Source organism: Symphalangus syndactylus, chromosome 7 (assembly GCF_028878055.3).
Source record: "Symphalangus syndactylus isolate Jambi chromosome 7, NHGRI_mSymSyn1-v2.1_pri, whole genome shotgun sequence".
In the NCBI taxonomy this organism is placed as follows: Eukaryota; Metazoa; Chordata; class Mammalia; order Primates; family Hylobatidae; genus Symphalangus; species Symphalangus syndactylus.
The window spans coordinates 15,043,361-15,115,449 of NC_072429.2; the positions used below are offsets into that span (position 1 = coordinate 15,043,361).

Genomic DNA, 72,089 nt, shown 5'->3' on the forward strand with positions numbered 1-72,089 from the left:
ATCAGGAGTCATGAAAAACACACCATCCAAGTTCACACCTCCCTCCTCTGTGCCACCTCAGGACCTAGTGTCTCTTCTATCATTTCTGGTATTCCCACCTCATTGCAATTTGTTCACTCATCGAACTCTGCCACTGGATCCCAAGCTTCTTGAGAACAAGGACAGTGACTTCTTTATCTCTGTTGTCTCGGCCAGGCTAAGAAGCAGCAAGTTGGCATTAAAGTCATGGACATTGAAGTCAATCATACCTGGGTTCAAATCCTGGCACTGCCTCTTGCTGACTGTGAAGTCTCAGCCAAGTTCCTCACTCTACCTCCTTGAGTCTCAATTTCCTGAACGCTCATTATAAAGGGGCATTATTAAGAATGAATGAGGTCATTTCCACTGCCTTAGCTCAGTGCCTGGCCTCTATGAGGCATTTCATAAGGGGTAACTGTGGTTATTACTGCACATTGGTCCCGTGGAGTCAGTCCTATGGGAATCACAGATCATGGCATGGCAGACAGGGGTGGGGACGGTTCACACACAAGCATAGCCACAGTTACCCGAAGTGGTAGCAGCGTTGTTCATACTTGGAGACTCAGGGTTGGGAGGAGTTTAGGAGTGTGGGAGGAAGTGGGCAGCTCCTCTCAGCCCTGCCCCTGAGGCCATGGCAGTTCTCAGGGAGGGAGTGGGCATGGGTGTGTGGGCAGAGGAGGAAAATCCACCCTCCCAAGGTTTCTCCCCATCACCAGCCCCCATGCCCTCACTCGAGACTCAGAGCTGGAGTTCTTTGCTCTGGGTAGAAGTGCATTGTTAGGAGCTCAGGCATTGGAGTCAGGCAGTCCTGAGTTATGACCTTGGCTCCCCACCTTCCTAGCTGTGTGTCTCTAGGCAAGATACCTACCATCCCTGAGCCTCTCTTTCCTCATATTCAAAATGAGCTTTTTAGAAGAAAAATGAGATCATGTAATTTAAGCTTTTAGACCAGTGCCAACAAATGGGAACTATTATTTTTAAGGATTAAAATAAAATCCATGAGGGATTTCAACTCCCTGCTGCCCTGGCACTGAGCTGGTTATCTGGAGGCAGCAGGGCCTTGGACTCCAGGTTGGACACACTCAGCCCTCCCTCCAGGACACTGTGGTGGCTGAGGGTATGCAAGAAGTGGTCTCACTGCCTGCCTTGGAACTTTCACTTACCCTGCAAGTTACACAAATTCCTCATGCCTCAGTTGCCTCAGTTATAAAACGGAGATAAAAACAGCTTCTACCTCATTGGGAGTTTTGAGGATGAAATGACCTAATGCATGCAATATACTTAGAACTGTGCCTAACACACGGCAAGTGCTTAATAAACATTAGCTATTAGTCATTTCTGGAGTAATTTAGTGACTGCTCATTGCATTAAGAGACCTCCATCTCATAAGAAATGGAGGAAAATGTGCTTGTCCTCAGTAAACGTAGACTCTAAATTGGGGCCATAGTGATAAATAACAATAATGATAGTGATGATAGTTACTGAGTTTTAAAGTGGAAGTGATTGACTTACTTTGATTTGGGGAGGAAAAAAAGTCAAGGGAAGGTACCACGAGCTCCTGGAGCCACGGAACATGTGGACCCAGCGCTTGAGAGAGCGCCCCCAGTGGGCGTGCAGAGATGGGCCCTCAGGGTACCACGTTCGCAGCCGGCCACAGGGGCGGGGCTGGGCGGGGTGGGGCTGAGGCTCAGTAGTGATTGGTCCAGGGATGGGCACGTGACCCACTCAGGTCCCTTTGCTGAGATTTTTGTTACTGGAGTTGGCGGAAAGAGCTGTCTTTTCCTCTCTTGTGTCAGCTCTGTGAGACGACACGCAGGCTGGAGTTGCATGGGCCGCATCCAGCTTCGTGGGGTGAGCTGACCCGAGGGGATGAAGCCAAGATAACACAGAGCCTAGAGATGAGAAGGAAAGAGGGTGTAGAGAAGAGAGAAATGGGAAGTGGGCTAGGGAGGGTGAGAGGAGGAAGACAGAGAAGGAGACTGGGAGAAAAAACGGACTCCCAGTTCCTGGGTGCTGTGGCGCCTGCTGCCAGCATCACTCCTTTCTGTGGTTCCATGAGCTAATGAATTTGCTGAGCTGCTTGAGGTACCATGTTTCATAGCGTCTAACATGCCATATTTTGTAAGATGCACTATTATTGAATGTGCCAATTAACTCTCAGTGGATTGCAAAGCACAATGTTAAAACGTGGAACTTAAGGCAAAGGGGCTGCCCTTGAAGAGATGAATATGGTGGTTCAAACTGGGCTTCTGTTTCTCAAAGAAGAAAAATTCCAGTTCGTTCATGTGCTCTTCCGCCCCACTCTGGAAACACGCCCTGACACAGAAGTCCTGCAGTGTTTTCATCTCTTATAGAAGAGGTCTTTGGAAGGAGAAGGGGGCAGCAAAGCCCATTCACCTGTGGAAATAGAGGAATAAGGTACAGAAATGCTCCTTCTTTTAAGCAGCAAAGGTGCAAACTCTGGGCTGGGGCAGATAGTCGAGAGTCCTCCAGAAGCACCTCCTATGCACCAGGGACACTTATTCTTCACATCAACCTTTGAGAGAGCTTTGGCTGCCACTGTTTTACAGCAGAGGAAAGCAAGGGCTGCTTCAGTTAACCTACCTGACCAAGGCCAAGCAATAAAGGCATCACAGAGCCAAGATTCCAACCCTTCCCAACTGGCGAAATCCTTCCCCCTGTAGAACTTGGCTGTCTCCTCGCGTTTGGTCCTAATTAGCCCTAAAATTGTCAAACAAGACACACTCCGGTGAGAAGCGAGAGCGAAAGCATTATAGCTCAACGCTGTCTCTCAGTGACTAAAAATAATGTTCAGCTTCTGTTGTTGTTAGAAATTCAGGAGAAAAACAAAGGGCCACATTCCCAGCTGCTGATCTCTCCCTGTGGCCATTCTATTTTCATCTGAACATCTCCAGGTATGAATAGAGGCTTCAAGGTGCTGCGGGGCAGGCCTGGGATCCAGGCCTGGACTATCATTGGCTCAAGGTATAACTATGGGCAGGCCACTTCCCTCCTGTGGGCCTCAGTGCCGCCATCTGTAATATGCCAGGAGCCAGGCCTGGACTAGCTCACCTTTAAGGCTCTTCCAAGTCAAATATGAACTTTAGTTGGTAACTTCACTTAAGCATTTTATAGCTTGTAAAGATCTCACTTGGTCCTCTGATGAGGCAGTTCTCAACCTATTTTCTGTTGGTACACACATAATGAGGTTGTCATACCTGGTATTCTCCACAATTCCACTGGCTAGCTGTAGTTTCACAATTTCCATGCCACTCAGGAGAACATATTAGAATGCAAATGAGGAGGGATGACATTGTCATAAGGCTAACCTTGGATATGCTCTAAGTTATGTCATTTTAACCCAAATCATTTGAAATATCAGTGCTTTGTTTTAAGCCTATAATTACGTTGCCAGGCTTTTCCAAACTGCTTCTGACCCACAAGTTTGTCTAGACACTGGATCAAAGCCACGGCTGTAATGAGCTCAAAAGGAGACAGCACAGGCTTCACATCTGTGTAAGGAGCTATAGTAAATGGTATTTTAATAGCTGGTGTCCAGATTCCTTCTAGGAAAGGAATTGTGTTTTACTGTGAACTGAATTGAGGTGGGGGAGGGTGGGGGGCAGTGATCCTGAGGGCCCTGGGAGTCAGGGCTTCCAGGAGGAGAGCTGGGTTGCCCCCACACAATAGAGACAGAAGACGTGGAGTCCCCAGACATAACCCAGGAGGGAAGAGGTAAAGGGGAGAGGAGCCAGGCAGTGAATGGAAGGCTGTGCTGTGTTGGATGTCTCCCTGCTCTATGATTCTCAAACATTTAGATACTCCCAAGTCCCTGGTGAGGTGTGTGTGTGTGTGTGTGTGTGTGTGTATCCAGTGAATGAGGCCATCAGCCCACATACGTATACCCATAGTGCAGGAACCAAGAAGCATGGCTAATGATGGGACCTCAAACCTCTGCAAATTTGCAGAAGTCTTGGAAGTTCTTGTCTGCTCCAGTCATTCCCTGTTTTTCGTGACTTTGCATACTACATATGTTGGCTCTCCATTTATGCATTTATCCATGGGATTGGGGGTATCAGGCCATCCTAGTTAGACCTGAAGTGCTGTCAAAGCCCCATCCAACATCTGGGTTTTCACCCACTTTACAGATGAGGAGCCAAGAGAGTTTGCCAAATTGGACAAAACTGGCTCATCCCTTCCACTGGACCCTGATTAGGCACTTGTTCTCTGTGGTTCCTGCTCCCAGTTTCTCCTGTTTTAAATTCTGACTTATTCATCAGCTTAGTAAATCCCCTCGATGACCCTAGCTTCTGCCCTTCCCTAACTCTGATTTACTTAGATTTTTTATTGTGAAATGATTTCAGATTTCCAAAAGCATTATTAAGATAGTACTAAGAGTTCCCATATATCCTTTACCCAATTTCCCTAATTTTAACATCTTCCATAATATTTGTCTAAACTAAGAAAACTGATATGATACCATTGACTAAACTACTCATAGACTTTGCCTGAATTTCATCAGCTTTTCCCTAATATCCTCTGTTTCAGAATGCACTCCAGGGCACCATGTTGGATTTAGTTGTTAAACCTCCTTAGTCTCCTCCAATCTGTGCCAGTTCCTCAGTCATTCCTTGTTTTTCATGACTTGGCATACTATATATGTTGGCTCTCCATTTATGCATTTATCTACTAGTCAAATGGATCCATCAACTCATCCACGAGGTGGCTGGCCATGTGTGGGCACTGGGAGCTCAGAAATGGCACTGGGAGCTCAGAAATGAATCAGGTGAGATCCCTGACTTCAAGGATTTAACAGTCAAAGAGACTAGCCAGAAACTAGCATGAAATCAGATTAATAAAAGCTATGACAGAGGAAAGCACAAGGCAGAAGAGCTGACCCCATGAGTACAAATGGAAGGGCTGGAGCCCAGGGCCAAAGCACAGAGCACCCTTTGTCAAACTTTGCACTGAGGTAGAGGAATGATCCTCCCTCAAGGAGCCCCTGCAATGACATAGGGATCTTGATTCATAGGGCATCATTGCGGAGTGGGCAGACAACATCGTCCCACGGCACAGCAGCATGCTTCAACAGAGATGCACGTGCTCCATCTGTGACAGACAGGTATTGTAGTTGAATTGTGCCTGCTCCCCAAAATATGTTGAAGACTTAACCCCTGGTACCTGTGAATGTGATCTGATTTGGAAACAGGGTAATGAAATTAAGATGAAGTAATACTGAATTAGGATGGGCCCTGATTCAATGACAGGTGTCCTTATAAGATGAGAGAAATTTGGACCCAGACATGCAGGGAAAATGCCATGCGACCCCGGATTGAAGCAGAGATTGAAGTGATGCATCAACAAGCCAAGGAGCGTCAAGGATTGAGGGTAACCACCGGAAGCTGGAAGGAGTAAGAGGGGATCCTTCCCTAGAGTCTTCAGAGAGAGTGTGGCCCTGCCAATCCTTTGACTTAAGATTCCAGCTTCCAGAACTGTGAGATAATAGATTTTTGTTGTTCCAGGCCACTCTGTTTACAGTAATTAGCTATGGTAGCACTAAGAAACTAATACAGTAGCTTCTAGAATGGCTCCCAGTGGCCCCCACATCTTGGTATCCATGCCCATGTATAATCCCCTCCCACTGAGCACTGCTGAGGAAGAGAATATGGTGAAAGTGATGAATGTCACTTTCAAGATTAGGCTATAAAAGACAGTGACTTCTGGAGTTCTCATTCTCTCTTTGCCTCTCTCTCTTCTGTCTCTCTCTCTCTTTCAGAGGCCTCCTCTCTCTCTCTCTGGGTCTTCTTCCTGGCTTGCTCTGATGAAGCAAGTTGCCACGCTGTGAACTGCCCTATGGAGATACCCACGTGATAAAGAACTGCGGTGGCTGCAGTCACCAGCTAGTGATTTGCTGAGACCCTCTGTCCAGTGCCCATGAGGAACTGAATCCTGCCAACACCACATCAGTGAGCTTGGAAGCCGACTCTTCCCCAGCGAATCCTTTAGATGACTGAAGCCTTGGCCAACACCTTGATTACCACCTTGTAGAGACATTGAGCCAGAGAATCCTGCTAAGCAATACCCAGATTCTTGATCTGCAGTAACTGTGAGATAATAAGTGTTGTTCTAAGCCACTCAGTTTTGGGGTAATTTGCTATGCAGCAATAGATAACTAGTATAGCATATAACAGAAACAGATGGAATTAACAACAGCTGATTGTAGCCAGGTAGAAACATAGGTCCATAGTTTACAAGTCTGTAGATTTTTCAAGGAAGTCTGGCTGGAAATCTGATTTTTAATGCAAAATTTCCAATTAGAGCAATATTTCTCAATCAAGGGAGATTTTGCACCCCAAGGGACACGTGGCAATATCTAGATACTTTTTTATTGTCGTGTCTGGAGGGCACTCCTGGCTTCTAGAGGCCAGAGAAGCTGCTAAGCATCCCGTATGAGACAAACATGTGGCCCAAAATGTCAATATAATGTACAAGACAGCCCCCTCCTCCCAGTATATGGTTCAAAATGTCAATAATGAGACTTTGAGAAACCTTGAATAGAAAAACACTGTTTGAACTAAACAAACAAGTCTGTTGATTACATTTGGTGGCAGTTTCCAGGTTGTAATCCCTACTATAACGCTTTTTTATCTTATTTCATGGTGTGACTTGTTTCTGATACAGTCAGACCACACAGGGGAGGAAATGGCTTTATTCTTTGTCACTATTTCCATTTAAACCTGCTCTGTTCCATTTCCCTCCCCTGCCTCTAGGTGATATCTTGGGTTTCCCAATCTCTTTCAGGCATTAGAACATATCATTATCAGCTATTAAAAACTCAGCCACATCTAATATTAAAACTGATTTTCTCATCCAATTGAAAAGTTCTTTCCTCTCCTCAGTCTAGCCTCAGCTGAGAATTCTTCAGATCAGCCCTTAAGAAGAGAGATGTATCAGAATTCAATGAGGAAGACAGAAATCATGCCAGGTATTTCCAACAAAGGGGGCTGAATACAGGAAATTGATTAAATGGGTGTTAGAAGATGGGGAAGCAAAAAGGGGGAAGGCACAGCAACACAGAGATCAATAACTGCAGGAAGCAGCTGCCACCCCTAGGGCCATGGAGTGGGGAGAGAGAAGGTGTTGTTATTAAATTCTACAAGCTTGGAAGAATTGTTGTCATCTTCAGAGCTGGGGCCACTGGGGAGGAGCTGGTGCTCAGAAGCTGGGAGCTTGGAAGAGATGCAACCACCTGCAGAGACACTGCCAGAAGAAGGAAAGAGAGAGACAGAGAACAAACAATGCTTTGTTCACTCCTCTGGCCCCTCCTCCTACCATCAGATCTCGTACTAGGGCCTCTTATTGACAGAATGTAAAAGGAAGTCAATTCGGAAAGCATCTTTTAATGCTAAGAATTTTAGCCTATAGACTCCCAGACCCCATTTTGCAGGGCAAACGCTAGAAGGTAGGTATGGAGCCAAGAGACAATGGTAGATATCACGCGAGCATGGCTGTTCTTTCATGACCCCATGGCCCTTGCCCCTCCATACCTCCTCCACTCCCTATGTTTGTTGTGGCTCCTTCAGCACTGGGTTGCAAGGGGAGAAGCAGTAAAGAGCCCCACAGGCCAAATGCCCTGTAATGTCTGAAGTCCACTAAGTACAGGGTCCAGCCTACTTTGGTGTTGGACAATAGATGATTGGTTCTCCATACTCTGGTCAGCCATTGCACAAATGCTGCATCTCTCTTTTATAGCTTCTTCAGGGACCTCTGATGGGGACCTTGAAACTCTCATTTTTTCTCTTAAGAGACGGTACCTAGCTGGCAACATACAATGTCCCCAGCTCCTATGCTTTTGTGATGTGCACCCCACAGAGACCTCCTGCTGGGGTCCTCTTGCCCTGGCAGGCCTTTCTTTTAGGAGAGGTCCTTTCCAGAAGGCTCTAGCCTAGCTAGTCTCATGGCGTTCACTTAGCCCATGGGAAAAGTCAATGTTTCTTTGCCCCACGAAACTCTGGAAGGGCAAGTTACTCCCACAGTAGCACCCACTCTTTAATTAGTCCTCACAGGCAAACTAACCAGGCTTTTGCCTTTAGACATCTCCAGGTGAGAGTCAGGAGCCACGTCTAGGTAACTCCAGGAAAATCAGTCAAGTTTCATCAAAGATTCTTCTATCAACTTAACCCTGATGGCACCACTGGATAAACCTACAGCAAAACCCCTGAATAAAAGCAAATAGTACAGGCATAATTATTTCATATAACAAACTCCCAGGTTGGCTCAGAGGCTTAGTAAGTTTGGATTGGTGTCTCTATGAGTCTCTTTGGCCTTATCCTCATGGTGACAAGATGGTTGCAGCATCTCCAGGAATCACATCTTCATCCGCAAAGTCCAAAGTTAAAAGGAAAGGGGGTTGTGGGAGGAAAGGCCACTTTCCATCTCCCTCTGTCTTTTATCTTTCCCAGAAGGCCCTAGCACATCTTCCCTAACATCTTGGTGGCCAGAAGTAGATCACACGTTCAGTCCTAGACCAATCACTGACAAGGGGGAATAGAAAGACCAAGACTAGCTTAGACCAATCATGAGTCAACCTTTGAGGCCAGAATGAAATTGGGATACGTTTTCTGAGGAAGAAGGGGAAATGGCTGTTGGGTGGAGAACCAGCAGTATCTGCCACAGACATTTCATTTCTTCAGAAGTTTTGCACTAGGTAATTACTGCCCTAAATATTCCTTTGCATGGCCAGAGCAGTTATCTGCATCTCAGTGCCCCTGTGAGCTGCAGCCTCCCCGCTCCTAGGCCAGTCATCACAGCCCTCTGTTTTGGCAGATCACCTGGAGTGTGTAAGTTGCTGGCCAGGGTTCAAATTTTCTGGCTGTGTGCCCAGGGATAGACTATTATCAGCTGATACAGACAACCTGATTACTTCCATATTTCCCCTTTCCTACTTTTGTTTTGGTTTGTCCTTTGAAAATTTCTTGAGTGCTTGTCTAGTCTAGTCAAAGCATTCTAGTCAATCCCAATCTCAGAGTGTGCAAAACCCAACATTAACAATTTAGAATGAAACCTGAAATCAACTAACAGAATCTATTTTTCTGTTAGCCACTTCTCTGGAAATCTTGCAGTGTGCAGTTTTGATTAGTGACTGGATTAGGAAATCCCCCTGCCATCCACCAAGGGCTTCACCAGGAACTACATTTAATGAACCCCAATGATTAGATTCCCAATACGGGAATTTGTTGGTCAAATTGCAGAATAATTATTGGGCACTGTTACTTAGGATAGGTATTGTTAGCTGTTGTAATAGACAATCTCCAAATCAGTGGCTTCACCCAACAGAAGTTTGTATCTTATCACATAGTCTAATCAGGGTTTCTTGGCCAAGCAGACTTCCAAGTAGGGATTCAGTGACCCAGGCTCCTTCCATCTTGTTGTGCCTCCCTCTTCCATAGTCCTAAATCCTCTCTAATCAACCAATAGATGGAGAAGAGGATATGGAATTATGCATGGGAGGCCTTGCAGGGTGACCCCTGGAAGTGCACCCATCACTTGTCCCCACTCTCCAGTGGCCAGAGTACTCACTCACATGGCCATACCAACACAGGAGAGGCCAGGAAGGCTGACCCAGCTGTGCACCCAGCAGGAAAGCCCTCTCTGTCAAAGCAGGGGCCAGGCACTTTATAGACATTATCTTGTAAGGTAGGCGTTAAAATTCCCATTTTAAGATGAGAAAGCCGAGGCTCAGAGAGGTGAAACGTCCTGCCCAGGGTGACACAGCTCATATGTGTCAGAGGGAGAATATCTCCTATCATTTTCTGCAATTGACTTCTTACTTTTACCTTTCACCTTTAGATGTTTGGTCCCCTTGGAGTCCACCTTTGTATATACTTTAACATAGGGATCTAGTTTTAGTTTTCTCTAGTTTTCCCCAAACCATATACTAGACAACTTTTTTTCATAACACTTGATGTTATGACTTTTTTTTCCAAAAGGGTCAAACCAATTTACCTTTCTACTACCAGTGTATGCATATGCCTGTTTCACTTTGCCTTCTTTAACAGCTGACATTATTATTTAAAAAGTCAGTGCATTCGATGGTAGAAAAGTGGTAACTTCTTTCTTTGATTGCTAATGAGATTGCTTTCTCTCATTTTCTCCCCCAAATATATTCTTCCTTTGTGAATTATCTACTTGAATTCCTTATTCATTTATCTAGTAGGGTCTGAATAACTTCCTTATGGCTTCACATACATATATACATACAGATAGTAAAAGCTCTTTATATAATAAAGATATGATGCCTTTGCCTGTCATTTTTGCTGCATGCATTTTCCTGTCTTTTCTGTGTACAGATGTGCTGAATTTTCCTGCTGCCAATTCTGTCCATCTCTTTCTTTGTGATCTTTTCTGATGCCTCTAGATTTAACCAGACCTTCCCAGAGGTCTGATAAATATTCATGTTTTTTCCCCTCTGTGGTTTGATTTTTTAAAACATTCAATTCTTTAGTGCACCTGGAACGCATTTCAGTGCACAGTACGGCAAGGAAGGGTCTAACTGCAGGTTTATAAGTTGCAAGAAGTCATTTACACCCCCTTCTGCCCCATCCTGAGCTGCTTTTTCTTCTCCAGGCCCAAAAGAAGCAAAGATATTATAAGTGACAAGACGTATAAGGCTGAGATCATTTTCCCCCGATTGAAGAGATTATTATCGTTGATGTGCAGAATAGAACATTTACCATGTAGTAGAGTTCTCTTTGCTTTGCACGAATTGTGTCACTGAAATTAGCCATCAGACATCCTCATGGGATAGAAATCATTACCCCTATTTTACAGAGGAGGAAAACTAAGGCTTAAGTGACTTGCTCAAGGTCACACACTGGGGTGATTATTATTTTTTTTTCTTTGCGCACCTCACTTTCTTTGCTTATTCATGACCTTGCCTTCTAGCTATTAACTTAAACCGTGCTTGTTGAAGGTAGAATGACATTAGATGGATTCACTCAAATTAAGGTAGAATTTAAGGTAGAATGACATTAGATGAATTCACTTTTTTTAAAGCCACTTTGAAATATTCAAGAGCCCCCAAAGTAGAAAAAGATACTGAAGAGGGTCCAGAAACTCCCAAAAGAGGTTGACACCATCCCATTGTGATCTTTTCTGATGCTTCTAGATTTAACCAGATCTCATCAGCAGTCCTATAAATATTCTAGTCTTTTCCCCTTGTCACCTTGGTAATTACCATTGTCACCTTGATAAACAAGAAGTTTACATGAACTGACTTTTAGGGGAATTGGCTCCAGGTTCCAGAGTCAGGAGCTCATGTGAATCTAAATACATGGGTGATTGCTAGTGATTTGGGTCAGAAGGGGGATTCTCATTTATTTGCCTTCCTGTTTTAGGAAGATTTTCATTTCTGTGAACTTGGAAGACTACCCAGTGAAGGGAGAAAGAAAAGACTGAGCAGAAAGGAGATGGGAAAATGTGAGTAAACACTGAGTCCCCACCGAGAGACCTGCTGGCATGGTGCAGTGCCTCTTTCGCCTCAGTGTCCTGTAAAATGGGACTACTGACCGACCCCTGCTTTGCAGAACCAGCCATGGTGAGGATCATCTAAAACCGAACCCAGGCACGCCAGGCACCTGACTCTGTTAAGAGCCACCTCTGCATTCTGTCAGGCACTTCCCACATTGGTCCTATGAGGAAAGCCCACCACGAGGATTTGGTGACGTGCCGAGATTGGCCAAGGTGCATATTTGGAAGCAGACTAGAAAAAGCTCCTAAATTAGGAAGGAAAGAGGATGCTGGAGAGGGAAGAAGGAAGACAACCTATTTTGTACCCAAAGGCCCATGTTGGTGTTCTACTCCCCTTCTATAGGTGAGGGAAGAATAAAGGCTGAGGGAAGTGCAGCAGTGAGCTCAGGTTCATAGAGGATTCAGTTCCTGGTCTCTGGGCTACAAAGGCTGGGAGGGAGGGGTCTCAGGCAATAAAGGTGGGGGTACATGTAACATGATGACTTGGTCAGGAATGAAGCACCATCAGGTGGTAAACCCCACAAGGACCCAGGTATCTTGACTCTTAGAAGGGCACTTGGAGACGTTATGGTTTTCCAAGCCAGAAGAGTGACCAGCTCCATGAAAGGTTGGGTATAGGAAGTGACCACACAGCTCAGATCATAGCGCCATATCCTGGAAATAAACGTGTTTTCTAGCCCAGCAAGGTCCTGATTACAGGCTCAATTAAATAGGATAAGCAATAGGTACTTTTAGCTTGGCAAAGTGGTCAAAAACAGGTTGCAAGAACAATCTGGGCCAAGCCATTCCTCCATAAACTACAAAAGAATCCTAATTTCACAGTTCCTTAGCTTTAAACTAATTTAAGTATATTAAACCTTTCAGCATCTATCATCATGGTAGCTGGGCGGCGGGGGTGGGGGTGGGTACAAGTACAAAGACCGGAGTGAGGATAGAGCAATGTGTGAGAAAAACCTGGATTCTGCTATAGCTCTGCTGCCAAGAATATCTCCCTGCCTGGAACAGTTGGAAATGCAAGAGAGTATTTTATGATTTGTCTGTTTGTTTGCCAATTTCAAAGAAATCTTGATGTAGAAAGTTTGAAAAACACATAGAAATATAAAGAAGCAGGAAAAAATCACCCATAATCCTATCATCCAGTAATAACCACTTTACACTGTGGTATTTTTCTCTCTCGAGTTTCTCTCTGGGCTTTTGTTTTTTAAATAAATGTGATACTTGGCTTGAGACCCATCCACTTCCCAAACTGGATGAGATGAGGCCTGTAACATCCTGAAAATATATATATTTCAGATTGTAAAATGTAGTATGCTCATTAGAGAAAATCTAAAAAATTTCAACAAGGATGAAGAAAATTAAATTAAAATTCCACCACTCAGAGAATTAACATTGGGGTGAATTTCCTTCCCATCTTCTTTCTTTACATTTCTTTGATTATCATACACGTGTTTACCTAATTTTGCATTCCACTTTTTTTCCTTAACATTATATCATGAGCGTTTCCTCCCGTTATTGCACATTCTTTCAAGGCTACATAATATTCCTGGGTATGGACATTACCTACCTTATTTAACTCTTCCTTTATAATGAATGCTCGATTTTCTGAGCATTGGTTTTTTTTTTTTTTTTTTTTTTTTTTACAAATCTTTGCCCACAGCTCTTTTATTTCTCTAGGATTGATTCCTTCAAGATGAATTACTGGGTGAAAATGGATGAATCTTTTAGAGAATATGAATCTTTTAACACATACTGCTACGTCATCCTTTGGAAGGGCTGTAACTGGAGCAGTGCAGGGGAGTACCCACTCCATTATACCCTTGATTTAACCTTGAGAGTTCTGCCTGTTTTACTGTGCAAAACGCTAATTGAATAGGTGATTGTATCATTTCTGAGCTAGGACCCAAAATGGCTACTGCCTTCACTGGGCATGGCTTTGTGACATTAAGTCAGCCAGTTAACTCTTGACTCCGTTTCCTCATTCTTACCACGACGTGTTCTTTAAATTCAGATGATTTCAGCTTAAAGTTGGAAATATTGGTTCACATTCCAGCTTCAGCTTTTTAAGATTGTATTTCTTAATCTGCAAAATGGGAATAATACCTAGATTACAGAATAATGATGATTAAGAAACAAAACAAAACATCACAACAACAAAATACGTAAATTGCTTAACACCATGCGTGGCACATAGCAGATGTCCAATGAATATTGCAATTAACTTCTTTCCTCTTTTATCCTCAACATAGAAAGCATTTGAAAAGTCAGGAAAAGTAGCATTAATCTATCAGATTTCTAGTTGAAGAGACCAAAGCTCAGAGAAGCGAAGTAACTTGCCTAAAGTCCTGGTAGCTGGTAAAAGACAGCATGAGGTCCACTCCCAAGATCTAAAAGAGGGGACAGCTACAGGGCTAAATACGGCCTAGGCATCTGTTTTATTTGGCCCACATAACCAAAAATAAGTAAGAAAATCAGATAAAATTAAATAAAGACAACGTTTAAAAAGAGGAGCTTTTACATCCATGTATGATTTCTGGTTTCTCTTGAGAAATCATTCAATCCGGTGACGGGGCTGGTGGAGTCCACTGGTGCCTGTCCCCTTTGCAGAGGCCACGCATTTCCAGTTCTCCAGGTCTACACTGGGTGTCCGTGGGTTTGAGATACTGCCTGGCTCCTGGGTGCACTGGTGTTTGCGACCCCTGCGCTGACCCACTGTGATATTTCCATGTAGGGCTTCTGGCTACCTCCCAGGGTACGCGCTCCCGCTAACCTCAGACGGCGCAGGCCTGGACGCCCGCCCCGAGGCCGGAGAATTGCCCACCGAGCCAGGTCCTGCGGAGGCCCGTTGTAGTCAAAGAATGTGAACGTACATTGTTCTCCGCCCAGCCGCATTCATGCGGGGTGAGCTCACCCTGGCCCGCTGCCTCCTTCCCCCAATCTCTCCAATTAAAAACATATTACCTTCCTGCTCCGCCCGGAGCAGCCCTGGGCCGCAGCTTTATTTTATAAACACATTTAGACAAGTTCAAAAAGGAATGATTCATGCTGGACCTGAGCACTCCTAAAGGCGAGGGCTGCTGAGCATTTTCACAGGGCACGCATCCTGAGCCGGACCAGGCCCGGCCCTCGGGGGGTATCATCTCTCCCGCTCGAAGGCCGAGATTACCTGGCCGCAGCTGGAAGGACTTACCCACAAGGCCACCTTTCGGCACCCCCAGCGCAGCCTCAGTCAGGGGCTGCGCCCAGACCAGATCTAGCCACCGGGGGCTCCCGGAGGGGAAGGGCTCAGGCCCTGCCCCTCCCCCGCAGGGAGGCTTCCTCTGATCCCCAATCCTGTCCCCCAACCCCAGTGACCCCTCCTCCTCTCTCCTGAGCGGCTCAGCTCAGAGGCTTCCAGGCCCACCCTACCACCCTGGGTGAATTACCTCCTTCAACCCACTCCATGCAGCACTCCTGGAAGGTGCACCCTGGAGGATCTTTTATGCTCTTTCCACAGAGCCAGGCTTAGTGTCTGGCACAAGGAAGGGCACGCGGCAGGTGTCAGATAGAATCATAGTAGTAAGAATGAGGAGCTTGTTGAACAGACAGCATTGAGAGGGTGCCAGGCACATACTTAGTAATTTACATATATTCTTTCATTTAATCATCACAAGAACCCTATGAAGTAGGTGCTGTTTGTGACAAGGCCGTTTCACAGATGAGGAAATTAAAGAGTGGCGGGATTTGGTTTCAACTGAACTCTACCCACAGGGTCAACCTTAGCTGTCAAAAGTGAAAGAGCATTGGCCATTGGGTCTTGTCACTTGATTTGACAGGTCTACAGACGGAGACCTGGACAGGGAAAGACGCCCCTGAGACTGTAAAGGATGGAGCAGCCTCAGCAGGAGCCCCAGCTCCCTGCCTCTGTGGGGCACTGCATCGTGCCAGCCCCTGGCATCACGCCTGACACATAGTAGGAATTCAGTGGATATTTCTGAAGGAGTGAATTTTTTGTGGCACTCCCCCTCAGACCTCAGTTACCCCGACTGTATCTTACTCATATCTGAATCCCCAGTGTCCAGCAGCAGACGTAGCACAAAGTAGGTTCTCTAATGATATCTGTTGAAGCAATGGATCAGCATCTGATTGTGCCATTAGCCACCGCACTTTAATCCTTCATTATTAGTTTATGGTTACTGGGTTATTAATTTTCTCTCCTCAGCTGAAGGGTAAACATGGGATCTTCTCCCTCCTGTGTAGGCACAGCTATGCTTAGCACACAGAGGTGCTAATTCCATGGATGATTACTCACTGGTTCTTGCCCTCATTACTCTCTATTGAGCACCTACTATGTGCCAGTACTGTGCCAGGTTCTGGCCAAGAGGTGTGATACAAAGGCAAATCCAACCATGACCCACCCCCAGGAATGACCACGGTAGCATCCCTCAGCAGCTGTCTCTGCCCATGCTCACTGTGACCGTGAGGGATAGGACTGTGGGGGCCTCGTCTGACTTCAGAGGAGTCTGGGATGAGGAAGTTGTCCAAAGTCCTTGGTCTTCTCTGCCCATTCTTCACCAGTCTTCCTAACCCCAATCAGTCAAGTGGTGCCAATCACCAGGAGCAGGAAGTTGCCAACTGTATTCTGCTCATTGATCCAGTCACTCAACAAACCTTTATTATGTGTCCACTGTGTGCCAAGTCCTGTAGTTGTAAGAAATAGACTGCACTTGGCTGGGCGCGGTGGTTCATGCCTATAATCCCAGCCCTTTGGGAGGCTGAGGTGAACGGATTGCTTGAGCACAGGAGTTCAAGACCAGCCTAGGCAACATGGTGAAACTCCGTCTCTACTAAGAATGCAAAAATTAGCTGGGCATGGTGGCGCATGCATGTAGTCCCAGCTACTTCGCGGGGCTGAGGCAGGAGGATCACCTGAGCCTTGGGAGGTGATCGTGCCACTGTACTCCAGCCTGTGGGACAGAGACCCTGTCTCAAAAAAAAAAAAAAGGAAAGGAAAAAGAAAAAAGAAAGACAGAAATAGCCCGCACTCAGGAACAACCTTGCCAGAAGTGCCTGTATTCATTGGAAGGCTCTTGGGGCCCAGTGACAAAACGTAGGCTCAGGCAAAGGGGAAACTGATGAGCACCTATCATTAAACACAGGGATGGCCTCAAGCACTGCAAAGAGTCTTTCTCTATATATCAATCTTCGCCTCTTCTTCTTAGGGCTGGCCTTTTTTCCCTTGTCACAATAAGATCATGGCCACTGTCAATATTAGGGCTTGGGATTCTCAACCTCACCCCCTTATCAGTCTAAATAGAAAATCCTCAGGGAAGCTGAAAACAGAAGAGAAGGTGCTGCTCCGACAACATAACAGAGTGGGTGACAATACGCCTGTTTCTAGGTTGCCCTTTTAGTGTCCTTGCCCTATTTCATCTTGATTCCTATATCTAAGAGCCTGATTCATAGATGATTTGATGGTAAGGTGAATGAGTTACATGATTTTGGTTGTAAGTAGATTTTCTAAAAATAATTGTTGTTGGGAAGGGTATTCTAGAGCTCTCATAGAATTCAAAGATGCACAGAACAATGAGTCACAGAAAAGAAGGACCTCGGTGGCCACGGGTCTTCCATGCTTGGGGTTCACAGAACCTTTTCCTTATAGCATCACCATTTATGGGATTCACCTCCAACAACAACCAGCCTCAGTAGTTCCAGCAACTACCAGTTCAGTTCCAAATGTCAGATCCATGGGGAAAAATTGGAATCGGCCTGGTGTGGATCACTTGCTCACTCTGTGCCAAAGAGCAGGTTCAAGAGGTCAGGTCACATTGTACTAATATGACAACTCTTATCGGAGCCCTGGGTGGAGGATGAAGCCCAGGTGATGGTTTCCAGAAGATGGTGATGAGCAACCAAGCCACAGAGCAGAGAGCACTGGCTGGCAGGGGCACCCTGATTTTTGGTAAAAGCTCTTCCATTGGGAAAATCCAGGTTCCCTGCCTTCCAGGGAAACCACTTGGCTTAGAGGAATCAACAGGGGTTTGGGAGTCTAAATTGGATATAAATCCTTGTTCCACTGCTTCCTAGGTGTGTGACCTTGAAGACATCGCTTCCCCTCTCTAAGTCTCAGTTTCCTCGGGTATAGAATGGAAGTAGTAATGCCTCCTTTGTGAAGGGTGATGTGGGACTTGAATATATCCAACATATTAGGTGCCTGGAGCCTGGTAAATGCTGAATAAGCAAGTTGACTTATTTTCCCTCTCAAGGATTTTGTGTTTGTGACAATGAATATGCTTGACATCTGAAACAATAAGATATAAGACTCAAATTCAATTCTTCCAGAAGCCTGACAGTGACATAAATGAATTAAGAGGGCCCAGTTTAAGGAAAGGCCAAGCAAGGGAACTGACACTGAGCTCAATGTCTTGAAGTGGTAGGGAAAGAGGCACAGCAGAGAGCACGCACCTTATACAGGCCACAGCCATGACCCTTCCAGCCAAGCGCTGCCATGCAGGAAGGTGCGGCCTGTGTTGTCAGATCTTTGAGCTTTTAAGGAAAAGTCAGAAATCAGATGTTCACAGGAAAGTTTCTAACTTTTAAATATTGGCAACGAATTCAAAATTTTAAAAATTAGTAACATCAAGAGAATGGAAAAACAAACTACAGACTAGGAGGAAATATTTGCGAAAGATATATCTGATAAAGAAATCAGATTATTAATCCAAACTCTACAGAGAACTCATACAACTTAACAATAAGAAAATGAACAACCAATTAAAAGATGGGGAAAGAGCTGAACAGACACCTCACCAGAGGAAATATACAGATGGCAAATAAGCATATACGAAAAGATGTTCCACATCATATGTCATTAGGGAATTGCAAGTTAAACAACAATGAGATACCACTAACTGCCTATGCAAATGGCTAAAATCCAAAACACTGACAACAACAAATGTTGGCGAGGATGTGCGGCAGCAGGAAGTCTCATTCATGGCTGGTGGAAATGCAAAATGGTACAGCCCCTTTGGAAGACAGTTTGTCAGCTTCTTACAAACCAAACATACTCTTACCATATGATCCAACAATTGCACTCCTTGGTATTTACTCAAAGCAGATCCAAACTAACGTCCTCACAAAAGCCTGCATGTTTACAGCAGCTTTGTTCATAACTGCCAAAATGTAGAAGCAACCAGATGCCTTTCAATAGGTGAGTGGATACATAAACTGTGGTACATCCAGACAATGAAATATTATTCAGTGCTAAAAAAAAAAAAAAGAGCTATCAAGCCATGAAAAGACAGGGAGGAAACTTAAATGCATATTACCAAGTGAAAGAAGCCAATTTGAAAAGGCTACATACTGTATGATTCCAAGGGAGTGACATTCAGGAAAAGGCAAAACTATGGAGACAGTAAAAAGATAACCAGCTGCCAGGGATTAAAGGGAGGGAAGGAGGGATGAATATGTGCAGCACAAAGGACCTTTAGGGAAGTGAAATGCCTCCACATGATAGTGTAATAGGGAATACATGTCACTGTATATCTGTCCAGACCCGTACAATGTACAACACCAAGAGTGAGCCTTAATGTAAACTGTGGTCTCTGGGCGATACATCAGTGTCAGGGTAGATTCGTCAGTTGTAACTAATGTACCTTCTAGTGGGGACATTGATAATGGGGGAGGCTCTGCGTGTGCTGGGGCAGTGGAGTAAGGAAAATCTCTGTACCTGCCTCTCCATTTTGCTGTGAACCTAAAACTGCTCCCAAAAAAATCAAATCTATTAATTAAAAAAAAAAAAAAAGGGTAGGCTGGGTGTGGTGGCTCCCACTTGTAATCCCAGCATCTTGGGATGCCAAGGTGGTGGATCACCTGAGGTCAGGAGTTCGAGACCAGCCTGACCAATATGGTGAAACCCCGTCTTTACTAAAAATACAAAAATTAGCCAGGCATGGTGGTGTGCACCTGTAGTCCCAGCCACTTGGGAGGCTGAGACAGGAGAATCGCTTGAACCCGGAAGGTGAAGGTTGCAGTGAGCTGAGATCCCGTCACTGCACTCCAGCCTAGAGTACAAAGAGAGACTCTGTCTCAAAAAAAAAAAAAAAAAAAAAGAGTAACAACCTACCTATCAGCCGGATTTGACCTGAGGACCCTTGGGCTGCCAGTGTATGATTCCTGAGAAACAGAGCCCACCTTCTCAAAGCCAAGCACCACCTGGTTTCAGGACTTCATCTTTCCAACCAGGTACACATATCAGGTGAAAGTGTCTTCACATTTCTAGGTTGTAGTCACCATCAGAGATGCCTGTACCTGCCCATCAGATGTTCTAATTAGCACAAAATAATAAAAGTGGCCATATGGAGGTAAAGCAGTTCTAGGCCCCAGCCCAGGCAACCTGCCTGGAGTTCAGTGACAGTCCTTAGGTTCTGGAATAAAGAACAGCTGAAGACCTCATCACTGCCTTCTTAACCTGAATGTCTAGCCTGGAATGTCTGTGGTAATTAAGGAAAAAAAAGAGAATCCTGAGAGGGGACACGAGGGCCAGACAGGGAAGATCCTCTTTAATCCCAGTTATGGAGACAGGGGATGGTCCTGCTGCTTGGAGCCCTGTGGAGGGAGTGGTGTTGGTGGCCCATGGTGTAGGGGTGAATGCAGCTTAGGGAGCCACCATGAAGCTGACTGGAAGGCTTTGCAGGGTCCTGAGCAAAGACCAACACACTCTGTCCCCCACTAAGTTACCTCGGCCTGGGTCTCAAAATTACACCAAAGCACTGCTTCAGTCAGGTGACCAAGGTCAATATCAGCAACACCAATCACACTGACAGCATGTACTCTTATAAGACATGATGAAAGTGGCACTTTACCTCTGTGATCTTTTTCTCCAAAACCCCAGTCTAATTACCAGAAAAATATCAGGCAAATGCCAATAGAGGGGCATCCTACAAAGTGCCTGACCAGAACTTACCAAACTGTCAAGGTCGTCAGAAGTAATGAAAGTCTGAGAAACTGTCACAGCCAAGAGGAACCTGAGGAGACATAACGACGAAATGTTGATGATGAAATGTGATATGATGACCCGCATAGGGTCCTGGAACAGAAAAAGAACATTAGGTAAAAACTAAGGAAGTCTGAGTGAACTATGAGCTTTAGTTAATAATATAAACTATGAGCTTTAGTTAATCATATAGTGTCAACATTGGTTCACTAATTGTAACAAATGAACCGCATTAATGTGAGATGTAAGGGGAGGCTGTGCAGGTGTTGGCGGGAGAAGAGGTGATAGACAAGAACTCTGTACTATCGGCACAATTTTTCCGTAAATCTAAAACTATTCTAAAAAGTAAACATTATTAATTGAAGTCTATTCATTTAAAAAATCATGCACACAGTGAAGACTTTGAAGTCAGATAACCAGATAACCTGGATTTGCATGTTGGCTTTAATACAACTTTTGGGCTGGGCAACCTTGGGCAAATTATTTTAACCTCTTTACGCCTCTGTTTCATCATTTGCAGTGTAGGGCCAAGAATAGTTTTAAATGTTTTTTAACTCACTGGGTTGTTTGGAGAATAAAAGAATGTGTTGCCTGTGGAGTGTTTGGCTCCGTGCCTGCTACATATATAGCACTCATTCAGTGATAAGTATTACTATAGGCATATATTCACATACACATGTACTGGGGTTATTACTGATGCAGGGTTTATTTTTATTGTTCTATTTTATTATTTTTTAAAAGCAAAAACTGCCATTTTTAAAAGTGTCATCCAGTTCTGTTCCTAGCATAAAAGGTCTTTTGTGTTTAAGCCAAAAGCACTTGAATTGTTTTTCTAATTATGTGGGCATCAGACAAGCAGACATTCACTGTTTGGGTTTGAATTTAGGTTTTGGTAGGGGGTAGGTATTTGTCTTCATCAGAGCCGAGGGCTTCGGCCTTTTAGTGGACTCCATTTCCCCGGCTACTCCTTCCTACTTCATGGGGCTTGAGGGTCACTGGGAGGAAGGTGAGGCTATCTGCATAAAGGCCCAGAGGACTTCTGGAAGGAATGGGACTGAGACTCCAACACTCATCTTTGAGGTTCAAAGTTGTGAGAAGGCCTCTGATGACGGACAGCACTTGACCAAAAGCTCCCTCACCCCGTCCAGCCAGACAGGTGGTCTGGCTTAGGAACCCAAGCTCAACACTGTGGATAGGTGAGGCCGCCAGTGTGCCAATGCTGAACACAGCCCTGTGGGTCCAGCACCTGGCTTCGCCTCCTTTGGCACAGAGGCCTATTGAGCACACCACTAGAACCATGGGACTTCCTGTCCCATTCTACACTGAGAAATGCTGAGCTGCCGAAGTCACCACTGCCGCAGACAAAACCCCACACACCGCCTGTTTCTCTGCCGCGCCCCACATGGGGTGAGAGAGACCTTGCATGTGAGTCTTAAGCTCTCTGTTTTATCCAGAAACGTCATGTGGCTGCAGCCAAGGACACTGTCAGACCTCCCAGTTCCCTCTTCCAGAAGATAGTGACCAGGCCTTATGTCCTGGTCCAAGTAGGCCCTGGACAACTTGATCATCACAGAAGGGCCACTGGGGAGAAATGACTTTTCTACAGTAAGCAGGAGATACTATAATTTGGCTCTTAGCAGAAATATGACCTCATTTGGTGCCTTGAGCTGGAGGACTGTGCACTGGTTACCTGCAGAAGTGTCCACACACACAGACACTTGTAAACACACTTACGCATGTGCACTATGCACACACATGTACGTGCAGACATATGCTGCCCGCACTGCTTATTGTCTTGGCAAGAAAAGTTCTTTTTTGCACTCAGCTTTTCTTCCCAAGTCTTGGATTCTTGGAAAGGGACTGCAGCTGGGGATGGGGGGTGGGGAAGGAACAGAGGAGTGGCAGGCCATGTGGAGAGAAGCTAATTTGTTTCTGCAGTCGACAGATGGGGTGAGGACAAATTACACAGTGGGTACTAAAACTCCTTTTTAAATTCAACAATATTTGCAAACTGATCTGAGCCCCCCAGAAGCAATAAGAGCAAGTGTACAATCTGAGAACCAGTTCCAATGTCTCTTAAGGGCGGGGCTATTTAAAAACCTTTAAAGGATGCGTGGCCTGTAGTGTGTATATCGCCACGTAAATATTAGCCACAGCCTCATAGGGTCAGTAGGAAAAAAAAATGATAGATACATCTTGGATGTACAGAGAGTTTCCTGCTACAAATAGATGTGAGACCCTTTGGATATTCTAAAATGACTAAATTTAAGGTATAAAAGAAAAAACTATTTTTTTTTTGGTCATTTTTTGGTCATTGTAAAACAATGTATGTTAGTTGTAGAAAACTTAGAAAAGTATGAATAGTAAAATTTCCTCCACCCAGAGAGATTGGGTGTTATTTTAAATAAATATTTATAAATATCATTGACTCTTGAGTATATATACACCCAAACTAGGTAGAGCTATAACTGTATCTGTATGACTTGCAAATATTGTTACATAAACAGGAGGTACTGAGCATTTTCTCCGGTGACTTGAAATAATGTTAGTGTCCGTCTCTGCAAGCGTGATCACACAGATCTTTTTAAGCCATGAGAATACTTAGGAAAGAGAACAGAATTGGCTGCCCCACCCCCAACCTCCTCCATCCCTCCTGATCCCCCCGCCCCACTCTCCCCATCCCCACTGCCTAGAAGAGTGGGCTGCTGCGGTGAGCTTGGATATTCGGCATCCTCGGAACTTTTGTGCACATCTGGAGGAATGGTTATGAAGATTAATGTCATGCTCAGTGTCAGAACTCCCCCTGACATTTCCTCAGTTTATCCAAACAATTTAGGGGAGCTCTCTGGGGATTAGGAACCACACTCAGCAGTGCAAGGCCGACACTTAACCTCTTGAATTCTCATCTCCCTGGAGACACGCGTGCAAGTTTTATTCTTTAATTGCTAAAACAATGAGGTCGTGTACAAAACCAATACAGCAAGAGCTTGAGATAGTTTCAGGCAAGTATGCGAAAAAGGAAAATCTGGACCCACTGGGTTTATGGAAATTATATTAATATCTTTAAGCAAGGTTTGAAAGCCAATAGGAATGGAAACGAAATGGTAAATTCATGTTTTTGAAACCATTATGTGTGTTACACAGGATCTTGAAGCAAATGAAGTACTTTAAGTGTGATTCAGAGAATAGTTTGTTATCTTTTTCTACTATGGGAAGAGATTTAGCTTCATTTTAAACCAGTTAAAGGCTGTTTAAAAATTATTTCTCTTTATGAATAATGTATGTCATGTAACCAGTATGTCTTCCGTATTGCTTTGGCTGCCAGGGGGCCCAGGAACTCATCGATTCAACTTAAATTACTGCATAGGTCTTGCGTATCTATGTTGTAATATTCCCTCTGGTTTTGATTCTTTTGATTTTTTTCCCCTGATCCTGGTTTTTATCTAGTTAGAGTTTTGTTTTATTGCATGTATTTTTTTGTAAGCCACCTCAAATCTTTTGTTAGATAGATTTGTAGATCAAAACAACTTGGATTTGTGGTTTAGTTTAAGAAGAAATGAACATTTTGGTTTGGTTTTGGAGTTCAGCAAATTAGTGTGATTAGCTCTGATTTGAGGTTTACAGTTCTATTACGTTAAAGTCCTTGGTATTTAATACATCAAAGGGCCTGAGAGCTTGCACTTAACCTCCTGCGTGTTAACACTACACAGTGCATTGCATGTCTGTTTCCAATGATCACTGGGTAAGAAGCTCTTGGAGATTCCGTCCTGGAATCTTGCTCACCCTTTAGGCATGGTGGGATGGATGTATGAGGCCCAGTTTTCAAACAGAGTCAATGAAGAGTTGAGGAAGGAAAGTGACCATACTTGCTCCAAAATTTCCCTGTGTTTTTGCTTTTAAGGAGATGAAAACCCAAATCTTCTGTATGCAAGAGGATAACATGTCCTACTTTGCTCAGTATTCTACTTCCTATTATAGCAATTCCAGAATCATCCACCAAGGTCACACGGAGAGGTTCTTACATCCTACACCTGTCCACCTTTCCAGGAGTCAGGAACCTTCCCCCCAGGGAAAGGAGAAGCTCTGGCATGAGAGATAGCAGATAGCATAGTCTCCCCAGGGAGGAGGAAAGATCGTAAACAAGGCTTGGGCTTGAATTCCAGAGCTTTGACTGTCCACGTTGGCTCTGGTGGGTCCCCCAGGGAAGCCCTTGGATTCCGTCCAAGACCACTAATTTATGTTAACACCTAGACAGTGGATGCTTGTTGGGGTGGAATCAGGCACACTGGGTTCTGGTTGCTGCAAGGACACTCGCTCTTAGTCAGACCTCATGCCAACTCCTTAATATCTCTGTGTCTTTACTTCTCCAAGGCCCAACAGAGGGGTGAGGAGGCTGACAGAAGGGAATCCATTCATCTTGACCTCTGCTGTTTTTCAGAGACCATGTTTTCCACTTACCAGCCTCCTCATTTATTAGCTGCATGGCCTTGAGCAAATGACTTCATCTCCCTGAGACTTTGTTTCCTCATCTGAATGTGGAAATGATCTATTGATCATGAAGCTAACGAAGCTTAGGGCTCAGGGCCCCTCCCTTTGCGCAGGTTTTCTCCAAAGCCCTGGAAGAGGGCTGACAATGTGTTCACTTGGTCACATGTTTTGGCAAAATTTGTAAAAGCAAGATACTTTAGTCCCAATTGGTCAAGACTACTGTCCCTTTCCACGTGATTTCCTCTTTAATACTTTGCCATAATCATTTTTGGAATCAGGCTAAGGTGAAGATGAGTTGGGCTACCTCTGATCCGAGTTTAGTTAAATATATTTGAGTAGTTGCCTTTCTTTTTTTTTTTTTTTTTTGACAGAATCTCATTCTGTCACCAGGCTGGAGTGCAGTGGCGCGATCTTGGCTCACTACAACCTCCACCTCCCGGGTTCAAGCGATCCTCCTGCCTCAGCCTCTGAGTAGCTGGGACTACAGGCACATGCCACTATGTCCGGCTCATTTTTGTAATTTTAGTAGAGACGTTGTTGGCCAGGCTGGTCTCAAACTCCCGACCTCAGGTGATCCGGCCACCTCAACCTCCCAAAGTGCTGGGATTACAGGCATGAGCCACCATGCCCGGCCTGTGTAGCTGACTTTCTAGGATAGGAATGGCTTCCAGTAATACTCCCACTTCTGCTTAAATACTCCTGCTTTCCCTTCAATAATCCCACTGTCCAAGACATGGTATTCCTAGAAGCCGTCTAGCAAGATGAAATTTTTCTAGAATGTCTCACACCAGAAATATGTGGGTAGTGGAAGAGGAACAAAGTTTGAAATATATGGAGTCAGAGGATAGTCTGTGAAAAAAAAAACAAAAACAAACAAAAAAAACTTCCAATCATCAGACATGTAAAACTGTAAGCAGGCAATTTGGTTTCTGTAGATATATAATTAAAATAGAAGTTCTTTCTTCTCAGAAACATGCCCAGTAATTCAGCCTATGAAATTATAAAGTCACCATTCTTTTTTTCTTCTTTCAATGGGAACCATGTAAAAAAATCATTTATTTTTTGTCTGTGGAGCACAAACCAATAACAGAACTACAAACAGCTAGTATATTTTTGTGTGAATTTGCCTGTTTTTGCATCTCAACTCTCAATAAAAAAAAAAAATTCAACCATGCTAAAGGAAAGATTGAATTACCTCTCTATTCTTTCCATAGGAAATAATAACACATCTTTGTCATATGAAAAGATGATCAAAGAGTATGTGGCCAAAAATAGAGGGATAAAAGTATTATAGAGGAATGCTAGGCAATATTTTAATTAAAATATTATGTAAATTTTATAGCTTTCATGATGTTTGCGGTATCTGTCAGCTTTTTAAAATATGAAATATGTGTGATTTCTTTTCGTACACTAAAATATTCACTTTTGATTTTTATTCATAATTTCGTAAGCCTCAGGGTATAATCTGGCTACTCTTCTGAAAATGGGCATAGTTACACCTGCTTTGCAGACAGATGGGAGATGTTCTTATGAGCTGTGTGTAAAGGCTTCCCTGACCCAGGACTGGACTGCTTAGTAGATAGCAGTTATCGTTATTCTTATTATTATTATTTTATTGTACTTTAAGTTTTAGGGTACATGTGCACAACGTGCAGGTTTGTTACATATATATGCATGTGCCATGTTGGTGTGCTGCACCCATTAACTCGTCATTTAGCATTAGGTGTATCTCCTAATGCTGTCCCTCCCCCCTCCCCCATCCCACAACAGGCCCCGGTGTGTGATGTTCCCCTTCCTGTGTCCATGTGTTTTCATTGTTCAATTCCCACCTATGAGTGAGAACATGCGGTGTTTGGTTTTTTGTCCTTGTGATAGTTTGCTGAGAATGATGGTTTCCAGTTTCATCCATGTCCCTACAAAGGATATGAACTCATCATTTTTTACGGCTGCATAGTATTCCATGGTGTATACGTGCCACATTTTCTTAATCCAGTCTATCGTTGATGGACAGTTGGGTTGGTTCCAAGTCTTTGCTATTATTATGATGATTATTATCACAGGAGATACAGCAGGAAGTTTCTGTCCGCTAGGAGCTTGGGGAAACCCTTCAGTACTCACAGTGTATTAACTAAACGGAACACTTTCATTCATTTTAAGAGCAGCAGCACGTTTCTGGGGAACATCAAATTTCAGTGCCCTGCTGCACTAGATAGCTATAGTTTTGCACCCAACTCTATCTATCCTCTTCACTCTTTTGAGAAATGTTCCTTTCTCCACACCAGCCTTGTGGCTATGACTCAGTCATCTGTGTTCCCTGGGGTTCTTCCTACTTGGCTATAGTGATTGATCCAAAGTGACCGGATCACTGCTCTGTCTTGAAATTTTTGACCTTGACACTAGAGGGATCAGGTCTTAGTCCTTCTGTGGTAGAGGATCTTAGAAATGTGCTCTCGGTAACTGCTGGTGGCCATGTTCCCAGCCACAAATGTCTGAGAAGGTAAAGTCAGAAATCAGAGGAAAAGAGGCATTCCAAATGAGGAGAGAGAGTCCTGGGGTGCTCAGCTCCCTGGTTCTTATGGCTCCTGAGTTCCCAGATATACTCCTATATTCCCACAGCCATGCTGATTCTCTAATACGTGCCTCTATTTTTTCCTGAAATAGTCGAATTGGCTTTCAGGTAAGACTCATGTCAGCCTACACCCTAGGAAGAAAGGTGAGCTGGAAATGGGCCAGACATTGCAAGATTAAAACTCATTATTGAACCAGTTCAGTTCCTGTTTGAGCTGATTCTGTGCACTTCTATTATAACAGCCCGTCAGAAGCTAAAGAAATCCTCTCTTTGGAGGAAAATAACATCATCTGGAGCTTCTAAAATTTTTTATACGAAAGTTTTCAATACTCAATAAAAAGTTATTGGCCAGGCGTGGTGGCTCATGCCTGTAATCCCAGAACTTTGGGAGGCCAAGGCAGGTGGATCACTTGAGGCCAGGAGTTCAAGACCAGCTTGGACAACATGACAAAACCCCGTCTCTACCAAAAATACAAAAATTAGCTGGGCGTGGTAGCACATGCCTGTAATCCCAGCTACTTGGGAGGCTGAGGCACGAGAATCGCTTGAAACTGGGAAGCAGAGGTTGCAGTAAGCTGAGATTGCACCACTACACTCCAGCCTGAGTGACAGAGTGAGGCCCTGTCTTAAAAAAAAAAAAATTATCAGGCATACCAAGAGAAAAAATATATACAATAGAAACAGGCCCACAGGTGATCTGAGTATTAGAATAATCAGCCATAGACTTTAAAAATTGAGATTAATATATTCAAGAAAATAGATGACAAGTTGAACATTTTCACTAGAGAACTCAATCTTTAGAAAAGAATCACATGAAAATATTAGACATTAAAAATATAATAATTGAAATTAAGAATACAGGCAATGATTTTAATATCAAATTAGATACAGCTAAAGAAAAGTTTAATGACCTGAAAGATGGATTCATAGAAAATATACAAATTGAAGCATAAAGGTTAAAAGAATAGAAATTTAAAAAGCCATAAAATATGTATGAAAATGGTGAAAAGATCTTTCTTACATGCAATTGGAGTCCAAGAGTAGAAAAAAGACAACAAGACAGAAGTCATTTTTAAGAAGATAAACATTTTTTAAAAACCTGATAAAAAGGTCAAACTACAGATTCATGAATCACTAGGAGCTCCAAGCTGAATAAATACAGAGGAAAAACACACCTTAGCACATGAGAGTAAAATTGCTGAAGGCCAAAGACAAAGAGAATTTTAAAAGTAGTTAGAATGAAAATGACACTTGATCATCAAAGAAGCAAACTAAGACTGGAAACTGAAGTGATGTAAACCAAAAGACAATGGAATAACATATTGAGAGTGCTGGGATAAAATTATTGCCGGCATAGTTTATAGCCAGTGAAAATATCCTTTTAAAATGGGGCCTCAAAGACATTTCCAGACAAACAACAACAGAGAATTTGCTATCAGATGACTTGCACCAAAATTAAAAGGAGCTTCCTCACAAACTTCATTTAGAAGTGCTAAAAGAAATACTATCTCAGAAAGATGCACAGAAATGCAGGAAGAATTGACAAGCAATGGAAGGGATAGATATGTAGATAACTCTAGATGAAGTTTGACTGCATAAAATCATGACAATATAGTTGATCCTTGAACATGGGTTTGAACTGCACAGGTCCACTTATGCATGGATTTTTTTCGATAAAATTACACCAGCTGGGCGTGGCGGCTCGCGCCTGTAATCCCAGCACTTTGGGAGACCGAGACGGGTGGATCACAAGGTCAGGAGATCGAGACCATCCTGGCTAACACGGTGAAACCCCGTCTCTACTAAAAATACAAAAAAATTAGCTGGGCGTGGTGGTGGGCCCCTGTAGTCCCAGCTACTCGGGAGGCTGAGGCAGGAGAATGGCGTGAACCCGGGAGGCGGAGCTTGCAGTGAGCCGAGATTACACCACTGTACTCCAGCCTGGGCGACAGAGCAAAGCGAGAATCCATCTCAAAAAAAAAGAAAAAAAAAATTTACACCGAGTGTACCTGCCTCTCCTGCCTCTCCTTATGATAATTCACTTCTACTTAATAAATAGTAAATATATTTTCTCTTCCTTATGATTTTCTTAATGACATTTTCCTTTCTTTAGCTTACCTTATTGTAAGAATACAGTTATAATACATATAACAGACAAAGCAAGTGTTAATTGACTGTTTATGTTATCGGTAAAACTTCCAGTCAACAGTTGGCTATTAAGAGTTAAGCTTCGGGGGATTCAAAAGTTAAATGTAGATTTTCAACTGCACAGGGGATTGGCACCCTGAACCCCAGCATCATTCAAGGGTCAACTGTGATAATATCTTGTGGCATGTTAAATACATGTAGAATAAAAAATATTTGACAGCAATAACATTTAAATTGAAAGAAAGTAAATTAAATTAATAAAATTAACATGTCTTAATTTTGCTGTTTATAAACGGTAATAGTACTGTCATCTAGTAGGCTTCAATAAGACAAGGATGCTTATTGTCATTGTTAAGAAAAGTCCTAAAAGAATAGTATGAGAATGTAAACTACCAACATAATAGAGGGTAAAATTTAAATAACAAATAAATAATTAAATGAAAAGAAGACAAGAAAATCAAGAGAGAAGAACATAAAACAGATGAGACAGATGGAAAACAGATAATGTGATTGTACATATACACCTATAATTCAATATATGGGCACTTACATTAAAGGTGAATAAACTAAGTATTCCTATTAAAAGGTAATGATTGCAAAGCTAGGATTAAAAACAAAAACAAAAATAGAATTACATGCTGCTTGTCAGAGACACATCTTAAATATAACGACCCCGGGAGGTTGAGTGAGTGAAAGGATGAAAAAAAACGTTCCCTGCAAATGAACTAGGCTACTAGTTGCCAATGTTATTGGCAAAGGCAACTTTAAAGCAGAAATAAAGAGGGACAGTAATAAAAATGATAAATGATAATAAAAAGCGTCACTCCGCTGGAGACACATAATTCGAAACGAGTATGTGTCTCACAACAAAACTTCAAAAATGAAGCAAAAACTGGCCCAGCGCGGTGGCTCATGCCTGTAATCCCAGCACTTTGGGAGGCAGAGGTGGGCAGATCACCTGAGGTCAGGAGTTCGAGACTAGCCTGGCCAACATGGTGAAACCCCGTCTCTACTAAAAATACAAAAGAAAATTAGCCAGGCATGGTGGTGTGTGCCTCTAATCCCAGCTACTTGGGAGGCTGAGGCAAAAGAATTGCTTGAACCCGGGAGGTGGAGGTTTCAGTGAACCGACATCACGCCACTACATTCCAGCCTGAGTGACAGAGGGACTCCATCTCAAAAAAAAAAAAAAAAAAAAAAGCAAAAACTGACAGAACCAAAAGGAGAGAGAGAGAGAAATCCAAAACTATGGTGGGGCTTTTAACACACATTTCTCAGTGACTGACAGAAAATAGCAGATGGAATCAGTGAAGACAGAGAGGACCTGAATAACACAATTAACAAACTGGGATGACCTGATATACGCAAATTACGGTACTCGACCGTTGCAGAAAGTACTGAACTTTCCTGTCTCAGAGTCTCTTGGCTCTGATAGTCTTAGTTGGTTTAATTTGTTTTTTCTTTTTCTGTTTGTATTTCCACCATTGCCTCAAATCTTTTTTGAAAGCAGTAAGAGTATCAATAAATACATTTAAACAGACAGATAAATGGAAAGGCAAGGTGTGAGTTCAGGAGTCCGAGAACTACGGTTTTCTTTCTGGCTTCTACCTGCATAAACTTGGACTTAAGGTTCACATGGAAAAATAGAAAAAATAATAGCAAATTTACAGGGAACTGGTGAAGCTTCTATAAAATAGTGCAAGTAAAGTGGCGGTCCAGGGCTGCACTGAGCAAGCGTGCCAGCCACCCACGGTAGCTGTTATTCTTATTATTGTTACCATTACTTTTGAAGAGAGCGGGTCTTTTAAGTGATGAGACTCTGAACTTGCCTTCCATCTGAAATCCTCCAGGCAGGCAATCTGCTGAGCCAGCTTTTTTGCCTGCACATGTCTGAAGGACAGGAAAGAAAAATGGATCAAGCTGGCATTTTCTCCCAGCTCAGCTCAGTAAAAAGCTGTAAAAACAGGCTGCACGTGCCTCTGAGCCAGGCAGGGAGGCATTGAGGACAATATCCCCAGGGCAGCGGGTGGAGGGGTTGGTGCTCACCACAGAACCAACGAGGAGGAGGCTTTTCTGCTAACAAGGTCCTTGCAGAATGCCCATAACGAAGATCATCTGGACTGGGGCAAGAGGTCTGACTTTCTCTGAATCACACCAGGGAGGGCTCAAAGGCTGTCCCCATAGATTGGGCCAGCATGGGATCCTACATACTTATAAAAAACATAATACATCCAACTCTCCTTGGAAAATGTCTACTCATTTTCAAAACCCTAGGTCAATAGGAAGCCTCTGTGAGTTCTCTCCTGGCGCTCCAATGCATCATCTTTCCCTGATGTGTCGCTTCTGCCTCAGCATCTACTTTTTTTTTTGGTGGGGGGGATGGAGTCTCACTCCGTCACCCAGGTTGGAGTGCAGTGGTACAATCTCAGCTCACTACAACCTCTGTCTCTCAGGTTCAAGCAATTCTCCTGCCCCAGCCTCCCTAGTAGCTTGGATAACCCACCCCACCACCATAGCCAAGGCACCTACCACCACGGCCAGCTAATTTTTCTTTGTATCTTTAGTAGAGACGGGTTTCCCCCATGTTAGCCAGGCTGATCTCGAACTCCTGACCTCAAGTGATCTGCCCATCCCTGCCTCCCAAAGTGCTGGAATTACAGGCCTGAGCTACCACGCCTGGCCTCCCAGCACCTACTTTTATTGTGACCTTGTCATGCTGTTCTAGGATCACTAAATGACATATCTGTCTCCCTCAGCAGGCTGGAGGTTTATTATATCTGAATTTTCAGACTCAGCCCTGGACTGAGCTCAGAGTAGTGAAGGCATCAGAAAGCACACGTATGAGGGAATGAATTAAAAAATGGAAAAAAAAGACTTTTATTCGGCAAAGATCTATTTAGTCCATATAATGTGCCATACACTGCTAGCTAAATGTGAGATACAAAGCAATGAACGGAAATAGACAAAGACCCTGTCCTCATGAAGCTGATGTTCTAGGGAGGAAACAGGCAATAATCCAGTACACAAATAAACAAACAAACAAACAATAAATAAAATAAACAAAAGGTAAGTATTTGTGATAAGTGCCACCTCTGGGGCCCAGGCCTGTTCAGAGGATTACCTGTTCTGTCTTCAGGTAGAGGGCTGGATTAGTGAGAGGCCTGTTTAGTCATTATGTGGGCATTGCATTTAGAGGGTGAGTGAACTTCTTCAATATCCCTGATTTTTCTGTACCCTAAAATTTTCATTGCACTACATTCAAAATAAACAAAACACAGTCCTATTAAAGAAGCAGGTAGCTCAGGGTTTAGCAAACCCTAAAACACTTAGGCCAGGGATGGCAATTATGTACCTCTACTGCCTACGACCAGTCCTAGGGCAGACATTGCTAATGGATCATAGCACTCTTTCCAGCTGAGCCTAGGTTCCTTCTCTGCCTAGCACTTCAGGCAGCCACAACCAATCAACCCCAACTTGCATGCAAGTTGAAACCTCTCTGCACCCCTAGCCTGGGGCATTATTATATCTCCTTTCTGGCTGAGAGAGTATAGTGCTGTGGCAACAACTTCAGGGGAAACCAAATCCCTGAACCGATCTTGGCAGTGGCACTTAAAAAAAAAAAATCTGAGAAGAAGAATTGCTTTTCAAATATTTGGTTTCCAAACATATTTATTTGCAACTCCAAGTCTACTGACCATATGCATTACATCTGTTCTGGATTGGGATTCAAACAAGGTTTCTGATTTATTAGCTTTAAAAAATACATCTCTAGGTACCTCTGCACAAAGATGCCCATGAAAGAAGTCTCAGTCTCACAAAGATACATTTCCCTCTCACCATAGGAGTCAAGAGTATTTAGGACCCTAAAGTCCATGAGCAAATCCCATTGCTTAATTTAAAAGAAGGAGAAAAAGGCCTCTGTTAGGCAGCTTCCGGTGCCTTAATGTGAATTACCCAGCCCGGCTGATTTCATATAGCCTCGCTGAGGCTTCACAGCTCAGCAGAGGATGTGCCTCTCTCCTGGGTCTGCCTAGGCTCAGACGAGTTTGCCAGGCTTTCCTGGGTGGCCCCTCTCTGCAGTTTCCTGTGGGGAACATGGCCTTTCCCCTTCAGCCCTTGAATTTGCCCCAGGGGGTCCTCTGGGTCCTTGCCCATGGTTGCACATGGCTCCGCTTCTGCCGCGACCTCCGTGCTTAGCCCTCTCTTCTCCTGGGGAGGGCAAGAGGAAGTGAACTGGCTCTTACTGTGTCCCAGCCAGTGGTTATCCATCTGGCTGAGACAAGCGTTTGGATCTCTCGCAGTCTCACTTTTCTCATCCATGAAATGGGAATGAGAGTAACTCCATCTCTCTGGTTGCCACGATGATTTGATGAACTGACTGAGATCAACAGTGCAGCTCATAGGGGCTGCCCATAAATGATGGGTCTGCAACGGGCCTACAGCTGTGTGGATGGGTTGATTTCATTTTCACAAGAAGCCAATAGACTGGTCTCTCATGCATTGGGGTGCATTCGAATCACCCCAGAACCTTGTCGGAAGACACATTTTCTGATCCCACCCACGGAGTCTGATTCAGACAGTCTGAGACAGACTGAGAATTTGCTTTTTTAACCAGCACTCCAGGAGGTCTGGACTGGACGTCTCTTGACCACCCCTGAGAAACTCTGTACAGATAAAGAGAATCTCACCTCAGCTTTGCAGATAAGGAAGCTGAGGTTCTGAGAGGCATAATGACCTGAGGCAGACCACAGCAGTAAGTAGCTCAGCTGGGATTTGAACCAGGACCAGGACTGTCTGATTCCCATTGGGGGCTATTTTTGTCTGAGGAAAATCCCTGCCCATGGCGAGCCCCTCCTTCAGCCCGCCTGTCCTTTGGCACATCCTCTATCTCTTCCCATGTCAGCCTCTGCCCAGAGAGAACCTGGCCACTGGAGAACATGCTGACCAAAGGTAGCTTAAAATCAAGGCACTGTCGCTCGCTAGCTGCATGACTTTGGGCGGCTGTTTAGACTCCCGCAGCTGTGGATCTGGGCTTCTGTTTGCTCTCCACTTGCCAGTCCACCCTGCTCCACCTGCCTCAGCGGGCTCCCTTGCCCCCAGCCTCTGCTGGGTCCAGTCAAAGGGGGGCAATAGCAGGAGACTGGATGGCAGGAGGGAAAACAGGTCAGAGTGCTTTTCTCCCAGCCTCTCTTGACAGGCTGTGACTCATTACCGAAGGCTACAGCTTCCGCTGGGTGGCCCTCCCTCTCTCCATGCAGCAGGTTTTGTGGGTTCTGATGATCACGCCTCCTGCTGTCCCTCCAATCCTAGGGTTTGCAACAGCTCCCCACGGTTGCTCTCCTGGGAGGACTTCAGCAGCCCTGTCAATTCCCCTTCACCTGCCACCGTTGTAAAAAGCCCTCCAGTGACTCCCTCCTCAATTCCCCACGTGAGTAGCCATCTGTTCCTGGACCCTGCCTGACGCACAGTTTCTATAGCACAAGGAGAATCCTGAGAACTCCATCAGGGTCTGGCAAAGTGTGGCCTGTGGACCAAATTTGGCCCACCACCTGTTTCTGTAAATAAAGTTTTATTGGAATGCGGCCACGTTAATGCATACATGTTTTGTCTATGGCTGCTTTCACATTACAATGGTGGAATTGAGTAGTTGTAACAGAGACCGTATGGACCTCAAGCCTAAAATTTTGACTCTCTGACCCTTTACAGAAAGTTTGCCGAACCCTGAACCCCATCCTAGAATAAGCTAGTCAGTGACAAGCCCCTGGGCACCGTGCCCAGCTCACGGTAAACTGTGGTAAGGTCTGGCTCTTCTTGCCTGGGTGCAGTGGCAGCAACTCGTATTCTCTCAGCCAGAGAACTCGGGAGCTGGAAAGGGGGTCGGGGAGGGCTACCATCTGCTTTATAGGATGCTGGGTCAGAAAAGCCTTTTAAAAAGCAAGGTTTCTTGGTGGCTTGCCACTTGGTGTGCAGGAATCAGCTCTTCCTCATTCTTCCTCTCAGCACCTAGCTCGGGGCTCCCAGCAGAGTCAGCATCTATAAATGTTTGCTGTTAGAAGAATGAATTCAATTAACCACCCATCAATTGGGGTGGAACTTTGCAGAGACCCAGCTCTTATGCAAATCAGCCTCCTTCAGGGATGCTGCAGCTGTCGCCAAGTCTTATCGGATTTTCCGCCAACACTGATTTCTGGAATCCACTGTTTTCACTGTATCCCATTGGCCACCTCCAGGCACCGCTCTCCTTGGTGGCCTTCCTACCTTCAGGCTCACCCCTGCAGGCTGCTTCTGCATAGCCTTCAAAATCATGTTTCTAACACATAAATCTGATCGTGCCATTCCTGTTCTGAAAACCTGTCCATGGCTCCCCACTGCCTGCAGGTGATCTCGTCTCTGCTTGCTTCAGCACAGCAGGCAATGCCCTTCTCCATCTAACCCTGTTCACAGACCCTAGCTCATCTCTCACTTCCCCCTCCCCTCTCCTCCACATTATATTCCAGAACCCTGCAATCTTTCTAGGACCCCAAACATACCTGGATATTTGTCACCTGCTCCCTGGAGCTCCCATCTGCACCTCTGCTCCATGCCAACTCCTACTCATTATTGGGGCCTGTCTGGGGCTTCATCTCTTCCGGGGAACTAAATTGCTTTCCTACCAGCTGCACTGGGTGTTTCTCTGGGGCTCCCCAATATCTTGTGCTGTTCTCTTTGGAAACTTGGAATGTGTCTACCTGTTGTCCTCCCATGCTGTACTATAAGCTGTGAGCAAGGGGGCTATACATGGTGGCCATCCCCCTGGCTGCAGGACACAATGGGTGCTCAACCAGTGAGAGGCTCCTTCCTCCCTCAGCCCAGGCCCTTCCCACCTCTTTGTCCTGTTGTATCCTCCTGAGTACATATGCCCAAGTCTCCCAATCCGTGAGAAGCTACAGGATTCATCTTTCGGGGTGGAGGAGTACATGTTTGTACCTAGTTTCTGCCTAAATACTTGAAGATTCTTGCAAAGTCCAAAACAATGGCTGGAATGAAAGCTACATTATTTAAACATTAAATTGAAACATATTATTTCAAAGAGAAGCAGCCACTCATTTGAATTTCAGAGCTTCTTGGGAAACCCGCCTGCAGCCCCAGATGATCTGCATGTCTTTTGTGCGGGTCCAGCCCCTCGTATTGATGGGCCTGATTGGGATCTGAACTGGAAATCCAGCTTTGTTCTGAGAATGAGATGACAACTCACCCCTTAGCAATTTTTGCTTTCCTTTCTCCTTGAAAGACCATGTCAACCACAGAAGAAATATAAAAGGGCATAACTTGGGTGGCTGGTGGGGAAAAGGTGGTATTTAGCCACTTAATGAGGGTCAAGTGACTTCAGGGGCCAGGAAGGAAATGTAAATGAGGGCAACAAGGTGTGGAGCCACAGGGAGGGAGGGGCCTAAGGCAGAGAGGGGGCCTGCGGCTCACTTCCAGCCTTCGGTACTAGGGTCTTTCACGAGAAACCAGAAATATGGATTTTTTGTAAGAAATCTGGGTTTTTGATGTCAGCAGTGAATTCAAAAACTGAAGCCTGGAGGAGGTCAAACAAACCACTTCAGGTGAATTCAGCCTGCTAGGCCTGGGTTTGCAACCTATGGTCTTCTCTTTACCAAACTTTGATGCTTGCTTTCCTTAGGAATCCTCTCACCATCCATTTTCTTACTAGCCCCATCTCACAGATGGGGGAACCAAGGTTCAGAACCACATGCACAGAGCCACCGGGAAGGGATGGGCTATGTATGATTCAAACCCAGCTCTGTCTGATTCCAAAACCCTGGTCCCTCCACGGTGGCTGAGGCTGTGGCAGGGCCTGCCCTGGGTTTTCAGGCACAGAGGGTGGACTGGTGTTCTGCAAAGCCCTGCTCATCTCCCCACCAGCAGCCAGGGCAGAGGACCCCTTTGTGTGAGCTCAGCATCTGGTTGTCAAATGCAGGCTGGCTCGGCTCCATCGTCTGGCTCCATGTGAGAAATGGGCACTTTAAACGTTGCAGATGCAGCTGGTGGGGTAGGCAGGCCCTGAGAGAGGCTTCAAGGTTGACATACACCAAGGCAGGTTCAAGATGGGAGGACAGTGGGTCCCGCTTTCCCAGTCCCGCCCCGTCTCCCCATCTCCCGGCCCTTCTCTCGTCTGTCCTAGTGGGCTGGCTGTCTGTCTGCTTGTCTCTCCTGACTCCTCTTTCCTTCTCTTCCTTTGTCTTCTCCCCTCCGTGTCTCCCAGCTCTCAGCTCTGCCCTCCGGCCTCACTCCCTTTCCCTCCCCTTCTTTCTCTGTCTCTCGTCGCCTCCATCTCTTTCACTATTCCTCCTTTTCAAGCCCTCTCTGTCCTTTCCTTTCCCCCTCACAGTTTTCTCTCCTTTTCCCACCCATTATTCTTTCTTCTTTGCCCCCCTCCCTCCATCTCTCAGAATAACATGCAAAAACCTTTCACTCCTGACTTCCTTCCCACATTCTCACACAAAGAACAAATAAAGAGAATGTCACCAGCAAGCATCAACCACTGCGTTTCAATAGACCCTTTGCTCTTAGGAGAGGGACAGACGAATTTCTAAAAAAAAATTTTCTCTCTCTCTCTGACATATTCATGACTTGGCATCCTATAGCAAGTTAAGTATTTTTCCAAACACAGCTAAACTGGTGTGCAGAAAGCTAATGAATTCTGCTAAAAGAAGCTTTCATCTGCAAGTCACTAAAATGTTCTGTTGTTTATTCCCCACCATTTCTTTATTTCTCCACAGTCCTCTCCCCCTACACACACACACACACACACAAACACACACACACTCATATGCACCCTCCCTCTCACATGCTCATACACATTTCCTTATTGCCATTCCTTTGAAGGGAAAAAAATTCCGGATCCCAAATGTCTAGCAAAGTTCTTTTGCAAGATCCTCGGGAAAAGGGCAACTAGTTTTTGCTTAGTGCCTTCTGAATTCCAGGGGATCCCTCAGCCTTGGCTAGGGCCCTCCCAGCACCCCTGCCAGGAGAATAGACAACCAGCCATACAGGTGAAAAGCCTGCAGGTCAGAGAGGTGGAGTGACTTGCCCAAGGCCACAAAGACATGCTAGAGTTGAAAGTCAAGTGTCAAAGCACTCCACATGGCAGTCCGGAAATTCTGCGGGTAATTTCTGAGGGCCAGAAAGAAGATCTCCTTTGAGTAAAGCTCATGCATTACTGCACCCGAGAGTATTTCCTCCCCTCTCACAGATAATAGCAACACCAGGAATTTTATCCAAGCTTCATTTACCTCATACCCAGTGTTTCAAATCATCCTTAGCTAACTCTTGGAGATCAGGAGGATGGGGTAGTTTCTACCACCATTTTGCAGGCAGGTAGACTGAGCCTTGGAAAGGTAAAGTGACTTTTCCAGGGTCCTCAGTTGATTGGCATGAGGGCAGAGGCTAGAACCCATGTTTCCGTGCCTTACTATGGATGTGGGTATCATCACCTGAGTGGGAGACTATAGACAGGAGAGGTTTTCAGAGTGACACTGCAGGTAATTTTTAAAAAGTCTAATCTTGTTTTGTCAGTTGCAGACATCATTTATTTGACCTTTGACCCCAGTTTCCACATCCTTCAAATGCAGATAATAATTGCTGCAGGATTCAGTGTCAGAAAAGGAAAGAAGTTGGATTTTAAACAATTCTGAATTTAAAAAACAGCAACCATTCCATAGACCCTGTAGGAGACATTACTAGTGCTCACGAATGGCTTGCTCGCCTCTCTGTCCAGGTGCGTGAAAGGCTGCATCTCCAGCCTGCTTGGCTCAGCAGGGCCAGGGGACTCGCTTTGACCAATGGGTGTGAGCAGAAGTTACAAATGTCACTTCAAACGCATTTAATTCCTGGCTTGAGAACCCCCTCTTTCTCTCTCTTCATCTCTGGCATTGACTGAGAAGACTTCCTATTCCAGATGATGATGTAGAAGATGGTGGAATGTCCTTCCACCGGGACTGTGGAGCTGTTGCATAGAGAACAGTTGCCCTGTCCTCCGGCCTAGACCCAGAACACACTCTGCATAGTGAAAATGCAAGCTTTGTGTGCGAGCCACTGAGATTTGGGGTTATCTGTTACTGCAGCATAACCTAACTCATGGCAGTTAATAGTCACTATAATGTGGGCACGTAAGTTAAGGAAGAGTCTCTCAAAACGACTCAAGTTAGTTTGCTCCCAGATGACCCGTGGCGATGAGGGACAAGCCTACTCACCTGCTAAAAAACCCTTTGCCCTCCTTTCCTGGCCTTGTTTTCTGGCCTAGTCTTCTCCTACAAGCCTGGAGCAGACTTCTGCTGAGTCCTTTCTGATTCCTGCTCACAGAAGGGAGACCTTCTGGGGTCTGGGGAGTTTTCATGTCCTACCCATGACCTCCTACCCACCCCATGTACTCCTGCACCTGCTCAGGCCTCAGCACCCCTCACCTGGAGCACAAAACTCCTCCCTGGCCCCCTTGTTCCAAGTCCTCCCCTTCCTGTCCATTCTCCACAGTGCCCTTTGGTGATTTGTCCAAAACACTACAGTAATAAGGTCACTCACTGCCTAGAACCCTCCATGGCTCCCTTTGCCCTCAGGATAAAGACCAAGTTCCATAACTGAGCTCTTCTGGATCTCATGCCTTCAAAGCTTAGTTGAAATGTTCCCTCTTCCCTGACTGTTTGCACTCTCACACACAATTTTGTAATCTCATTGTTTACACATCAATATCCCCCACTAGACTGTAGGCAACTTCAAGGGCAACATGAGTGTTGAGTCCAGAATTTGACCATAGTAGGCAATGAAGAAATGTTTGTTGAGTAGATAAATAAATAAATGATCTAAATTGAGTTCTAGTTCTTCTGTCAACTGAGTGTATGATTCTGGGCAGTTTATTTCTCCCTCTGAGACTCAATTTTCTCATCTGTAGATTAGGGTGAATAAGGTTTTCCTTGCCTGTTGCATTATCTATAGTTTTTAAACTCCAGGCCCTTTTGGAGGACAGAATATTTGCAATTCCAGGGGATGTGGGATCACAGCATACCATGTCTGAGGATTTTGGGGGAGAGTAATGAGATAATTGATGCAAAAATTCTTTGGAGCCTATACAAAGTTAAAGGATTATTGTTCAGACCCAGTCCCTGCCTTTGGAGCTTACATTCTAGAAGGGAGATAGAAACACATGGGGTGCATTCTCTTATCACCCATCCTAGTCCATGGCAGGTATTACAAATAATTCACTGCACTTTAAGCAGGCATCTCCAATTGATTCATATCAAACTGCGAGATACAATCTATTTGCCATTCTGGCTACAGAAGGAGAAACAATCTTCCCAATCCCAGACAACCATGTTAAGTGCCTCATTGACCCCAGAGAATGAAAATCTCAGCCTCTGTTTATTGAGCACCAGCTTCAAGCCTGGTCCTTTCCCCACATAATCTCTTCCAATCTTCATGATGACCCTGCAAGTCAGAGACTATTACTCCCGTTTCACGGGCCAATCTCTGAGACCAATACCTGGGGCTGCTGACCCTAGTCCACCCATTTGAACCTGGGTCTGTCTCCAAAGGACACGCTCTTGCCACCCTTCCACACTACCTCTCTCAAACAGGAGTGTAGCAGGTCAGGCAGGGGCCAAAGATACCAGCGGAGCCATCCACAGGGCTGTAGAGAGAACTAACACCCAGCTATCCCTTTTCCGGCAGGAATTTTTTGTTCCTGCTGTATTCAGAGGGCCTGCCAGGACTGGAGTCTGTCTATTGGGAAAGGCGGCTCATGCTATTTTGATGTTGAACCCGTGTCCACGGGCCCAGTGATGGACAAGCCTTTTACGCATCTCAAAAATAAAACTCACAGAGTCATTTTCAGCTTGGCCCGAGCTGCGGGCACAGCCCCAGAGGCCTTGGCTCTGCTAATTCTCTCATCAGCCTAATAGGAGAACAATTATCACAGTCAGGATACAAATTTAGCTCCAGACACTTCTCTGGGAACTCAGAGGGCTTGTGACTTATGGCTTCGTTTTAAAGAGGAGCAGATTGTTGACACGAACTCTGGGTAGTTCTCATTTTTCTCGAGGAACTAAGCTGTACTTGCTGTTAATGGTAGAATCATTAGGTCATGGCTGAGGTCCACAAGAGGATAGGAAACCCAGCAGCTTGGATGTAGGCTGAGCTATCTATAATTAACCTAAGAGCCTGTTTATTTGACTCTCTCAATTACAGACTCATTTAAATAGCATTAAAAATAAAAGATGAGCCCCAGGAGCAGCAGAAGAAACATAAGGATGCTCTTTTGTCCAAGATTTCGTGGGACACTATTTGAATGCATAAAAAGCCACTGATAGAGCAGCCACCAGGAAAACTTTCTTTAACAAACTTTAAATTGAGGCAAAAAAAAATGCAAACATGAGCAAAACTGAGCACCCGCAGGCATGTTTTATAGAGAAGTCAAATGATCAGGGTTTGGATGTCAGCTCTGCCATGGGTTGGATGAAACTTGTGCGAGTCATCTAATCTCTGGAAACCTCAGTCTCCCCCTCGGAGGATCAATGGAAAAGGGTCAGCTGATATGGATTACCATCATAGCTAACACGTCTTGAGCATTTATGTGCCGGGCATTGTTCTACGCCCTTTATTTACAGTAACTCATTTAGCTCTTACAGTTCCACAATGAAATAAGTGGTTTTATCATCTTCCGTTTTACAGATGAGGAAGCTGAGGCACAGAATAGTTAAGTGACCAAGCAACGCTCAAGGTACCAGTGTGTGGAGTGTGGAAGCTGGGATTTGAAAGCAGGCAACCTGGCCCCAAAGTCTATGTGCATAACCTCTAGTCTACCCTGCCCTGGGAAGAACCTGCACCACCAGAGGCCCTCAAAACATGATTAAGTTGAATCTATTTCTTTTTCTTTGTGTTCCAAGTGTGGCTTTCTGATGGTTGTGCACATTTTTCTATCTGGTATAAATAGCTTTTTTATTTTTCTCCCTCTGTCCCCCCTCCAAATATCAGTCAATATTGGAGAGAACATAACTGTTTCTGCTTCATGGTGACAAGGTCAAGGCTCCTTTGGAGAATGCTTGTTGGTGCTGTCTCCGTCCTGGGCTGAGAAATCACGGCATTTATTTTAAGCTGAAACATTCTTATATTTAAAGCTTGTCATCAGGCTGAAGTTTGTTTATTGCATTCCATAATTATGATGAATATATTTTAAATAGAAAAAGATTTGAAATGTAGGACAGCTGCAAAAAATATGGTGTCAATCACTGAGAATCAGCCCACATCTGGAGTTAGAACTTGGGTGGGAATGGCTTGTTTTGCATTTTTATGACCAGATGCATCCAGATTAGATGTACCTTATAAACTTCACCCAGACAACTGTCAGGGCCAATCAGCCCTAATTGAATGCGACATTTTCTCCACCAATCCGCCCTGAGCCCAGGCCAAGAATCCCCCCTGTATCACGCACAGGCCCTGTGTGAGCTCTGCTTGCTGTGCACATCGGATCTGTCAAACACAGGCCAAATTAAATACTGGACTTCATTCCACAATGACTTCCAATTAGAGCAGAATGAAGTCTGGAGGGCTTTGAATGCCCCCCTTGGCCCTGTTACTTGGAGACACAATCAGTGGAAAAAGGGGAGCCAAGAGGTCTGCTGCACCCCCATGCTGTGCCCTGTGCATTGTGCACTTAATATGTGCCAGCCTCATGCATTAAGCACTTACTGTGTGCCAGTGATCATGCCCAGTCCCTTACATACACCCTCCCTCGTAGTCCTTCCAACAGCCCTGCAAGGTGAACATGACGCTCCCACTTGACAGGCCAGGAAACGGAGGTTCAGAGAGATGAATGGAGGGTCTGGCCCAATTTGCAGGCCAGGAAAGCTTGAATATTCTCATCATTCTCATCAGCCGGCTTCATTTGGCTAATGGTGGTTGTCAAACTCCCATGGGGACATTTGGACGCGTGGGAGGGCATTTTGGTTTGTTCCAATGACTGGAAGAGCATTACTGGCTTCAGTGCCAGGGACCCGGGAATGCTAAACCTCTTGCAACGGGGAACAGAGCCAAGGAATGAAGAACGGTCACCTCATCCCCCCACCCTCGCTCATTTATTATCTCTTGATCTGACCCCACACAGGCTGGCACCTACAATTAGGGAGTATATCATTCAGTTTGCAAATCAGGAGGCTTTGAGAATATTTTCTTATTCCAGATTTCCCAAGACATCGTTTGTTGATGCATAACTAACACTCAAGTGCCAAAGATTGTAACGGAGAAGGGGAAACAGGACAAGAGGAGAGAAGGAGGAGGATTTCATTTGTTCCAAGGGAATATCCAGTAAATATCATCCCTCAAAATTATTATCAAGGTCATCATTATTACCTCTAAGGTTTGCAAATCAAAGCCGAATTCTGCTACAGGTATGTGTGAACAATAAAATCTTCACAATCTAAGATTTCTACTTCCCAAACTAGAACTAAGGCAGTCTCTTAAAGGAGTAATCAATCATAATAAGAATAATACTGTCTCATGGTCTAGCTCCTATTCCATGAGCTTAATGTATGTCATCTCCAATCCTTACAGGAATCCTGTGATGTGACAGCTATTATTCTGGCCTTTGCAGAGATGAAGAAACTGAGGCTCAGAGAGGTTAAGGGACAGCCCAAAGTCACACAGGTAGCAGGAGGCAGAGCCATATTTTGAGTCTGATTCAATGAACTGGACTCATTTTCTGAACCTTGAACTCCAAGGAAATCATAGCTAGTTTTGGTGACAAAATGCAAACCAAAAGTGTTGTTTTTTCTTAAAATCGCCTCTTGAACTGGTTTGAATGAAAATCCAGAATGAACATTTACTTAACTATTAAACCAGAGAAGGACTGGAACATCAAAATCTTGGCAAGGGCAAGCATAAATGGAGGTCTCTCTCCACCAGCACGCCTGGTTTTAACAAGTACCATCATTTGTGTCTAGTTCTGGATAACAAAGAGATTTCCACAAGTCAGCAGCCTACGATGAAAGGATGTTGCTGATCTGGTTACAACAAACTCTATTAAGTAAAAAAATTCCATCTGACAGAGGTTTTCATCAGTCCCTCGCCCTACTGGAGACACTCTCCTCAATAAGAATATGAGTTTGGGATTTGTCTTTTTGTGAAATGAAAATGAAATTAACCAAGAATTTACAAAAAGCTTTCACTCACCAAGGTTGCAAACTAAGAGGCCTCCAGGGGCCAGCCAGGTGAGTGGAATAAATGGAGTCTGAGCATGTTGTGCAATAGGGAGTGGTGAGGACTGTGGCAAACTGAAGAGCCCATGCTAGGGCCAGCTGCAACTCAACTCCAGTCATTTATTTCATAGTGAAACTAGATTGGCAGGTTTTTTGACTCTTCAAGGGAATATGGGATTTTGGTATAAAGTCTCTTGGTAGTGGAAAGTTGATAACAAATTTAAAAATAAATTATATGAGACAAACCAAAAACGCCTGTGTCCCAAAGTCACCTGTGGACTGCTGATTTATGACCCCTGACACCTCACACCTCCTTGATCCTCACAACGGCTATGAGGGTGGGCACCATGACCATCGTCATGTAACGGTGGAAGAAATGGGTTCAGAGAGAGCAGCTATCACGCCCAAAGCCACACAGTGGTCTCTTCCATGGAATGCAGAGGCACTGGGTACCAACGACCTCACTTCAAATTGGTATGTGGGTACTAAGGACCTCACTTCAAATCATCTAAAGACTTTTAAACAAATTAAACAAAACCCATGTTGGTATTTGTTCTTCCAAAAGCAGTCCCCCTTCCCACTTCTCCTCTGTGTGTCTTGAGTCTCCCTCTGCCTTTTTCTTGTAAGGACACCTGTCATTGGATTTAAGGCCCACCTGGATCACCCAGGACGAATTCATCTCCAGATCTTTAAGTTAATAACATCTGCAAAGACCCTTTCCCCGATTACAGTCACATTAGCAGGTTTCAGGGGTTAGGACATGGACATATCTTTGGGGGGACAGCCACCATTCAACCTACTACATATTCCTTCTCCATTTATCTGCTTCTTAAATTTAAATTTGTGTTTAAATTCAGGACTCCCAACCTGCTGTATGATGGTGGCACCCCAATGTAAATAGCCTGCTGGGGTGGTGGAGTCCTCCGGAGAGGGAAACCCCTCGCCCAGATGACTAGTTGATGCCCTTCCTGTACTGTTGATTGTCTTAAATAACTAATGGTGTGAAATGATAGTGTAGAGCCAGGCACGGTGGCTCGCTCACACCTGTAATCCCAGCACTTTAGAAGGCCAAGGTGGGCGGATTACTTGAAGTCAGGAGTTTGAGACCAGCCTGGTCAACATGGTGAATCCCCATCTCTACAAAAATACAAAAATTAGCTGGGTCCGGTGGCGCACGCCTGTAATCCTAGCTGCTTGGGAGGCTGAGGCATGAAAATTGCTTGAATCTGGGAGGCGGAGGTTGCAGTGAATGGAGATCACGCCATTGCACTCTAGCCTGGATAACAGAGCGAGACTCTGTCTCAAGAAAATAAAAGAAAAAAGAAAAAAGGAAAGGAAAGGAAAGGAAAGGAAAGGAAAGGAAAGGAAAAGAAAAGATAGTGTCCTATTTGCATTTTTCTAGAAAAACATCCTACTAGACTCCCAGAAAGAAAAGCCATGACACTGTGGCACTGGGGTGATGGGTCCAGTGCTTGCCAGCGAGCAGCACAACCTGTCCAAAATAGACCTCTTGGCAGAGGGAAGTGCTTCAGAAAGCTAAGGCTCTCTTGCTCGGGTCTACTGTATCAAAAGTCACCAGCCCAAAGAACAGAATTTGAACAGCTCAAAAGTATTATCTTCAAAAATTGCACATATACAATACTGGACTGATAAGAAAGTTCCCTCCAATTTCCTTCTGGGAAACACGCCCTAGTAGCCGTGTTTGTTACTGACAGGCAATGACGGGTTTTCCTTTCCCCTTTCTTGTCGCTCATGCACTCTTAGCTAATTGAAGGAGCCCAGCCAGCAATAGAAAACAGTACGTTACAAGCAACCAGCTGAAAAGAAAGGTTTTATCTTTCAATCAACAGGAGATTTTTTAATAGGGGGAGGACACACAGGAAGCAAGCATTCTGGGAAACAGCTTTGAGGGATTTGGGCTCTGAATGGAAAGAAACTGGGGTGGAGGTGGGAGCTGAGGTCTGCTTGCTGGCCCCTGCTAAATTTAGGATGAGGGTGAGGGCAGAGCCAGGTAACTGAGAAGTGAGCATCCTCACTGTCTACAAAGTACTTTCACAACTTTTGTTTAAGCCCAAGGCAGATGCCATGGGAGCCGGTTGGAACGGAGGTAAAAGCACTGGGGTCAGACCCAGGGCTAAAGATCCGGCAGTTCTACCCACTGAGCTGTGTGACCTTGGGCAAGGGACCGGCCCTCTCTGAGCCTCAGTGTTCTCAGCTATGAAATAGGGACAATAGCAGTACATATGCTGCACCTTCAATAATTATTTCACTTCTAAACTAGAAAATGGACTGTCACTTTGTGGAAGGGTTTTTTACTTTATAAAGGAAATTGCCGCAGCACCCATGAACTTGAGCTTCCAGTTGTAATAATACCTGCAGTTTCTCAAGAGATTAGTGATTGCATGGACACACAAAGAGACCTCCTACACCTAGAGAGGGCTTTCATCTGTATCCAACCCCTATCTGCAAATTCGGGGTGTCCATAATAATTGCAAACTCTCTGAGCTGTATGAAGACAAACTGAGAGGATAGATGGGGTAGCAGTTAAGATGCTTTTGTTAGTAGAAAGACACAAGTAATGAAAACCTGATCTCAAATTCAAGGGTGGCTTTAAATTTCCTTAAAATTTGTGATCTCATGTAAGAGTTTCAGAGGCACAGTGGGCTTCAGGGTGGGTTGGATCCATAGTTCAATGCTGTCATCAGAGTTTCTCCACCTCTCTGCTCTGTCATCTGCAATGATGGCTTCATTCCCAAAATCCAAACAAGATGGCACCAGAAGTCCCAGGCATCACATCCAAGTATAGTGATGTCCAGAAGAGGACCAAGTGCCTCTTCCAGTAGCTCACTGTTAGAGGGAAGAAGGCTATGTCTAGCAGCAGACATGCTCCTGCCGCTGCTTAGATAGACTTAAGTTATCCGAGATTCCTGACCTGATTATTGTCAAGGTACAAGGGATAGCCTGGAACTGGAGAAGGGTCAACCTCTTCCAAAGCATATGGCTCTGTAGGAGGGGGAATAACTTATGCATAAAAGAAGAAAAAGAGTATCTTTGTTGGGTTCTTCTAGAAGCAGAACTTACACTTGAACTTCCTTATTTGGAAACACCAGCAGGAGAATGAGGAAGTGGGACAGAGGAGGAAAGACAGCTTTTATCAGGCCAGTTGCCACTGTGGGTAACTGCAGCTGAGGCCACTGAGAAACCTGGGAGATGATGGGGAACGTGCCTCGGAGGGAACCTGAACTAGGGCCAGGAAGCTAAAGTGTTTCTCCACAGCACCCTGTTTATCCTGAGTTCTGGGATACTTCCTTCCAGTACATTAACCAGCACTTTAACGTTGCCCTGAGTTCAGACCTAGCAAGTTTCCACAGATAGAAAAAATCCCTGAGGCAGAGAATTGCAGGTGTTTGCAGATGGAGGTGAGGACCGAGGGGCAATGGGCGGGGCATCAACAGCATCTGAAACAGGAGGATGGAGCCTGGGTTGGCAGCCAGCAGCAGGACCCCTTTTCAGTTAGAGAAAACAGAGTCCATCTTCCTAGCATGACCAAGAGCAGGTGGCCCTTCTTGACACGAGCCACAGGATGTCCAGGACATATTTGTCACTTGAACAATAGAATTTTTCATGAACTCCTCAAAGGCCCAAGGTCTCATCTCATCACATGCAGACTGACAAATCCTTCCAGAACTTTCCTCTATGTTCCTAGGTCATCTCTCCTGGGAGTGCCCTTGAAACCACTGGGATTCTAAAGCAAAGAAAATAACACTAATAATAATAATAACAATTAATAGCAGAGGCTACCACTGTGAGCACCTACAAAAGTCCAGGAATGATGTTTCCGTGTATCTTATTTAACCCTCACAGCAACCCTGTGAGGTGGGTCGTGTTATCATCCCCATTCCATAGATGGGAAAATTGAGGAACAGAGAAGGGACTGGCTTAGCTAAAGTCATAAAGGAATGGCGGGGGTGAATCTCAACACAGGCAGCCAGTGGGCTCCTAAGAAGTGTTGAGCAGGGCCCGGTGCAGTGGCTCACACCTGTAATCCCAGCACTTTGGGAGGCTGAGGTGGGCGGATCACTTGAGGTCAGGAGTTTGAGACCTGCCTGACCAACATGATAAAACCCCATCTCTACCAAAAATACAAAAATTAGTCAGGCATGATGGCAGGCACCTGTAATCCCAGCTACTCAGGAGACTGAGGCAGGAGAATTGCTTGAACCCGGAGGCCGAGGTGGCAGTGAGCTGAGATTGCACCACTACACTTCTGCCTGGGCGACAGAGTGTCTCTGGAGGCAGCAAAGAGGGTCCAGTGAGCGCTGGAGTGCCACGTGCGCCTCCTCCTAGGCTGCAAAAGCATGTAGTAGGTTCCGTAACATTTGGTTGAATAAAAAAAGGCTCCATAAATGTTATGGGGTGAGTTCCCCCATTTTAGGAATAAGGAAATGGAAGGGGATAAAAGTTCAAATCCAAGAACACCCTAAAGGAGCTAGGATTGAAACCAAGGTCTCTCTGACCTCAAGCTCTTTTCCACCACACTGTGGGGTCTGTGGTTGTGTCCTGGCTGCTGAGACCATAACCACAGGGACCAGCTGACTGTCTTGCGGTGGCTGAGAGCTGAGGCCTTGGCTCTGGCCATCACACTGTCCCTGCCCACCGTGGATCCTAAAGGGCTGTGGGAGGGAGAGTTTGGGCCCTTGCCGCCCAACTGAAACACAGTGTAAGCCACAGGTGCAAGCCACATACATAAGTTTTAATTTTCCAGTAGCTACATTAGAAAAGTAAAGAGAAACTGGTAAAAATAATTTTATTATATATTTTGCTTAACTTAGTATGTATCCACATATTATAAATTTAGTGTATAGTCAATATAAAACATGACAAATGAGTTTTGTTTCTTTCTAATTTTTTTAAGGATTTCAAATCCGGTGTGCATTTTATACTTACAGCACATCTCAATTTGAAGTAGCCACACTTCAAGTGCTGAAGAGCCCCTAGGCTGGGCAAGTTTGGATGATTTAGAGAAAACCTTGCCCTTCCCACTCTCCTGTCATTCACCTCCTACACACATGCAACACACGAGAAAATCAGATCAATATATATACATACATAACGTTATATTATATATACATATATATAATATATTTCTCAAAATGACAAGAGTATACAGCTAGAGAACAGGTTAGCGATTGCCAGTGTTTAGGAAGAAGAGGAGATGAGCGGGTGTGATCCTACAGCGTATCCCAAGGGAAATCATTATGATGATGGAGTAGTTACGTGTCTTGATTGTGATAGTGGTTACACAGATCTATCCACATGGGATAAAATGGCCTAGAACTATACACACAGACTGCACTCACGTCAGTATCCTGACTTTGACATTGTACTAGAGTTATGTAAGATGCCACCATTGGGAAAAACCAGATGAAGGGTACATAGGAATTGTCTGTATTATCTTTGCAGCTTCCTATGAATTTATATTTATTTCCAAACTAAAGGCTTAAAAAACAAAAAGAACAGAAAAGAAAAAGGAAACAACCTAAATGTCCAAAAATACGAGATTTTGGTTAAATGAACTATGCTGTCAGTCACTTTACATATACATTTTATTGTGTATACGTTTTATTTTATTTATTTATTTAATTTTTTTGAGATGGGCTCTCAGTCTGTCATCCCGGCTGGAGTGCAGTGGTGCAATCTCGGCTCACTGCAACCTCCACCTCCCCGGTTCAAGAGATTCTTGTGCCTCAGCCTCCCAAGTAGCTGGGACTACAGGTGCACACCACCATGTCCAGCTAAATATTGCATTTTTAGCAGAGCTGGGGTTTTACCATGTTGGTGTATATACGTTTTATTGTACATTGCCATACAATAAAATGATTCTGAGCCATTTAGAATGATCAAGAAAATCACATAGGCAGACAAAGAAAATTGGAATACACAGCAGCATATCCTGTAAGATTTCCTTGTTGTAACTAGGTTTGTGTGTGCACCAGACACACGAAAGTCTGATAGGATAAGACACAATGTTAGCGGTGGTTATCTCTGCGTGACTTTCATCTTTTGAACTGCCCAATTTTTTACGATGCACATGTGTTACTTTAATAATCAGGGAGAATATGCTATTTCTATGTTGGGAAAAACAGAAGAGTGTAAGAAAGCAGCCGAAGGGCAGCAGATCGTGTGGCCATGCCATCGTTCTATCCCCAATGCAGCTCCATGAAGGTGTGCAAAGGGAGGCCGGCAGAGAAGTTCTCCCGGGAGAAGGGATGGTGAAATATGTGCTTTGCTTTCTGGAAAGAACCAAATGAAAGGAGATGATGGAGTGATTCAGACCAAAGACCACAGCACGTCAGGAATAAAACAGCACCTGGTATATTACAACCCCAAAACACGTGTGTGGACTAAGGGTGGGGGTGTGTAAAAAAGAAGAGAAACTGGTTGCTGAATCTGGGTAGGAATTCAGCTATGAGCTCTCTCTGTCTCTCTCTCTCAAATAGTCTTTGGTACTTTTGCTCTGTCATCATTTCTGTTAAGAGAAGCACCTGGTTTTAGATTTGCAACCACAAGCTCAAAATGCCTTTCTGCTGGGCTTGTCTACATCTGGGCCCAGGGAGGCCACAGCCCCTGAGTAAATCACCCTGAAGCTCAGCGGGGGACCTGGATGAGCAGAAATTTCTGTGAGGGCTGGGGTGGCAATTAGGACTTGCATGAATAATCTAGACAACAATCACCAGGGTAATTAATATTCCTTTTATTTTAAAGAATTTACTGTGCCCCAGACACTGTCTGTCGCTGCTCTGTAGTACTTTCTAAAATTGGTATTGCTCCGTTTTACAGATAAAGAAACTGAGGACTAGGGGAGGTAACCAGCCGAAGGTCATGCAGCTAGTCCAGGATGGAGCCAGGGGGGCCCCAGTCCCGTCTGTCCCCAAAGCTGTGTCCTTTCCACACGGGGCCTTGGGTGGTCCCCTTCATTTTCCTTGGGTAAACGGAGGAAGGCAGAGTCTGCACAGAACGCTGTGGCTCCCCTCGAGGGTAGACATCTGCCGGTGCCACCCGAATGGCCGCTCCTGACACAGCGGGTCCCTGGATGGCGAGGCTGCGCAGGCTGGGACGGGATCTCCTGCGCACAGGCTCCCCCTTATGGAAATGAGGGAGACGCCGCTGCAAGTCCAACCTGCCGCTCCACCCAGACAGAGGCGCTGGGAAGGGCTGCCCACGCCCACCCAGCCCTGCGCCTGGATGACGGCCCGCCCCGGGCTTCGTGCTCGGAGCGCGCTCTGGCCCCTAGATCAGGCATCTTCTTTGGCGTTCCACTCGAGGACGTGTTTTTGAATCCACACGCTGCGGAATGTTGATAAATAAAATAACATAAGCTGACAGAGGCCTGAGAAGAAGTGATGATATTTACCATGGGCTTCTCAGGGAACCTTTTCCTGTTTAGACACCAGAAGGAAAACATCCTTCTTTAAAATATATATAGCATGTGTCATATTCTATTTCCTAGGATGGCTGAGAACTGCTTTCTAACCATAGAGCTTTGGCTGAATTCTGTTCCCTCTGTGAGCCTCGGTGCCCTCATCTGTAAGATGGGTGTGATGACACTGATCTCATAGGATGGTTGTGACCTGTGCCCATAAAGGGCTTTAAGTCCTTCTGGGAATCTTACAATCCCAGTGCTCATTCACTTATTCAGTCATTAAGCCACTCAAAAAAAGTGTTTACTGAGCACCCACTATGTGCCAGGCACAATGAGGAAATCAGACAGGGGCCCTCTGTGTCTTTAAAAACGAGGGTGAGGCCTGGCTGCCAGGAGGCACGCAGGAAATGGAGGAAGCCCTCGGAGAAGGGAGGACAGAGAGGAGGAGCGACCACGCGATTTCCCTGACCTGCAGCCTACTGGGTCAGCTGGACCGGGAGCCAGGACACCTGACTTTAACTTGGTCTCTATTTCTCTGTGACCTTGTCCTCTGATCCTGCCTCCCTCTCTCTGAGCCTCCATTCACCCATCTGCAAAATGGGGGAGCAGAAGGGAATGCCTGGTGGAGGTGCTGTGATTTGACCAGCCAAGCCTCCTTTGGGTTAAAAGACAGCCTCGCTTTATACTGTCCCTCATCCCTGTCCTCCATGGGTGTCCCCCCATCATGGTGCCCCCATGGGGTCCTCTTGCCTGTTCTCCCTGTGCCCTAGAACACTGTCCCTGCTCTTTAGATGTAGGCAGGGTTGGGCATGGGGACCTGGCTCTGGAATCTGAACCTCAGTTTCCTCATCTATAAAAGGATTTGTAAAAGGGATCCTTGGTGGTTTGATTCTGAGGATTTAACTATAAGGACTCCAAAGTGCAAGGGTGTGAGAGTGCTTTGTAGCCATCCATGCCCTCCACGGATAGACAGTCCTGTTGATCTTATTATCTCGGGCATCCCTGTAGAAGCGCGTCCTGTGAGACAGGCTTTGAGGGGATGGGAAATGAAGAGATTCAACTGTAGGGCTTGCCAAGTAAATACCCCTAGGCTTCCTGAAGGAGGAGATTCCAGAGCAGGCTGCTGGGATGAGAATGAGTTTGCAAATTGAGTGGCAGGGCTGTCAGTGTGGGGAGGGGGTTATTCCACGTGGAGGAAACTGAGTATACAGAAGTTCATGTACTGAAATAGTCTGGAGGTTGGCTTTGATCCTAGTAAGGGAAGATCTTCAAGCTAGTATTCTGTGTGGGAGGGCAGCCAACATGGGGGTTTGGGAAGAGGAGGCTAGTAAGGTAGGCAAGGCACCCTGGGCATGAAGGGCTTTGGATGCCAAGACCCCTGGGACTTTGGATTTCAGACCAAGGGAAGCCATGCTTGTGTAACTTGGGCGGAGCAGAGAGGGGAATTGAAGCAGGAGAGACCAGGGTGGCAAGAATCCAGTGGGGAGAGAGAGTGAGAGCTGGCTGCGGTCAAGGCTGTGGGGATGTGGAAAAGGGAAAGTATTTGAGAGATGTTCCCGAGATGGCCCCAACGGGGCTGCATGATGGATTGACTGTGGGGCGTGAGGCAGAGGGAAGATCTTACCATCTAGCTGGAGGGCCCAGACAGACACCCGGGAACAAGAATGAAGTAGATGAGAGAGAGGATAATTAAGTGCTAAATTGTGCAGCTTAATTTATTGTTTGGATAGTTGCCTTGTACTATAAACCCCATTGCTCTAATGAGCTCATGACATCAGTCAGCAAGGAAAGTATGCCTCACGCATTGCCCATCACACTGGGGCCATCTGTGGGCACTGCCCAGATGCCTATCTGGACAGACACTCTGGCTGCCAGGCTTCTGGACTTAGTTTGCAATTGGGGGTACCAACAAGTGCCAGGCCAGGGCACTGCTGGCAAGATCCCTTCCTTAGAATATTCAGAATCCAAAAGGCCAGGGACTCCCAGGGGTATTAGTTCCAAAGAGGAAGGAAGGAGGCACAGAGTTGGAATTCCACTGTAATGCAAGAGCATGGGTCCTGCCCCAGGGTCCAGGGGAACTGGATTCACTTCTAGCCCCCTTCCTGCTTATGTACCTTGGGCTGGCCTCCAACCTTTCTGAGCCATTCATTGTCTTATCTGTGAATTCAAGCAAGCACCCAGAAAGTGTTCTGTGAACCTCAGTTATCATGAAAAGATTCTCCCAGTTGAGGCCGGGCATGGTGGCTCACCCCTGTAATCCCAGCACTTTGGGAGGCCGAGGTGGGTAGATCACAAGGTCAAGAGATCAAGACCATCCTGGCCAACATGGGAAAACCCTGTCTCTACTTAAAATACAAAAAATTAGCTGGGTGGTGGTGTGCACCTGTAGTCCCAGCTACTTGGGAGGCTGAGGCAGAAGAATCACTTGAACCTGGGAGGCAGAGGGTGCAGTGAGCCGAGATTGCGCCACTGCACTCCAGCCTGACAACAAAGTGAGACTCGGTCCCAAAAAAAAAAAAGATTCTCCCAGTTGAAAAAGATTTTGAAAACAACAGATACGTAAGAGCACCCACCTTACTTACCTCTCATGTACCACATCCCAGGCCTGGAGCTCCTGGGGATGCGGAGAATTTATTCTGTCCACCTACATTGGAGGGGAAAAGACAATTCACCCTTGATTCTATTACTGCGTTTATTGGGTCTTTTAAAGAGATTTTAAGTGTGTGACAAAGAGAGAGGGGTTTGTCTTGGGGGAAACCAGAGGCTTTTTGAAGAAAGTGCACCCCAAACAGGCCTTGGATAATAGTCTAGACCTTCTTGCCAGAGAAATAGCCCCTTGCACTTGCTCTTCTTAACAAGGTTGCTGGAAATATCTTTGTTGGAAGTGCTTAGGAGAATATCTGGTTAGGGAGGTAGGGGTGAGGGTGAAATGGAGCTGCGTTTACAGAGAATTTCATATGATATTGAGAAGAGGTCATTTTCCATAGCAAGGAAAATCAAATCTGATAGAGATTGTGGAAGGGCCAAAGCTCCCACTAGCCCATCTCCCCCAGGCCACCATTCCTCATAACACTGACTGCAATTGTAATGGAGAGATTGTTTGATTTTCTGCTTAAAATATGCACCACCACCCTTCCTGCAATAGAGGATGCCTGGCATAAGATAAGCACTCAGTACGTTTTTGTTGAATAAATGAATGAAGAAAGCAGAGGCAGTAGTCAAAGACATTCACGTGGAAACAAGATTTTCTTTTCACTTATCAGGTCACCAAAGATTAAAAAGTGATCACTCATATCCAGCTTTGAACACAGTGAGAAAGAACAGCTCTCTGGATACTTTATGGGGTAGTAGAGTTACAGATCTTCCCAGGGCACAGTTTGGCCACCAAAAACTTAAAAAAAGGTCATGCTCTTTAACACAGCAACACCACTGCTCAGGAGGGAGTCTCAGGAGTAGAAAGACGTCTCACCATGACATACTGGAAACAACCTAAAGGCTCAACACTAGGGCATTGGTTAAAAAAACTGTGATGGTCCTTGGAATGTTATGGACACATTTAAAAATCACAATAGAGGTGTGTATATACGGAAACGTGCTCACAATGTGTTAAGCAGGGGAGAAGCAATCGCTGTTCCACGGGGTATACATACACCAAGTGAGCCTGAGGGACAGTGACCTTCTCTGGGCATTTTCATTGTCTCTTTTTTTGCCTACCTGTATTTTGACATTAAAAAAAAAAAAAAAGGAGAACGTATTACTGCTCTAAAACAATAAAGCTGTCTCCACATTGATTTTTTTTTAAGAAGAAGAAGAAAAGTGAAGGTAGTGGAAGCAGGAACTGTGCCAGAGTTTTTTAGATTTTCCTCTGTCCCGATGGTGCCTCTGCTTCCTGAGGGGCTCTCCGCTCATCCAGGGACACCGCCAATTCTCTCTCCCAAGACAGAGAACAAGTAGGACAGCCACAGACCCTCCCTTCCCAGGGACAGTTGTGGTGTCTCATGACAGCCCTTTGGGGGCACCTTCTCTCAGCTGGGGTCCTCAGGACCACACTGTTGGCAATGACCACAAGCCCCGTTGGAGGCTCATTCTCAGCCACTTCCTCATTCCCGGGTCCTGGGCTTGGCCTCGTGTCCAGTGTCAGCCCGAGTTGGCTCCAGGTCCCTGCTATGCAGCTCATCTGTGGCACTGCCTCACCTCTCAGAGCCGTCTCGCATGTGACTAAGGGTTGCCATATCCAGATTGTGGGGTGTTGCCCTCTCTGCTCCTGCTTCCTCTCCCACAGCCTTCCTCGCTGGGCTCTCCACCGTGTTTATGGAATATCAGGGTCCAGCTATTTCTTTTCTGCTGCTTACTGAGGGACAGCCAGAGAGACTGGTCCTTCTCTTTTCTCCATCCTGGAAGCTTCTCCTGGTGGTTTTTGACACTGGTAAGGGGTGGCAGGAGGGTCCCTATCCAGAGGCCAGAGGTCCGAATGGAACCACACAGAAGGGGCACCACAGTCTGGAGGAACAACTTGATGGACATTGCTACCCCCATTTCCCCAGCTCTCCCCTCCTCCAGGTTCCGGAGAGTGGATGTGGTGGGGGAAGGAGCAGGGAATATCTGTGGGTGGTGGGGCGGGGGTGTTGTTGGGGGAAGCAGGTGATAAGGGTGGAAGGGAGGCAGCAGAAGTGTTCCAGGTCCCTACCTACAGGGTTCCCCTCTGGGTACCTTTGCAGAGCCTCTGCCTCCCAGCAGGGCATTCCATTATTATTCCTGGTGACCAGATGGGGAGATGAAGCTACCAGAAGCTTGTTCAGCTCATTCCTCTGGGGTGGGCTTGGGAGGACCTAGGCTCTGGAGTCAGGTCAGGCAGAAAGCTGCCTCCCCCATTTCCATGTAGGATGTTCTTGGGCAAGTCATTTGTCTCTCTGAGTCTTGGTTTCCCAATCTGTAAAATGGGTTACAAACTCTTTGAGAGTGTCACTGTGAAGTCCAGCAATAATGTAGTCAGATCACCCAGCCCCGTGCCTGATATCATGTGTAAACACAATAATGGGCTGTAACTTTTTCTTTCAATAATAATAATTGCTCTGACTCTAGAGTCTACAGAGATTTAGAGATCTAGAGAGGAGTATGGAGTGGGCACAGCCCAGGGAAAACAAGATCTTCTTCCTCTGAGATGGAATTCATGTGGGCACAAATATTAAAAATCAAAGGAAACCATCCTCTCCCTGCTCTCTGCCCAAATGAGAATGATCTGACGTTTCCTGACAGGTTTTCCTCTTGCCTGCACACCATGTGGAATGGCCAGTTCCACACACCTGTGTTTTTAGTGAACTGTTTCAAGCATGCAGTTGCCTCAGCAATAGGTTGACAGACAAAAACAGAAGCACCTACTCTGGGTCAGGCATGAGCTCTTGCATCTGCAGAACATTCTGGTGCCTGAAAAGTCCCGTGACTTGCCCCAGCAAAGTGTGAGTGGCAAAGCTGAGTCTTGAACCCAAATCTGTCTGGTGCTGGCCTGTCAACATCTGCTTTTTTTCCTCGTTGCCATTATTCCTCCCACCTCATTGACTCTTTGATTTAAAAAACGTATGCTTTCAAGCATAATACTGTTTACTAACTTGCAGTGGGGTAAGGTGTGTGTGTGTGTGTGTGTATGTGTGTGTGTGTGTGTGTGTGTGCAGTGTGTAGTGGGTTTCCCATTCTGTGTGTGGCTCTGTGCATGAAGGAAAAATAAAAACACAACAAATGCCCGAGTTGTCTCACATCAGGAGAGTGGCTGCCTTTTCCCCCACCCCAGGGTGGTTGTGGCATTGTGAGCAGGCTGCAGACCCCCCAAGCAACCAGAACATTCTGTACCTTGTGGCAATTAGTCCCCACTTGGCTTAAGGACTCCGACATCAAAGGAGGTCTCCGCCTGCTGCCCAAGGGAGGCCAGGGGAATGCCTCCAAACGGACCCCTTTCCCCCTCATTAGGGGGCTCCAGCCACCAGCAAAGCAGACTCCGGACAACAGACCCGGCCCCATCAAAGGCCCCCTTCCCCTGGGAAGGCCTCTGTAATCCGGGGCCTGAGTACGCCCTGCCCCCTCCCCTAGACCAGCTCAAAAGCCGCCATCTGGGGACACCTGACTACTCTCCAGTTCAAAGCCAAGTGAATCATTAACAAGACAAAACACCATTTTCCTGTCTCAAAACTCCTAGGGTCCTGCTTTGAGCTGCCTGCAGTTCAGGCCTGGAGGATACACAATCCCTCCCCACTTAGCCGTGGGGCCTGAAGTCAGGCCCCTCCTCTGTCTTCTCCCCAGCCTTTGAAAGCCCAGGAACACAAACAGGGGCTAACTTAAGCCACTCAGCAAGGCCTCTTCAGACCTAATCTCTCCTCAGTAAGGTAGGTGGCCAATCTGGAGCCAGCCCTCCTGAGAGCCAGGGCTGAGCGGGGAGAAAGCAGGCAGGCTCTGAGGTTGCAGCCTTCCTCTGCAAGCAAAGTGACTGTTTCTTCTGTACCACAGCAAGTGATCCATGAGGAAGGGCTGCAAACAGTCTCCCTTCAGAATCCAGGATTCTGGAAGAAAAGCACCAGATTTAGCCATTTACTCATCCATCTACTCGCTTGTTCACCCATCCATCTATCCACACATCTACCAATCCATCCATCCATCCATCCATCCATCCATCCATCCATCCATCCATCCATCCAACCATCCATCCATCCATCCATCCATCCACCCACCCACCCATCCATCCATCCATCCATCCATCCATCCATCCATCCAACCATCCATCCATCCATCCATCCATCCATCCATCCATCCATCCAACCATCCATCCATCCACCCATCCATCCATCCATCCATCCTTCCATCCAACCATCCATCCATCCATCCATCCATCCATCCATCCATCCATCCATCCAACCATCCATCAATCCTTCCATCCAACCATCCATCCATCCTTCCATCCATCCACCCATCCATCCATCCATCCATCCATCCATCCATCCATCCATCCATCCAACCATCCATCCATCCATCCATCCATCCACCCATCCACCCATCCTTCCATCCACCCATCCACCCATCCTTCCTTCCATCTGTCTGTCCATCCATGTGTCATTCATCTATTTCTCCATTCATCCATCCAGCCCATTGCATGCCAGATCCTGTTTCAATCCCTGGTTTTCCAGAAGGGAATTACATATAGATCCTGCCCTCAAGCAAATCCCAGTCAACAGGAAGAACAAACAATACCTCGTGGCTTAAGAGACGGATGTCTGAGAGGGAGCAGGGAGCTCAGAGGATGGAGTCTGTGGTACCCAGGAAGATAGCACAGAGGGTATGAAACCTGGACCTGGAAGATGAACAAAAGCTTTACCAAGGAGAAAGGGAAAATACGGCGTTTCAGGCAGCACATGCAAAATCACAGAGGCCTGAAACAGCCTAGAGTGTTGATGTAGCTACTAGTTGTATGGCTCCTGCAGTTTGTTTGAAAGAGTGAGGTCGGGGGGTGGGGGGTGGATCATAAAAGGTGAGGCTGGGGCTAGAGAATGTGAGTCCCATCATTCCATGAACTCCATTCCTCGACAAGCACTCAGATCCACCTGCACACGCACGTGTGCACACGCATACACACACATATACTTACACAAACAAGTTCCCACACATGCAGTCAGTACACGCACCAATACACAGAAGCGAATACCTTTACACACAACATGCTAATGCAAATGCAAATATGCTCATGCATGTGCAAGCACGTGCACAGTAATGTGCTCACATACACATAAGCACATCTACCCACATTCGAACATGCTCTCATATACACACAAGCATGTGATCACATACAAACTCACACGTATGAAATATTCTAGCGTATATACTCAAACCTTAACACATACACACAGGCAAACAACAGAAACCCACTATGACATCCATGTTCACCCATACAACCTATGTGTGTGTGAGCATGCACAAGTGTGCAATGCGTACTCACACACACACAGCATCAGGGAAAGGCCAGGAATAGGAGGCCTGCCTCTAATTATTCCTCTGTCATAAAAATGTGCCCCAGGCAGTGAAACTTGGCAGAGCTGGGCCATCAGCTGTGCTTGGGCTGGAGCCGGGTGTTCCTGGGCTTCACTTGGCTTTGCCAACATGGCAGGCCTTCCCGTCCTGATGTCAGCCTCCTTTCCCTTCCTAGCCCTCCTGAGCCAGTGCTGTTCCCACTGTGAGAGCTGCCTTCTACAGCCATTGCCTTGCTTGGGTGATGAGACAAGCCTGAATATGTTCAGCATCCCACCACAGGGTAGAGTGGCCAGAGCCAGCCCTATGATGGTGTCTCCTGGACAAATGCCCAGTCAGCTCTGGGCAGGGCAGCAACATTCCAGGTGCAAGACCCAGTGGGCTTCATCCTACTCTTCCAGTTCCATCTCACAGGCTTCTCCAACAGATGCCCTCTGCTACAGCCATCCTGGATCTTCCCTGGACCCCATTTAATTCCTGATGGGATTGGTCATCAACATTAAGCCACAGCTGAGATGCCTCTGAGTCTTAGAGACTGGGGTTTTCCTGGAGCAGTAAGAGGTGAGGTATGATGGGGGTGACATTAGCTGAGCTCTCTTCATTCAAGATCACTGTTGAGGCACTGTTTTACTTAGCCATGGCCCTTCTCTGATTCCAAACCTGATCATCCATCCTCCAACCCACTTCCTGCCCATCCCACTTCCTGTATATTTACCTCTCCTCTGTCTACTCATCTTTCTATCCAGCCATCTAGTCACAGATACAATTCTTAAACAATCTACCCATTTACCCATCCCCTAAAATTTACTCATTCTCCATCTATTTACTCATTCATTTTATATTTGTCCATCCACCTACCCACTCAGACATCTATCCATTCATCCACTGCTCATCCATTTAACCATCCATTTTTTGAACACCTACCTGTCCAATCATCTGCTCGTCTGCCTTCCATCTGTTCATATATCTACCCATCTGCCTATCTGTTTGTTCATCCATTCAGCCAGCCAGACATATGGTGATCTGTTCATAGACACTGAAATAAAAAAGACCTGGATTCGAATCCTTATGTCACCACTACCAGTAGCAGACACTTCATTTCTCTTCCCACATCCTCCCAGTCCTTATCATCTCCATGCACATAGGTGTGAATTCCAACTATCAGAACATAAATCTTTTTGCCTGAGAGCTTCCTCTGCAGCTGACCCTTGTCTGTCTCTATGTGTAGAAGGCTGGAGGTGATGGGGCATTAATACTCCTTGGAGGCAGCCCCCAACCAATGGCTAGCCAAAGTTGGTGTATAAATATCCCAGCTTCGTTGTCCTTGGGTGGGATGACTCTGAGGTGGATGTTCTTTACTGGTACCTGGAGTTCCCAGAAGATTAAGCTCCATTTTTCCACAGTTGTCACTTGCTTGATACCATATCATTTTGTTATTTCATCTCCCAAATAAATTACTTGCATTTGCATCGTTGTTTCAAGGTTGACTTCTGGAGAACCCAAACTAAGGTACTACATGTGTGACTTGGAAGATTTTTTTTTTTTTTTTTTTTTTTTTTTTTTTTTTTTTTTGAGACGGAGTCTTGCTCTTTCGCCCAGGCTGGTGTGCAGTGGCATGATATCTGCTCACTGCAACCTCTGCGTCCCGGGCTCAAGCAATTCTGCCTCAGCCTCCCAAGTAGCTGGGATTACAGGTGCCCACCACCACAGCCAGCTAATTTTTTGTATTTTTAGTAGAGATGGGGTTTCACCGTGTTGGCCAGGCTGGTTTTGAACTGACCTCAAATGATCTGCCTGCCTCAGCCTCCCAAAATGCTGGGATTACATGCTTGAGCCATCATGCCTGGCCGGACAGAGTATTTAAGTTAGTATGATGCATATCACTGGGTAAGCATTCAACAAAATTAGCTATTGCTTTTATTATATACTACTCTTGACAATAATAGTAATACACAGGAGATGGCGGAGGTAGCGGTGATAATGCTGGACGTGGTGATGATGGTGATGATGGTGGTGATGGATGAGGTGGTGGCAACGGTGGTGGTGAGACATTTTTGTAGGAGCTTGGCCACTTTCTGGGGTCTTCCTATGGATCTTTGCCAACCTTCTCACTTTGATTCTCCCCCGTGCCCACATTTCAAAGCATACTTACCTGAGCAGGAGCTTGAAGAGGAAGATTGTGAGGGAAAGGGCTGGGGCTTGAGAAATGGCTCCCAAGTCACAGAGAGGGAGGGGAAGCAGAGCAGGAGCAGAGGCTAAGCTAACAAGGCCTGGGCTTGTCAATGAGAGGTACTTCCATGCTTGCTTTATTTTCCTCTTTAAATCTCTTTCCATTGAGAGCCAGGAACTGCTTCTCAAATGTTCCTTGTATGAAGAAAACAGTCAAACATTGTCTTCTGAACTCTTCACTGCCCTGAGATGGCCTGGGCACTAGGGCCTAAGGGGCCTGAGGGGCTCTAAGCTGTGGTGCAGCAGCTGGAGGCCCAGAGAGGGGGAAGAACACCCTAGGGTCACCCAGCATAAGTGAGGCTAAAATGGGATCTCTTGGCTTCCCATTCTGACTTTAGCCAACACATCACAAACTATGACCCCTGAGCCACCCAGAGACAGAGAGGAAAAGAGTGAAAGGACAAGCTGGGCACAAAGACAGAAAAAGACAATAGAATGCCAGGCCTCTGAGGTCTTGCAGCTCATGCTTCCCCCCACCCACTGGGGCCCTCGAGGAGCTTCCCAATCCTTCGAGCCAGTCCTGAGTATTCCCCAAGCCACACCTACCCCGTCCAGGGATCCCAGAATGGGAAGGACTGCAGTTCTTGGGAGACAGACTCTGGGTCTCCAGGGTGGCGTCGTGGCAGGGCCCAGACTCGTGCAGGGGCCCCCCACCCCACCCCAGGGGGTATCAGCCACCATCACATGCTGGGGAGAGCAGACAGGCAGGGGCAGAGTGGCGCCAGGCCCTGGGCTGGCCACTGCGGGAAGACCTGCTGGCACCTGCGGGCACAACTCCTCACCCCTGCCTCTCCCCTGTGCAGGCCTCATTAACACCCTCCCTGGGGCTGGGGGTGGAGGACAGAGAGAAACAGCTGAGGCAGTGGAAAGAGTCCCAGCTTAGGCCCTTAACTGGTCGTGTGACTTTCACAAACCATCACTTTTCTGTGTCTCCACTTTTTCATCTGTACAACTAGGGTCACAGCACATACAAAACAGAGCCCATTACGGGGAGCCCGCATGGAGCACCTATCAAGTGCCAAGCATGCAGCAGGTGCTCAATAATGGACGGCTGTAGTATCTTCAGGGCTTACAAAGCAGCCCCCTTCCTTCCCAAATTCATGGTGCTGCAGGAAATCTTGGTCACACCTTCAGACTTCTCAATGGGAGTGTGTCCCTCCCCAGGTCACCAACGCCACCCCCAGAGGAGCAGAGCCTGGTGAGGAGTGGACCCAGGTCTACACCCTAGGCCATGCCACCTCTCCGAGATCTGGCAAGTGGGCAGTGCTTATCAGGTGGTGCCCTGGCCCCAGGGGACACTCTTAGCTCTGCCACGTGCAGAAAGCCTATGCAGCCTACTGGTGAATCCCTCAGTTTTCTCATCTGCTCAGTGGGACAATAACGGTGTCTATTCCCATAGGGCTGCTGTGAGGGTGGAAGGAGAGAAGGGGTATGATACTCAGAGAATGGGCACCTCCCTGTGCCCGCACACCAGCCCACCTTCACCAGGGACTGGCTCTGGGGGAGACCCTGAGCTGCTGCAGACAGACCTGGACAGCCCTGGGAAAGGGGAGGAGGAGGGAGGAGAGCAGAGAGCGGAGAGCAGGATGGGGTGGAGGGGGCAGTGGAACAATAGCCAGGCCTGGCTTGTGATTTGCTCCCTGAGAGAGGTGAGTCGACGCTTTCTTGTCATCAGACTTTCCAGTCACCTGCCTGGGAACCTGAGGAAAAGATTAGGGAGCCAAATATATATTGTTTCTTTTGTTGGAGGTGCCAAGTTTGGTGGGATGAATTGGCCATCTGTTCTCCTAGCTACGATCCGGCAAGCCAGGAACCTCTGCTCTCCGAGTTGCCAGTTTCCATCGGTTGCTAACAAAAGCTGGGGGTCAGGAAGGGAACGCGGACTCCCCTACCTCTCCATGGCCCAGCTGGCTGACCCTCCATCAGCCAGGGCCTCTGCTCTAGCTCCACTGGGTGCTCTGGGCCTCAGACTCTAAAACTTGTGGGTGAGCTGGAAAAAGCCCCCATGACCCGGCCTTGGTTTCCCCACCTATAGAGTGAGGGTGGACAGGAACCAGCACATCCTCTGGTTCGGAAGTGCAGAATCGATGGTGTCCTCTGAGGTCTGGGGAGGGAAAGGCCTTCTACATGGGCAGCCCTGGGGAAGGACCAGGTGGTGCTTGCCCTTTTGAGGTGCTAAACATCAAAGTTCCTGAGCCCGCTTTGCCAGGGTCCAACCATGGGGCTGCAAGAGCCTTCCATCTCCCCTTGAGCAAGCTTCAGAGCAGAGGTTCTCAGCCTGAGGGCTGGTTTCCTCTGGCAGGTGTGGTGAATGGAGTTTAAAACCCCAAGCATTTCTCTGATGGCCAGTGATGATGAGCATTTTTTCATGTGTTTTTTGGCTGCATAAATGTCTTCTTTTGAGAAGTGTCTGTTCATGTCCTTTGCCCACTTTTTGATGGGGTTGTTTGTCTTTTTCTTGTAAATTTGTTTGAGTTCATTGTAGATTCTGGATATTAGCCCTTTGTCAGATGAGTAGGTTGCGAAAATTTTCTCCCACAGTGAGATACCGTCTCACACCAGTTAGAATGGCGATCATTAAAAAGTCAGGAAACAACAGGTGCTGGAGAGGATGTGGAGAAATAGGAACACTTTTACACTGTTGGTGGGACTGTAAGCTAGTTCAACCATTGTGGAAGTCAGTGTGGCGATTCCTCAGGGATCTATAACTAGAAATACCATTTGACCCAGCCATCCCATTACTGGGTATATACCCAAAGGACTATAAATCATGCTGCTATAAAGACACATGCATACGTATGTTTGTTGCGGCACTATTCACAATAGCAAAGAGTTGGAACCAACCCTAATGTCCAACAACGATAGACTGGATTAAGAAAATGTGGCACATATACACCATGGAATACTATGCAGCCATAAAAAATGATGAGTTCGCGTCCTTTGTAGGGACATGGATGAAACTGGAAAACATCATTCTCAGTAAACTATCACAAGGACAAAAAACCAAACACCGCATGTTCTCACTCATAGGTGGGAATTGAACAATGAGAACTCATGGACACAGGAAGGGGAACATCACACTCCAGGGACTGTTGTGGGGTAGGGGGAGGGGGGAGGAACAGCATTAGGAGATATACCTAATGCTAAATGACGAGTTAATGGGTGCAGCAAAACAACATGGCACATGGATACATATGTAACAAACCTGCACATTGTGCACATGTACCCTAAAACCTAAAGTATAATAATAAAAAAATAAATAAATAAATAAATAAATTTTAAAAAATAAATAAATAATAATAAAAAAATATATAACCCCAAGCAGGGATCTTCTTAGTTTAGGAACTCCAACAGGCCCGTGGCAGAATGTTAGGTGGAAATGCATTTTCCCAGGGACAGGGAGAGTCATTTTCATCTGGTTCTCCGGGGACCCTGTGACCTTACAAAGGCTGAGAGTGGGTGGCCTGGGACCTGGAGTTATCTAGAGTGGCAGCCCCAGATGGAGGGACAAGGAGAATAATGAAGCCCCCACACCTCAAATGCAGGTGGTGTTAGAGGTCAAAGCAAGCAGCCCAGATGCCTCTGAGCAGATGCTGAGCGACGGGTGGTCAGGAAAGGACAGGTCCAGTGTGGACTCGGCTTTGGGAGAAGGGCGGTGGCTGTTGCCTCACACAGATGCCTACTGCCCTCTGTCAAAGAAAACCAGAGCTGGACGGTAAAGCCGTGCGGACAGATTTTATTCAGACTATCGCAATAGGGGAACAGAGACCTCAGTACAGAACTGGGCTTAACTCCGAATACAGCACGGGCAGGTGGGAGTTTATGGCCGAGGAGCAGGGAGGGGGTCAGGGGATGGAAAATGGCCAAGAGGAAACATCAGGGGTGAAGGGGATTCTTGCTGAAGGCAGGCCAGGGTGACCAGACATCTCCTGGGGCATGGTAGAGAATGAGGAACCTGATCGGATATGAGGGTGATCATATGTCAAGGTGCTAAAACTAGATTTTACAAGGAAGTGCACGCATGGGGTTAGGAGAAGGTTGTGGAACCTGACTGAAGCCTGGCCAAGCAAAGACTCTTTGTCACCCCTCACAGATAGCTGCAGACTGGGACCCACGCAGGAAATGTGACTTGCTATTTAGGCCTCATTTATGCTGTGCTAATGGCCTCAGCAGTCCAAGGGCTGACTTTGCAGCCTCCAGTGTCTGTGCAAGGGACCCTGCTTCATCCGTTCCTCCTGTTTCTCCAGAGGGCAAAGGGGTCCCTGCTGGATCACCCAACTGCACTAAGCTTTCTGAAGGCTTATTTTATTTAACTTTTAGAGCCATGATAGACATTAAGGCCCCGTTTCACAGATGTGGCCACTGAGGCTCAGAAAAGTGGAATGACACAGCCAAGGCCGTTCAGCCTGCAAGGGCCAGAGCCGGGACAGGAGCCTGAGCTGTCAGATTCCAGTGCCTTCTACATACATCCAGGACTGGTTCCTCACCCCCTGAGATCCCCATCAACAGGCCACTGGCCAGCACTTGGGCCAGTCTGGGCATAGCCAGTGTCCAGGACTTCATGTCCCCTGCCCCGGATGGGCCTGCTAGCTGCTGGCAGGTAACAAAATCCTAAAATGATTCTCAGCCCCGACAGCTCCCCACACGCCCCTCCCCCACAGGGTGTCTGCTGTGCTCCATGCAAACTGATTACAGCCTCGGAGCCAGGGGGCGGGGGGAGGGATAAGAGCAAGCCGGCCTCGAGAAGACTTGAAAGAAAATTTGAAACACACGTGTGCTGCCCTGGCTCTGGTAACCCTAAGCCCTCAGCCCGTGTGGCCCAGCAGTCTCCATCCCCCCACTGCACCCCCCATCCCCCACCCCCGCCACCTCCTCCCCTGGCCCCACCTGTGTCTCTGAGGGAGCTGCTTTCCAGGCTCAGCCCCTGCCTGGGGCAGCTGGCTGGGTCTCCAAGACCTGAAGAACTTGCAGCTGGGAGAGACCCCCACCACCAGAGCCCCCCTGTCTCAGAAGAGGACACTGACAGCCACAGAGGGAAGAAAGTTTGCCTGGGATAAAGAGTTGAATGGAAGCAAGACCCCAGACTCCACACTCAGCGGGAGGGAGGAGGGCGCAGGCTGCTTAGAACACAGCCCTTCCCTGAGCTCCGCTGGCCCAGCCCGAACTGCACCTCGTTTCTCTCTTCCCAGGCACCCACCCTCATTCCCAGGAGAACCTGTCTCTTCGCTGCCCTTGCACCTGCTGCCTTCTGCTTTAACTCTTTCCCAGTGAGCCTGGGCTAGGGACCCTCAGGGTTCTGGGTCTAGAGTTTGAAGAGGGGGTGGAGTTGGCGGGAGCTGGCTTTAAGAGCTGGAGCCAGGGTTGGGAACCAAAGGTGAGTCCAAGTGACAGGCCCTGCCTCATGCTGTTTATATGAAACGTCCTTCTAGCAATCAGCTTATGGCCTCCAAACATGTGGCTTCAATCTTTCCTTTGAAATACTGGTGGTGGGGGGTGGAGGGCTGCTGCTGCCAACACCCGCTGGATGGCTCTCCGTGCAGCCCAGATGAGCACTTGCTGTAAACGAATAGCTCCGAGGCCTGTGCCTCTCGCCAATGGCACTCACACTTGGTTTGCAAGCAGGATTCCTGTGTGGGAGGGTGTGGCCTGGGAACAGGGTTGAGGGGCTGAGGAGCCGCTGGGCAGCAAAGGGAAGGGTGTCGGTCTTCTCAGGCAAGCAGGGCTGGGGGTGCCTCCTAGCTCAGGCACTTGTGAACTGGTGGTCACAGCCTGGGCAGCTGGCTTTACACCCCCTAAGGCTTTGTGTCCACATCTGTCAAATGGACACACAGGATCATCATATATTAAAGTGCGACGATGACATGCGGCCTTTAGTGGTGCTGCACACAAAGTGCTCAGCTTGTGCGAGCCCTCCCCTCTCATCCCTCCCCTTATCTGCCCACCCCTCCTGAGACTCGTTGTCTGCTGCCTTTTGGCCTGACTTCTGTGCACGGCTGCTTTCAGCTGGCTTCACATGGTATGTTCTGGAAGTCAGGAGAAAAGGATCTGGAGCAAAGCTTTGTCAGGGGTTGGTCGGGGAGGTTCTGGACAAGACCCTTTCCCTCTGAGGGCCTCAGTTCTCTAAGCCATAAAGTGGCGGTGGTGGGTGGGAGTGGGGTGGGGTGGCTGGATGAGACACCCCATGAGCAATTTCCTCATCTAATATTCAGGGGCTCTAGGAGGCCCAGGAAGACAAAAGTCCCAGGGCTTGAGGTCCCAGGATGGGGTAAGGGCAGGGCCAGGGTGGCTGGATGTGAGTTCTGTGAGATGTGGAACAGGTGCACTGAGCTTCACTGGGCAGGTATGGAGGGTGTGTCCTCCCCACTTGGCCCCAGCCTCCCACTGCTGCCTCTGACTCACCTCTCCACCTCACCCCCACCTCTCCCTCTTTGTGACAAATCTTCAAGTGACCTGACTCCTGGGCCCCAGCAGACACACTTCTTTGGGTGACAGGAGTGTGGTAAGAAACATTTCCCTAACAGCTGCCTCAAAACCTCCAGGGGTGTTGTTAAAATGCAGAGTTCAGGGCCCCAGCCCAGACAAATGGCACAGGCGTCTTCAGAGACAAAGTCCTGGAATCAGTATCTTCCCTAACTCTGTGGGTAATGATGGAGTGCATCCAGATTCGAGGATTCATTACTGGTAAGGGGTGCAGGTTTGGGAGTTTGCTGGACCTGGGTTTAAATTGTGGACCTGCTCTCAGCTGGCTGTGGGACCTTCAGCCACAAATTTCCCCCTTTCCAACCTCAGTTTTCTCATTTGTTAAGTAAAAAATAATTGTTCCCATTTCACAAGGTTGTAGCAGGGATTAAATATCATCTGTAGTAGGTTCCTGGGGCTGCCATTACAAATTACCACAAAGAGGTGGCTTAAAACAACAGTTCCGGAGGTGCAGGTCGGAAGTCCAAAATCAAGGTCTCAGCAGGGCTCCCTCCAAAGGCCCTTCGGAAGAATTCTTTCTTGCTCTCCTGGCTCCTGGAGGCTGCTGTCAGTCCTTGGCTTGTAGCTGCATCACTCCAGTTCCCACCTCTGGCTACACATGGCTTCTTCCCTCTGTGTTTGTCTGTGTCCAAATTTCCCTCTTATAAAGACAGCAGTCACTGGATTAGGGCCCACCCTGATCTCATATGACCTCATCTTAGTTTGATTATATCTGCAGAAACTCTATTTCCAAATGAGGCCACAGTCACAGGTATCAGGAGTTAGGACTCTTTTGTGGGGACACAATTCAACCCAGTGCATCATCCATGCAGTGCCAGGCCATGGAAGATGCTTATGGTGGGTGGATAGATAGATACAGAGTGAGAGCAAGGGAGGAGGAGTGCTCTGTGTCCTTGAAGAGACACATGCCCTCTCTGCCTCAGTCTTCCCATTTGTAACCTGGGGATAAGAATACCTTGTGGCTGGATGCGGTGGCTCATGCTGTAATCCCAGCACTTTGGGAGGCCGGGGGGGGGGGGTGGATTATTTGAGGTCAGGAGTTCGAGACCAGCCTGGCCAACATGGTGAAACCCCGTCTCTACTAAAAATACAAAAATTAACCAGGCGTGGTGGTGGGCACCTGTCGTCCCAGCCTCTTGGGAGGCTGAGGCAGGAAAATTGCTTGAACCCGGGAGGTGGAGGTTGCAGTGAGCTGAGATTGCACCACTGCACTCCAGCCTGGGCAACAGAGCAAGACTCTGTCTCCAAAAAAAAAAAAAAAGAGTATCTTCTTCCCCTAGGTGTTATGAGGAAGTGTCCACAGAGGACCTGGTACACAGAGATGCTCGAGAAATGGCAGTTCCTTCCCCATAAAGAAACAGTGACACCCTGAGGGGCATGTGGTGGCTAGTGTCCACAGTGGCTTTCCCTTGTGACTGGGAGAGGAGCAATGGGGGATACTGGTGGTCAGGAAAGGTACAGTGCACAGGCTGGTGCTTTTCAAAAGCCCTGGGGTCATGGAGGGAGAGGGTTTGGTGAGCCATTGACCTTGGAGTCTGCGATGCATCCACCCCCACAGGTCTGAGCTCACAACCAGGTGCTGGTGTCCAAGGGCCAGGCAAGACCGTGTCGGCAGGCTGCATCTGGCAGAATGTTTTGTACTGGAGTGATTGGAAGTGACGGCTGAGCTGGGCGGGGAACGGGCAGGGCAGAGGAGCCAGCAGGCCGGCCGCAGGCTCAAGCTGCAATGCATTAGTCCAGGGTCTGGGCTAGGGGTGGGAGACAGGGAGAGGGAGGTGACACTCGGGGAAGGAGGGGGTGCTTCTAGATGGGAAGCAAGAAAGTAGGGATCCCTAGGGAAGACCCTGGAAGCCAGAGGGTGCGTTGACAGAGAGGCAAGAGCCGTGGAGGTCGCTGGGCTGAGAGCGCCAACCATGCGTTTCTGTAGAATCCTCACAATCTCTGGAATCAGATGCTGTCTAGCTCCATTTCACGGAGAAGGAACCCGTTTCCTTTTTCACTGACCTGCCTGGTTCCTCCTTCTCCACCTCCTATCACTCTCCCTTCTTAGCCCTCACCACAAAACTGCACAGCTTTTTGAAATCTGTAAGTTGGGTTCAAATCCCAGCTCCACCGCTTGCTGGCTGCTTGACTGAACAAGTCACTTCCCTTCTCTAAGTCTCTATGTTCTCATCTGTCAGATAGTTCCAGCTTCGTGGGTGCTCTGGGGAATGGGAAGAAAGCGCATGGGCCATGGAAAATGGTACATGGTGCTGCTCAATAGATGTGTGCTTCTCTGCACATCTCCTGCTGCCCTGTAATCCAAGGCTCCAGCAGGCTCTGGCCAGTGACAGGGCCCCCACCTGGTGGGATGGGGACTGTACCCCAGACACCAAGAGAGCCAGATGCAGACCTCCCAGCGGCTGCCCAGGCTCTCTGCTGACCTGGGTTAAGTGAAGGGGGCCATCAGCAGCCAGACAAAAAGCCGGCTCTGCTTTGCTCTGTCCCTTCTCTGGTTCTTCCTTCTCGGATCCTTTACAAGGCCAGGCAGAGGGTGAGTGACAGCTTCCCAGGAGCACTTGCTAAGGATACCCTCGCACCTGGGAAAATGACAGTCGGCCTTGGAGCTGCCGGGGCCCTCAGCCCCCAGGTGGGCAGGTCCACAGCAGCAATTCGCCCTAAGAGAAGAGGAAACATAATTACCCTTTCTTCTCCAAGTCCAGGAGAGACCTCCCTCACTCGCTCGTCCTGGGAAATCAAGCCTTGTCTTCCTGTGGTTTCTATTCCCCAACAGCGTTCCAGTAAATTAGCCAGCAGAAGGCAGGTCTCCTGTGGGTTCATCAAAAGTTTGCCCGTGTCTTGGACAAGCTGCAAGGAAGAATACTCCTCCAGCTGCTCACCCGCTGAGCACAGTCTGCGTGATAAAGATAATAATAATGTTTCTTTTGTCCTTCCGTGATGTGTGATGTGTCAATATGATTCAGGAAAAAATACCATGAATTTCCTCAGATGAGAAAGCTACGA

The 72,089-nt window shown here is 46.5% G+C and overlaps 1 long non-coding RNA gene across 1 annotated transcript; it reads left to right on the forward strand.

Annotated features, from left to right (window-relative positions):
• Positions 1-6,917: 6,917 nt before the first annotated feature.
• On the forward strand, positions 6,918-44,021 carry LOC129485683 (uncharacterized). The gene is made up of 3 exons (XR_008658766.2): positions 6,918-7,003; positions 11,415-11,496; positions 43,936-44,021. It is a non-coding gene; the product is annotated as an uncharacterized lncRNA (long non-coding RNA).
• Positions 44,022-72,089: the final 28,068 nt, after the last annotated feature.